This window comes from Protopterus annectens, chromosome 3.part1 (genome assembly GCF_019279795.1).
Source record: "Protopterus annectens isolate FY-2018-M chromosome 3.part1, PAN1.0, whole genome shotgun sequence".
NCBI classification, from domain to species: Eukaryota; Metazoa; Chordata; order Ceratodontiformes; family Protopteridae; genus Protopterus; species Protopterus annectens.
Window position 1 is genome coordinate 1,177,538,747 of NC_056732.1, and position 72,089 is coordinate 1,177,610,835.

The window sequence follows — 72,089 nt, forward strand, 5'->3', positions numbered from 1 at the left end:
CAAAGGGCAGGGTTGTCCATTAAGCCCAGTAAGTGTCAAGTGGGCATGGTAGAGGGAGTGGTAAGATTAGGCCAGAACATACCAAAGTGGAAGCTACTCAGGGGTGGCCTGCCCCTGTTACCAAAATGCAGGTGAAGACATTCTTGGGAACATAGGGGTACTATAGAAATTCATTCCCAATTATAGTGCAATAGCTGCTCCCCTCATAGACCTGAAAAGGAAAAAAAACAGGCCAGATAAGGTAGTGTGGACCCCAGGCTGTTTGGATAAGCAGGCATTCCAAAAACTTAAAGGGTTTTGAGAGGAACCACTCTGTTAGCCAGTCCAGATTACAGCTATAGCAATGCAGATAGACTCTCAGGACAGGGTACAGGCTAACATGTTCCTGAAGAGGCACATTTCTCTCAAGCAACATTTTCCCAGGGTCACTGGACAAACTAGCTTGAGTCTTCAAATGGAGTGAGATGTGACAATGTGAGGTATTGCCATCTATGCCAGAGAGAAAATAGGGCAGTGCATATGTAATATATGTCAGCATAGCTAGCTGGAGTTTTGTAAATAATTTTGTGTCACTTGACTATCACAATGACTTGTACAGATGCTTGTGTTAAAAATATTTCAACAGTATTATTATTACTGATTAAATGTTTATGTTTAAACAAAGAATTCTGGAAGGGAAGCATAGAGATTGTTGAGTTTGTTCTGTGTTTTTGGGTGCTGCAATGGATCTTGGCAGAGCTCTGAGTGTGTCAGATGATTAAATGTGATGTTATTCTGTAACCAGCACTGAGGAGATGGAACTCTCACTGCAGCTTGTTTTGTTTTCTTTGGAACATGATATAAAAATGTTTGACAGTCATTTAAGTCAGTTAGTTCAGTGCAGTTCAGTAGCTGGAAGCTCATTACCTTGCCTTGTGGAAGTAAGCATCTCAGCATCTCAGCTGTGTTAATTAAGATAACTAGGGAACAGTTATTCTTTAGACAGTCAGGGAATACAGTGAGATTAATTAAGTAATGTTTTTCTGCATCTGTTTGAATCTGTCCAACTGTATTATTTTTATTTCTCCTGTGATTGAAACTCTGATGTTTATTGTACTTTGATATTTATTATTTTCCTGTTTTCTATGTTATTATTTATTATTAAATATTTGTATACGTTTCATTGTAGATGGTCTTTTGTAGGATACGTTTAATGTCTTGAGAGTACATACGTTATTTTAGGGATACTTTGGCCACTCTGAAAAGCCTGGCTGCTTTGGTTACACTCTACCATTTATGTTAGTATTGATTTTCCTCAGTATGATTGGATACCCTTGTAAGAGCCTGACAGTGGTTGACAGGTGGCATTGAGGTTAACTTATAGTCTGGGCAGACAGGGTACAACTAGTAAATCTGTACCAGCCTTGCCCAGGAGAGTGTATGTGTGAAAATGAAATACCCAGGTGTGTGTCAGCTACCTGGAACTGGGACACAGTCTTCCAAAGTGAGTCTTGTTTGCAATCTGGAGAGACAGAGAGTCCAGTCCCAGTGGAGAGTGTTCCCTGTGTGCTTTTGGGGGAAACTGTGTTTGATGCAGAGTACCACATTTGAAAATACTGTGTAAATGTATTCCTGCTTTTAGTGACCACCTCTCACTAGTGTCAGTGGTGAGTATTGCGGCTCCTTGATTACTGGCCCAGGGTAAAGAGAAGCTGTCATAATCATAATGCAGATAAATGACATGGTCTTATAAGAACCAGATTGTGAAGAATGCCCACAATATGGGAAGTATGCGCAAATATGTGTTGTTGTTGTTTGTCTTTCAGCTTTTCCAAGTTAGAGGTCGCCACAGGGGAACTCCGGTCTGCTAATGATTGGCAGTTGTTTTTTTATGGTGTCTAGTTGCCAGCCCAACCTTCAACGAAGGCTTGCCCATTCAATGCATGTCATTTGAACACCCATCCAACCGTGGAGAGGACATGCAGACTCCACACAGAAGGCACACCCAACCCAAGCCGAGAATTGAATGGGAGATATGTGTATATAACTTAAAGAAAACCTAATTAGCAATACACCATGATGGCAACATGACATGAGTGGAACACATAGACAATACTTACAGTTTAGAGGATACTCTTTGATTGGGTGAAATATCACAAATGACCTCATGTGCAATCTCCCAGAAGGAGTAATACATGGCCCATGCCACATCCTGAAGAAACATTCCTTTCATGTCCTCCATCTGGATCTGGTCTCTCAGGTCATTTGGCTGGAATGGTGGAGGTCATTATTGTCTCTTTGCTGAAATGATGGTTACTGATGGTCTCATTACTTCATTATTTCATTATCTGGATGTTCTGTCTTGACCTCAGAATTGGAGTTCACCAGTGGATGGTGGGCTGGCATGGGTCCCAGACTTTGTGACATAACAGCAAACATAAATCAATAACATTGTAATAACAAGCTAAAGTGGTACAGTTAATATCAATATCTATAACAATGCAACATTTCCAAACTGTGTACAATATGGGACTACCTAGTCATGGGATGTGTCCATGTATAGTGGTGCTTTTATAATGTGCAATATATCCAACCCTAACTTACTGCACATTTTGCTATTCTGTTAGATTGATAAGGACAACACATGTGCAAGACAGCTTTGTCAGCAAGAATGTCATCATAAAAGTTAAAGTATAGGTCAGACAACATCTTGGTTCAACTAGGGAAAAAACACACAAGATGTAATATGTGGGAAAGTGTAGAGTCTGTAAAAAGCACACCTGTGTTAGACACCCTGCCAGTAATACGATGTGTAGTGGACATGTAACAGGACAGAGCAATGATACATAATTCAACATGTCAGTACATTACCTACAGTGGCCTGAACACAACCTCTCACACACACAGATACACACACACACACACACACACACACACACACACACACACACACACACACACACACACACACACACACACACACACACACAGCAAAACATGACTTACTTTGTTTGTAATTCCCGTGCCAATGAATGGTATAGTCACATGTGTCACTTGTATGTACCCATATGAAGAAATGTTATCTATTAAGACATGAAAACATTACTGAATAATATGAACTGCTGTGTTGATTTATATGCAGACATAGCATGTGCAAACACATCAAGATAAACACACATTTCTGATGTTTACTGAACAAGAGCAATGACTTGCAGTAATAAAACTATCAGTACTGGCACACAAGGATGAATACTACAGTTATAACAGAGGCTTTCAAGTTATACATAGCACAGGGCTGAAACAAGTTCATGTGCAGCACTGATGTCTATACAAGCCATTGATGGCTCTAATCTATTATGACTGACATTATTGTACAATAGCATAATTGTACAGAGCATCCATGGGAAAACAGAATGAATTGTGGCATAATATTTTCATGTTTCTTGACAGTATCACATCATATAAGTGGACAACACACAGGAGTGTTGTAAAAATATGGTAAACAATACCATAATTTATACATGAAACCAATGTATGCAGATTATATGCCACACAGCATGGACATATTATGACTGATGTACATTTTTATTTATATATTTATTTACTAATCTCTTGTTGACCAGGTTATTCCCACTTGGCTAAAAGCCTCTTTTCAGGGGAAAACCTGAGGTAGTATTTAAACTACTAGGGAAAATTTGTCCAGGGTGCCAGGGAACTCCCATTACTACTTTCAGAAGGTGCCACTGCATCTTTCACATCCAGCTGAGCTTCCAACAACTTGAGAAGATGGAACTTCTGTTTAATTTTTCATCTGAAGGATGGCACATTCAGGAGTGTACCCCTTATGCCAAACCCCAGTGTCAATAAATAATGTATCTGTTGTGGGAATAGAATCCACAGCCTTCTGCCCCAAAGGGGTGGCGTGCTATATTTTATATCACAGAAATTACTAACATATGTACATACATATTGCTGGTAGCTCATAAGTATATGCCATTAAGTATCACTCAACACAAGCAGGTTAGGCAGGCTTGTCTAGGTGTTATCATGAAAGAGCACATGCTCATGATGGACAAGATCCATTAACACAATGCATATCAAAAGTGCATCTTGATATAGCAATGTGCAAAAACATATGTAATGCTGTTGAGTAGCTTTATACACATATAATTACACTTATGTCTATGTGCAAGAAGAACAGAACCAAATCATAACACAATGATGCAACTCTTCCAACAACACTGGCAAGGTGAGATAGAACACAGGCCTCCAATAAATAAACAAGCAAGGCAGGCCTCCAATAACTAAACAAGCAAGGCATGCAGACCATGAAATCAACTAAACACTATCACCATACACAGAAGCTGTTCACAGAACATGTAGCTAAAACAGCAATAACTCTGGAAACTATAGTTTATGCCATCAGCAGTGAACACCAAACTAAACAACTCATATAACTACAAGTTATACATAGCACTGTTACAGTTCCAGGAGATGAATAACAAAGGTGACTGTCATTCAGATTGTGTTGTGAAACTTATTTTTACCTTACACTAGATACTGACAAATATTTCAGCACAATAAAAACTGCAGGTATGAACTTAATCAACAGTTCAGCAAACATGATACATACAAAAGTAAATTGTAAATTGTAAGAAATATATATGACTGCTGCATTATGGGAAGCTTGTATACACTTTTGCATTCAGTGATGCCATGTGCATAAACAGTGCTATATGGAGGGACTGAAAAACAATTAGTAATAAAAACTAAGACATCAACCCTAAACACATGTCGCTGCTCCTCCAGTCCATGTATTCATTCAATGCACATCATGGTTACTCTCTCTGTCTTCATCAACTCTAAGAATATACAATGGGTATAAATACTAGAAAATTGCATTGACTCTACAGCATGTAATGGGAAATGACATTGACTTAATGTATATATTTTAGAGTATACAATTTCTGGAGTAAAGAACATTGAAACAAAGCTGCTTACCACTACCTCATATAGATATTTGTATATGTCAGTACAGACTTATCTTGCACATTAGAATAACTGACATTAACCAACAGGAAGCTAGTCGTATACCCACAACAGTCACTTATGTCTACACCGGACTCCCCTACCAAACCTGGCTAGCTACACGTGAATGAGTTCTTGTGAGTCAAACATCATGGAGCTGTGAATACACACTTACAGCATAAAATAATGTCACAGCTAATTATTTTCCCTCAGGGAATGCTCAACACAGAATGCATGGCAGGTACAATGTGCTGAAGTCCTGCTGTATGTATGAAGAATGATGTAATCACCATTGAGCTCAGTGGAATGTACAACAAAGCAAAGTTAATGGTATATGGAGAGCATTAAGTATGTGATTGCATGACCTAAGTATCATGTATCTCACATTAATACATGAAAAGTACTAAGACTGTAGCATAAATAATAGCAAAGATATTTTATGTAAATACATATGCAGACACTTATGCAAACAAGTTGACGTATGAATGTTCATGCAGATATATGTGTCTATGGATATTTCTTTATATATATATATCCATACATATATCTCCATATCTAAATATATGTATACTTATATAATATACCTAGACAGATAGATATAGAGATATTTGTGGGAATATGTACATATACAGCATTTCCCAAAGGAGGTAGTAGAATATAACCTGTGGCATGTGTGATACATTATTGTGTGACAGAGTCTGGTGCCTTAACATTTAATCACTACACAATCAGTAGTTTTCAAGGCCTTGCAGACACAGACAAAATGCTTAATCAACCTTGGCCTACACTAATTATGTGCCATAACAAACAGGTGCCCTTTAAGATGTTGTTTTGCACAATACCTACTTAAATATGTAATAAAACAAAAAGTGGGCATTATGTAAACAAAAGGACAGATGTGGGAATAGTACCTACAAGCACACAACCATCAACATTACAATAACTTGCTATATGTAGAGTGAGACCTCCTTCACCTATACTCATTTTTAGGATTCCATATCATAGGATTATAGGATCATAATCAATTATTAGGCAATCGACCCAGAGTTAATTTTAAACCTAGCCATTTCATCCCAATGTAATACCATAGATACTCTGATTAATACCCAGGACTGTATTTAGTAATGACTGCCCATGTCCAGGAGGGTTGTGGGTGCTATCCCCAGTAAGAATTTATGATGCCCCATCCACTCATCTAGGTTCCTTTTCAACAGTATCATAGAGGTGCTCTGCTTCAAATGAACTGGCAGCCTATTCCAAAGATGTGGCAGTCAGTGGGAGACAAATCTGTTTCTCCAGCACGCCCTATTCAAGCCATAGACCATATTTAGGTCCCTGGAACCAGTAGCTCTAGTCCTGTTTGATTAACGGATGTGCAGCAAATTCATTAGGTTTGGGTCAGAGATTGCTCTGTAGGCCAGGCATAAGTTTCCCCTAAGAAGTCTGTACAATACTGAGTATAGATAGTGACAGGGACTTTTGTTGGTCTGTGTAAGCCATGTGCTGAAGTTTCTTATCTTCTTAGTTAGAAACCTCTGAGGTCTCTACAATTGCTGCAGATGCTGGATATGGTGCATGCCAAAAGGGGTGTTAAACTCAATTATGAGCCTGATTAGTGGTAAATATAGAGCGGTTCGAACCTCCTTTGGTAATAGAGCATGCTACATAGAAAGCCTTCCTTACTACAGTAGACACATGTGGTCAAAGTTAAAGTCACAGTCTACTTGTCATCTCAGATCTCTTACCACTTTGTAGATACATATGATATTGGTGTTAATTTGATAGTGTGAAGGGACATTGTTCTTACCAAAGGGAATGATGATGTATTTCTTTGCATTCAGTTTGAGACCGTGACTAAGACACCAGTTGTTGACTTCCATAAGACTTGTGTGAAGTATGCTGACATAATTTGGGGATTCAATAATTGCACCCATTTTGCAGCCATCTGCAAACTTGGTCAGCCACAGCCCCTTAGTTTTGGCCTGAACTTCTGAAAAGTATATAGCAAACAGTATGGGACCCAGCAATGACCCTTGTGGCACCCTGCTGATGTCAGGTCTGCTGGTTGATGTGGGGTCACCAGCTTTGATAGTGTGTGATTGGTTTGTAAGTCAGTTGGCAACTCATCTTACAACAAAGGGGGTTACATTCAGTTTGCTAAGTTTACTGGTAATGCCCCAAGTGTGGGATTGTGTCAAAGGCCATTGCTAAGTCAAGGTATGCTGTGTGCACAGATTTGCCCTCGTCAATGGTCCTGGTCACGTTTTTGAAGAAATCCATCAGGTTTAATAGGGAGGATCTGCCCTTGATAAAGCCAAATTGAGTTGGAGCCAGGGTTTGAAGATCGCCTATGTCTTTATTTATAAGGTCCCTGATGATACATTTCATGGCTTTACAGATGAGGCTGGTCAGACTTATGGCTATATAATTCCATGGGTCCATTGCTAAGCCACCTTTGTGGAGGGGAATAACTGTTGCTGTTCTCCATTCCACAGGAACAAAGCCTGTAGTTAGACTGTGATTGAATAGGGTACTTAATGGTGATGGTAGTTCATGTTTTAGTTTGTTTAGAAGATGGCCTGAGATGCTGTCTGATCTCAGAGAGGCTTTGTTATTTTGCCTTAGACAAGGCTTTAATGACTTGCTCTCTGCACATGCTTGGGTCCTACCTTTTAGGTTATGTACATGGCTTTAAAAGGCCTCATGGTTATCCCTGGCTGTGATTGCTAAATACTTTGCAAAGTTACCCTTAGAGGATTTGACATGTTGTCTTATTTGCCTGTTGAGGTTGAGGAGAGTGTTTTCCCATTATTGAGGCTTTGCCTTAGTTTTCTTAGACAGCAACTTTTTGCATTTGTTGTAAAGTTTGTTGATGCTGGATGTCCATCAGGGTGGCTTGTTTTTACGTGGGGCTCTGGCTTTGATTCTCTCTGGAACAGCTGGGTCTATACACATATACAAGTGATTGTACAGGGCTTTAGTGTAAACTTTGGTGTAGTTACCACTTCCAGCTGGGGATGGGGCTTGTAATGCATTTATACCTTCCCCAAGGAGGGCATAGTTTGTTTTGGTGAAGTCTTTTCATCTGACTTTGCTCTTTGTGAGTTCTGGTGCTAGTGCCAGTTCAAAAGCAACTGATTTGTGGTCAGATTTGACTAATGATGGTCCAACAGTTGTAGTGGTGCATCTGTTTGTCATGTTAGTGAGGACCAGATCTAGTACATGTGTTCCTCTTGCTGGAGTTTGAAACATTTGTTCGAGGGCATTTGAGTTAACAAAGCCAAGGAATTTTTGCACTGGTGAGTTAGGGCTCGAGTATGTTTCCCAGCTGACAGTGGGATAACTAAAAATCCCCATGATTAGAGATTTTGACAATATTTGGATTGAATCCAGTTTGGTCAAGTAGGCTTCATGCAAATCTTGCTCCATAGTAGGAGATCTATAACTAGTTATGACTTGAATGGGGATCTTACCCACAGTAATCTGAACTTGCAGTAGCTCCATGGAGCTGTCCAATGTGACTAGTCGGGAGGTGAATTTATCCCTAATATAGATAGAAATACCACATCCTTTGGTTTTCACACATTCATTTTCCAGGCTGAAGATGTGGAAGGCATTGTAGTCTTCCATGGCTGAGATACTCTCTGAGGCATTGTACCATGTTTCTGTGACTGCACAGGCATCTACATCCTCCAGTGATAGAAGTGCTTCCAGGGTGTACAGTTTTAGTTTAAGCTCCTAGTGTTTAGCAGCATAACCCTTATTTTATTATGGTTGGCAATTTTATTGGTGCCAGGTGCAAACCATTTCTGGAAAAGAAGTGGGGTTTGTCGACCATGTCATCCCAACTTGACAGAAACTGGCTACCCTTTGAATAACATCAAAAACTAAGCTAATTATTGAAATTGATCACTTTTTCTTTAGACAGTGGCATCATTCCAGGTTAGGGTAATATGTTGCTCATGGCTAGGGGCATACCTGCTTGAGACACATACTCATAGAGCTCAGTCATGTCTCTCCTCATGTAGCCCAGTGAGGTACACTGCAGGTCATGTTGGTGAGGGTAATATGCTGCTCACGGCTAGGGACATACCTGCCTGAGGCACATACTCATAGAGCTCAATCATGTCTCTCCTCATGTAGTTCAGTGAGATACATCTCAGGTCATTCACTCCAACATGAGTAATGAAAGAGTCATAATAGTACTTGTTGTCGAGTGTATGTGTGATCTGATGAATCCTTGGCAGGCAGCTGACCCTGACTTTATCCTTATCTAACCAGGTGAGTGGGACATCTGTGTGTCTCACTATAGAGTCTTCAATGACAAGGAAATTTGTTTTTTGAGTGTTACACTTTAAGGGCTTGGTAGGTGAGGCTCTAGTGTTGTTATGTGCCTTGGGTGCTGTGGGAGCTGTGTTTGTTGCAGTAGTCTTTTGTTTTGGAGGTCTCTAGTGTTTCAGTAAGTTTTTTGAGAGAACCTCTGCGTATGTCGATTTATGTGTTGGTTGCATACTATGTTTATGAGTAGTGGTGGGTGAGCTGACATCTTCTTCAGTGTTACTGTTTCAAGTGTGAGAGAGAGCAGGGTTTCAAGCTTCTTGGTGTAGATCCATCTCTAGCACTCTGTACTAGAGTGAGTTATTAGTAGAGGGTAGTCAGTGTACATGTTGCTACACTGCTTCAGGAGACCCAAGACAACAAGGCTGCCAGGAGAAACAAGGGTAGTCCAATTGTCCACAATGTTAGGTTTAAACAACTGCTATCACAAAGGAATTGCTTTCAGGGTTGATCTAGGAGATGAACTGTAGACGAGTATTTCTGGTGAGGATTTCGGCTCATGGTTTAATAGGTCACCGCTCACTAGCAATACTTCTTAGACCAAAGATGTAATGAAGATGAGGACTACACTAATGTACTACAGCTGTATCTAAGGGAAATTTGTTGACATTATCTGTATGCCTATGGTGCACAGTTGCACAGCAGTGTGCAGTGCTGTGTGATTTTCAAACTAGTAGAAACTCACTCAAATGCTGGGGCTTAAATAAAGAAGCTAAAACTTAAAAATAAACGTAAAAAAAACTAAAAGAACCAATGAGGCTGCTTACTCCATGCCCTAGACCAATCACCTTTCACCAGACAGGTTCCAATCAGCACACTTCTCTCAAAAGGGTGCAGAAGGGCCCATTCCAATCTATGATGACTTGGAAAATGTGCTCAGAATACAACAGCCACTACAAACAGACCCAAATGCAGCAAGCATGTATCTGGACTATGCTACAGCTTCTAGCTACAATAATTAGGCAAGAAACACTAAAAATGTTTTATACAGCAGAAACACAACAGGAAGACATTAAAGAATCCCCTAGATTTAATAAAATCCATGTAGGCATAGTGTAAAGCCTACACAGAAAGTATCATATCTGTATATGAGGTACACCCTTGGCAGTGCACCATGCCTATTGATGAAGGTGCATTACTGAGGGACAGCCGTGTAACATGGTTATTGAATCAGTGTGGGGAGTGTGTTACTGTATCCAGAGATGAGTAACACATCCCCTGCACTGTGAAAGTGCAGTATATCAATGTATGCATCTGTATTAAATTATTTTTTTATATTTGTGCAGCACGGCGCACAGCAACTGACACTTGCCAGACATCTAAAAATAGAAACCAGATACATTTAATTATGAATGCAAAGGTCAAGTTTAAGCATGGCGCGCTGAGGTGCTCAGCGGTTCTTACATTTAGTAGACAGGTATATGTAAAAGTATAGAAGAATTCTACATGTCCATGTATCCAAATGGTTAAAGTGACAGCCTTATATGCAGTAGGTGCAGGGTTTGAATAAACAGATTATTAAGCATTTATTTTGCAAATACAAATGATGCCAATTTTTTAAAATCCTGCATTGCTGTGCTCAGCTAAGCTCTGCTAAGCACAGCAAAGACTTGCCAAGCACTGCTTAAACAAGGAATGTTTTAGCACCCCTTAGCTGGTTTGCACATATCTAAGCATTGCTAAGCATTGGCAGTTTAAGCACTGCTGAGCTTAGCTGCTGGTTTGCATGGTACCAAGCAATGCACTGCATTTTTAAAAATGGCCCAGTGATGTGCAAAGGGCGAAAACAGGCTTATTTAAGTGCAACAGGTAGGAATATAGCATAACCTGTTCGAGTTTGAACCATGCAAGAACTATGGCAGGTGTTGGAGAGAGTCCGCGCTTCTGGTTACAGTGATTGGGCATTCTGGAGTCCAGAGTCATGGTTGGACTCTTAGTGAAGTACCATGATGTCAGGCTTTTGCAGGGCCAGTACCAGGGACCGGAGTATAAGTCAGAGGCCTGAAACTAGCTGGCACATGATCTCACCAGTGCAAAAGGTATCCCTGCACAGGTGAGCAGGTCCATCACCATTTTAACGATATGAAGTGGTGGAAGAGAGGACTTCTGGACACCTTGGTCCAGGATGCTTGGGAAAGGAATGCCCCACATGTTTGTAATTACTGTTAGCATTGTTTTACCAATACTTAATCTGAATGTGTGATAGACAGGTACACATAATGTTTCTATCCCTACGGCTGCAGAGGAGAGAGCTCCCAACCTAGAAGCCCATGCAGGGTGCCTGAAAAGGTTGGACAGTGAATGTGGTGAGTACAGATTAATTTGCAATCTATAGTCAAATACACAAAATAGAGTATTTCAATCACTGCCAATAAGTATATACTGTACAGATTTGTATAATGCAATGAATGTGGATGTAGGGCTTACTGCAATAACTGTCTACTGCAAAGTATAGTGCAATAAAGCTTAAAGCATTAAACCTGATAATGTTAATAAAATAAAGATTCTACTTCAATAATTTTGGAATTACAGCTGTATTGAAACACCTGCATTATCCCAAATGTTGTTTAATTAAAGACTTGAAAATATGATAATAACTGCATGAAGGTACCCCTAATAAAGCTGTGTTGTGCAATATGTGTGTAAGTAGGGCTGTTCATGAAATAGAGTGTGACATCTGCTCTAAAATAACAACACAAAGAATACCACTTACTGACTCAAGGTTAGCTTCGGAAGAGTGTTATGCTAAACTGTATATGTAGAACTGTACTACAAGATATATTCATTATGACATTTTCTGCACTAACATCTGAAGCAATACAGGAACATCCATAGTAGATTGTGTATATCAGGATTGTCTTGTGTTAACCATTGCATTTCAGCTATATGCATTCCTGCTCTGAGCTACAGTGCTACAGGCAAGTATGAAAATGTAATAGTGTAGACTGCAAATATACTATCTGCAACTGTATATGGTCAGGTAGCCAGACCAATACTCCAATATGGTTTGTACACATTACAGATATTTCCACCCACTAAGAGTTTATTGTGTATACCTGCATTCTGGTTTCACTTCAGAATTCTGAAATATCACAATCCCGAACTTCATAATCCTGAATCCCAAAATACTGAAAACTCAAAATCCTGAATCCCAAAATACTGAAGATATACAGGGCACAAAGAATGGCAATATTCCAGTACAAGGACACACATAAACACATACAAGACAAAGGATAGCACTTTTAACCAAGTATGGGCAGGGGGCCAAGCCCTCTCTGCACCCCACACCCCCTGCTAATTAAATATATGAACTCCAAGATTGCACTCCATAGAAAAGAAATGGCAAATATACCATCACATATTCCATGACTGCCTGTTGGAACCTTAGTAATGTTCCCTTTTATCTTGCTATACTACAACATACCTCATGATAGTGTAGTGAAGTGCAATCATGGAGTTGATATATTTAAGTAGCTGTGGGTGTGTATGGGGGTGCAGCCCCCCACGTGGGGGTGCAGGGGGGCTTGCCCCTCTTGATTATATTTGGTGGAACATAATATGGTTTGTGTTGTCTATAGTCAGTATATGTATCCTGTGTGTTTTCAGTGTTTTGGGATTCAGGTTTTTGAGTTTTCAGGATTTTGGGCTTCAGGATTATGAATTTCAGGATAGTGATATTTCAGGATTTTGAGGTGAAACCCTGCATTCTATGTATTAATGTACATTTTACCTAGTATCTCTGTCATGCATAAATCTCATGCATGTGTGTTCAGCTGCAGTCTTGTATAAAAGTGTACTAAAATTACAAAGTCATATTTTGTTTCCAGGTAGGCACTAGGCAAATATCAGGCAGCCAATAGTCAGCAGTAGCTCAGTTTGTTAAATGCTGTGTGTGATGCACATTTTGTCACACACAGACCAGGGTTCCAATCCAGTGGCAAGTACTAATAAATATTTCTGAATCAGTTATGTATTGTTCATAGGTTCATAGGTTCATAGTTAGTTACTAGGCTATCAGCCCAATAGCCTATGTAAGCCTAGCCAACAAGTTTCCTTGGCTTACTCCACCCAAGAAAGTTATTTTCCTGTGCCCCTGTTGAGCAGAGCCACATAAGTGATTCCCAAGGTTTATTTCCTATTTCCCATCCACTCATCAAGATTTTTCTTGAAGAGTGCTAATGAGGAACTTTGCTTGACATAGATGGATAGCTTGTTCCAGAGTATGGGAAGTCTCTCAGACAGGAATCTATCCCTCCAGCATGTCCTGTTCATTGTGTTGACAAGGTTTAGGTCCCTAGAGCATTTAGCTTAGAGGGGATTGGGATTTCTTTAGGTGTAGCATGTCCAACAGCTCTAGGTTTGACATAGCTTTATATGTTAGGCAGAGATCACTTCGGAGTAGGCAATATGCTACAGAGTAAAGCTGGAGTTTTTTGAGATGGTCAGTGTAAGGCATCTGTTTGAGTCCAGTAATCCTCTTTGTGAGGTACTTCTGTGCCGTTTCCAGCTGCTGAAGATGTCTTGTGAGGCACATTCCAAAAGGGGAGTGTCAAGTAGAGTGGAACAATGACCTTTTTTTTTCCTGGATGAGAACCCTTTTGTGATGAGGTGTGTCATGGAGAAGGATTTCCTGACTACTGTTAAAGTATTTTCTACCCACAGGAAGTACAGGTAAATGGGTGCAGTAGCCCTTGTTATGGGTTAATAATTTGTGTGTTCAGAACTAGACTGTTAACAGCATTGCTCAGGAATGTGATAAGATGTCAGAAAATAAAGGCAACAAGTATAATACTAATAAAAGATATTACGATAAATAAAATCTGTAATCTAGGTATGGCTGTGTGCCTGGTGTGTCTGTGTACATTTGCTGACAGTTTAACCCCATGCCTGCCATGGATAGTTATTTACTCTCTGTACTGTACATGATACATGCTTCTCAAGTGTCACGCTGTCATGGACTGTGATCACTGTTGCCTAATCCCTCTGTCACAGATTTAGCATCAACATGATTATGTCAATAGCACAGTCACACTACATCAGTCCACAGTATGCCTTGGAAGTCATATAGGTCCACCTAACATGTAATAGTCCTCTGTAACTGTGTATCTGTAGGTGTTACAGCTTGGCCCATACTGTCCAATGCGGATAGCTTGAGAGGTATGCATGTGCTACAGCAGCTATAGGGCACTGTTATACATAAAGGAAGGGCAGACCTGTATAGTAATTAACAGTACTGTTGCAAACTAGCCTATACTGCTCCTAATGGACTGTATTTCTCTCTCCCCCTCCCCTTATCTTCATCATAATTTATTATTGTTTTACAGTGGTTATGGTTTACTATTAACAAATGTTGTTCTCTAAACGTTATGTTGGGCCTTGTGTTTAATTATTGTTATGTAATACAATAATTGCATACTAACATAACATGTTCAATTACTTATGTTTCTGGCCTTATGCCTTAACTGTTACTGGCATGCTGTTACTATATTGACTGTTATCTCACTTATGCTGTTACTATACTGACTGTTATCTCACTTATTGTGGTGTTCCATATACTATGCAATATTATGTTACTGGGTAATTTGCAATGTGCTGACATGCTGTTATAACTAACTAAATGTCATGTTCATTACTAACGTATACACAGTGAAATACCTCAAGTCCACAGGTTGACTGGGTAGGCCGGTTCGTGGAGATCTGTCTATCCTACCTCAGCCGGCCATGGCACCGTGTCCCAGCACATCTGGGATCCACGTTGGTGATGCCCCCTCTGCTGGCCCTGCACCACCTTTGGTTGAAACTGCCTCAGAAAACAGGGAGCATTCCCCCCAGAAGCAGTGGCTGAAGGGTGTTGTTACCCAGGATCAGCTACCATTGATGGTGTGCAGGATAGTGCCTCATAGTTATGAGAACAACCTACATCAGACTGAGGGCAGACTGGCCAACCTGGAGGGGCAAGGTGGGCTGATGCCTAGCCTCCAATACAGCCACCTTCAGGGAAGTGAAGGAGCAGAGTTTATTGCCAATGGGTGGGGAACTCAATCACACTGCTGCCATCTGGGGGCACATGGATCTCTGATTCCACAACACCATCCTCATCCAGGTGTTTACCCACCTCATGTGTCACACACAGCCCCTATGTACTGTCTTATGTGTCTGCAAATGCACCCGCTCTTACCCAGCTTACCTCCCCACATGTACCTATAACCCTTCCCTAACATTCCACTCTCTCGTTAAAAAAAAAAAAAGCACCTGTCCTACAAAAAAATAAATAAAAATATTGCCCCATACATAGCTCTCCATTTTGCACCTGTGTCCACTGGACACAATTAATTATTGCATTAATTAATTGACAGTTATGTTGCCCTCACCCCTCTCACTGGGGTGTGAGGCTCCAAATTCAAATTTTGTACAACCTGAACAGCTGTTGGTGTAGAAGAAATGGAGAGCTATGGTCCTCTCCTACACCCATCCTGCACATCCCTACCTGCCTTTCAGTATGCTTTTCCCCCTGCTCCCCCCCATTTCACCACTTTCCTATCACCCCTTTTTTCTTTAAATTTTTTATAATTAGGTCAGGTTTAAGTGGATCTAAGCAGTGCGGCACACCACACAAACCCACTTAAAACTGCTTATAAGTGCCTTAATCATCTTATGTGTTTCTGACTGTGCTAGGTACATCTGCAAAATAATAAGTCTTCCCATGTCTTGAACCTGGGCTCATGTTGATGACAGCACAGTGCATTCGCCTACTAGGCCACACAGCTCTAAATTAAAGCAGGTGTTTCCACCAACATATCCTGATTTCCACTGACATGCTGCAAGTACATATAATGAGGAAATTGACAATGTACATGGAACTGTGATGCAGACACTGCACCATTACACAGCCAAATAAATAATAATGGATGTATGTGAGACCTGGGATAGCAGGTATTACTGTCAACTTTATAAACTGTTGCAGAATGTCCACAGTTGTGCCCCCTAGGTCTGGCATGGGTTTCACAAAAACATATGTGTCTGCTAAACTACTGGCAAGTCATTAAAGATTGAGGTTAGAAGATCATGACAGACATTTCAGTGTTACACCTCATACACATCAGAAAACATGTGCTAATGCAATTCTGGTGTCAGAGACTGTAGGCATGCCCATATATCTTGTAAATACATCTGCTACAACAGTGAATTAGTAGATCAGTCAGTTAAATGCTTTGTATGCAGTACATTTTGCCATCCACAGTCCTGGGTTCGAATCCAGTGCATTGCACTTCAGTTACATTCTTGTGAATGCAGCAAATAATAACTGACTCATGCAATTTTCACCAAAACAGATTGCTGCTACTGAATAAACTGCTATCCATGTTAGTAAGTCAAAGGACTGTAGTTAGGGACACACTGCCCATATTTGTATAGCCTACATATATCTTGCCTACTACTCTCTGATTGACATTGTTACATAACAGATGTACCTTAAACACATGCCTCGACTGGACTGTTATCGGTACCCTCACCCTGGCTTTGCTGTAACAACAGACCTGACACTGTTCCCTCAGTGACACATACAGCATGCTGTCCTCCAAAATGTTCACACTCCCCACTATGAATCCTAGGCAAAAAGCAGCAGCTGCAGACTGCAACATATGCAGCTATATGTTAAGCTACCTGCCACAGACCTACCATACATCACAACCCCCTAGAACATGGGATCCACACAGCACCCATACATAAGGGGTGGGGGGCAAAGGTCAAGTGACAGGGTCATGTGTCGCAGTCTGCTCCTTACAAACATTCAGAGCTGATAGACAAGCAGCTACTGCAGTAGCATGCATACTCTGACAGGTATAATGTTTGACACTCACATGTTTCTTCCCCCTTACTGACCTCAACCCATAGTGTTTAACACTGAACTGCCATATAATCACAAAGTCATTTGATAATGGCCAAACATAGGATGCAAAACTGTGGACATACTTCATAAATCTCAACAGTGGACAGTATTTGTACCAACCCTTTGTGATGCTGTACTCTTCACACCTCTCTAATGTCCATCTCACAGACTAAGAAATGGGCCAAGACCTACATGAAGGCTTTAAATATTGCACTGTTGTGACATGTCATTGGCTAATGAAAGTTCTACCCAGCTGTTCTGGATGTAATTAACAAGTCTGAGCACAGGCTATCATCTGTTGTTGAGCATTACTGACAAAAGGCAAGCAGCTGCCTAGGGAAAACAGGTCTGTAACTTGCTTTACCAAGGCAGACTGTGATTTCGGAAGCATTTTTGTTGAGGATTTGTACACAAATGGATTACATCACTCCACCAGGTATGTAATACTAGTCCCTATATAATGGGATGCAGATGGGAGGATGCAGTTATGGGGAATAGGGATTATAACAGTTGGCCTGTAGTACATCTCTGGGAATGATATGTTGGTGATAGTCTGCTGTCCAACAACTACAGGCATGCCTCTCAACTGTGCCTGCTGTGACTTAAATCACAGCTCTGGCCTCTCACTCCCTCTTACAATGGTCATCTCCTGTACGAATGGTATTGGATTATGTGTTAGACATATTGACAGTAAGTAAGGGTGGACCCGGCTGTCATATCACATAATATTCTGTAAGTGTCACACAGGAATAGTTCAGACATTGTACAGGTGTCCTTAACTGTCACTGATGTACTCTGGCTAGGTCATTGCTTTGTCGACATTCGTATCTCATTGCTTGACAGCTATGGTTAGCATACATGCAACCCTCTACAGCAGGAATTAGGGCATAGCCATTATTAGTGGGGGGACACAGGCCCCACTTCAGTGACAGAGTGTACATATTGGTCATACAAAGTAAGGGTATGACTACACCAACAGATATTACTGTAGTATAACTGTTTTCTGAGGGTTATGGCATGTGGCAGCCAGCTTATCTACAGTCTGAGAACAACCAGCAATTATTGTCCAACAATTTGCCAGGCATACACATATTTCTGGAAAAAGGACCACATATATCAGGCACACGTACACATTCAATAAACATATGTGTACTGGAGAAGTAGGATGCCTACAGGGAAGATACTTTACAGCATGTTTGCATTGCTGTCTGTCATTGTGGTACACATATGTTGCTGGACTGTCCCCATATACTTGTAATAACACACACCTATTTGTCTGATGGTGGCTGTATGACATGGTACTGGGACATTGCCCATAGGGGACACACCACAGTAGATGTCATTGATGGGAGTGGAGACATACAGCACACTCCATCACGGCACACAGGGACATAACCAGCATTGCTACTATGCTGCTGATAGCCACATACATGCTGTGTTGATAGATGGCAGGGTCTGACATGACAGGCAGCAGTGGATAGTACAGGCCAATTTGGATGTGCAGGGTCTGTACATGGTGGATAGCAATGTATGTGTTCCTGTGATATGTTCCCCTCTTCTTGTCTTTCAGACAAGATGTATAGATGGAGGCACCCACCATTTTCACCTGCTGAAAATAATCTTATCTTGGTTGGCCTCAGACTGCATCACAACATTGTGTTATCCAGGAGTCACCAGAATCATGAACAATGCACAGCACTGTGGGCTGACCTCATCACAGTAGTCAACCATGTAGGGTTGCAGGACAGAAGCTATGAGAAGGTCCAACACAGGGCAACAGATATGGTAAATGCTGCCTGGTAGAGGGCCACTGCTGTGGTCAGGGACCATGCTGCTACTGGTGGAGGGCCTGCAGCAAAACAACCACTCTCAGGAACAGTGAAATTCCTGGCAAACCCTGGGAACAACTGCCATCTCCCAAGCATTCATCACACCATACATCGTGGAGGTGGGAGCCACAGCATCCACTGCAGAGGATCATCCAGGTAAGCCTCCTGTGTTCATCACTGTAATACTGTATCAGTCATCATGGCAGTCTCTGCATACCAGTACATGGATGTCAGGTCAGTCTGCATTGGGGTGTTATTTTTAATGCACACTTGTGCACACATACTGAGAATGTCAGCAATGTTGGCAGTATCACATTACCTACTGTACAACTTGATATAAACACATATTATCCTGTAACAATGCAACATTCGGTATTGCTGACAATATCTCTCCCTTACATTTCCAATGATACATCAGGTATGGCCAGAGTCCAACTTCCTGCACCTAGTGATTCCTGTACCTGGTGAGTGTGATACTGTTTTTTTATGGATTGCATATACCCTAAGAATGTTAAGGGCTACCATGTTGTTGTAGACACAAGTAATATGCTTATCCAGAGAACAATGCTTGTATGTTCAGTTTTGGAGGTGTTAACTGAAATGCATTGAATCAGTAATCACAGTAGTATGTTTGCAGTAATATATTTGCACTTATTTTTCTGAACTGTTTGGCACAGCGTAGGCCTCTGGCACCCCCACACCCCATGCTGTGCATGTGATGATATCTGTACCACATCCCTGCCATCTATACAGAGACATGCAAATATGTGTCTGATGCACAGGGTGATTACATTACATTACATTACATGACATATTGTAGTGTGGTAGTGTTATGCCTTGACTGGTGCTGTTTGCTGGCATGTGTCATGAGTACACATCAAAATGTGTATAACTTTGTTGCATGATGTTAGATTGGGGTTAGTGTTGCAGACTGACAGATGTCTCCAACACCTTTGTATGTTTCTCTTCCAGGGGTCTGTGTGGCTACACTGTGCAGGTTTGGTGGCAATACAGCGGCTCAAGATGGCATGGCAGCAAAGCAGAAATATGGCATCAGCAAGGTACGGCTGTATATGTGCACAGTTACCTAGGTGTATATGTGTAGAACAGTGTGTTAGGGACAATGGGGGCAGACAGTGTAATCCTGTATGCATACCCCATGACAAGTCATGCTACCCTTGATGTGTGTCACCTGTGGGTTCTCTACCTACAAATGTAGGTGGTGGCAGAGAGCATTTATGCCTAGGTAGATGTGGGCTATTTATGGCAAGCAGCTACACACACACACACACACACACACACACACACACACACACACACACACACACACACACATATACACACACAGTGTCACTCTTACTGACAATAGAACCCCTACCTGTCTAGTAGTATAAACTATAGCACTAACTACTTATCACATGCACCATAGAGCTTATCTGTTGTGAGATTGACAACCAGTGTTGTTAAGGTGGATGACATCAGCAGGCCTTGTAAAGGAGGTCAATGGGGGGGTTGTGAAAGGTAGGCACTGCACCTTATAATGTATAACCATTGCACACAGATAGGTGAGACAGGTACACTGCTGCAAGGGGGTATACTTGCACACACATACAACCACATACCCCCCTCCACACACACACACACACACACACACACACACACGCACACATGCACACACGCACACATGCACACACACACACACACACACACACACACACACACACACACACACACACACACACACTCACTCACAAAGTCACCCTTATTGAGATTAGAACTCTTACTTATCTAGTTATATATACTATAGCACTAAGTATGTATCGCATGCAGACATGGGCTGACATTAGCTAAGTGTAGGAACATGCCCAGTGTGACTGTCAGTACTTACAAGGTTACTTCAGGCCAGACCTACCTGTACTCCTTTCTGTGATTTTGTGTGCTACAGCCAATTGGCTGTTGCACCTGATTCAACTGTCCAGCACCTACCTGATATTATGTCCAAGGGATTCTAGTACATGGGTTGTGTGATGAATGTAATATATGACTCATACCTAGCAACTGTACAGATTGTAACAGACTGCACAGGGTTTTGCAGAATAAGTATGGGACGTTTTACATAGCATTGTGATTTTCTGGCACATCAGTGGCAGATCATTATAGATTGATGGTAGGAACTGATGATAGACATTTGAGTTACTGACTCTATACATACTAAAGAACCCATGCTACTGCATGAACTGCTATACTCTGCACTTTCTACATTTGTCTGGCCACTAGTTAATCCTTTTCCTTATATTTGGGCCTTTGTCCCACTCCCGTTCATGGCTTTGTCCTTATTTCCTGCTCTAAGTGGTTGTATGTATGCTATGACTGGGGTAGATGATGTAACACTACACAGAGGGTTACTGTCTTCACACCTCTGACTGTACATGTTTTACAGGATGCCCAGCATTCCACCCCATATGTATGTTCTGTTCCTCAGACAGTTGTGTGTTTCTGGTAATAGACTATTAAATGAAGCCCACTGAATCGTAAGTACTGACACAGTTACGTGATGGCCTATACATCCTGCTGCTACTCTGACTTGTTACAACCTGCTGTTATACTGGCCACCTTCTAGGTTATGCAGAGCATATGCAATGTCCATAGCTGTGGCCCCCTGTCCCTCCATTGTCTCCAGCTTTGTCCAGCTTTCTTGCAGTAACAGTTAGTTTGTGACATATTGATAGTGTGTGGGACTCCTACCATAGGAGTAACTCACATGCAAAACTGTAGGTGCAGCCAGCTTCGAACCATGAACATCATCAACCATGCTAATGTATTTAGCTTACTGAACCACACCACCCACCACAAAGTGAAGTTTAACTCCTGAAACTATGAACAGCAGACAGACATACACTTTGATCCTTGCATATTGTCGAACTAGAGCATGTAGCCGAGTTGTTTGGGACAGCCCTAGGATTGGGTGGTCTGCTGCTATATCCTTGCAACCATACTGTTACTGCAATTGTATGGGAACACAGCTGTGTTGGGGACTGTAGCATTGACAGTTGGGCATCTGCCCTATGACACCACTGTTTGGCATTTCCCTCACATACTGCAGTAGATTTTGCTGCCTTGTGGCCTAATGCATATTATGGGGCAGCCAGTATTAGACAGAGTAGCTGTTGTCCCACCTAGCTGTTAGTTCTCTGCAGGTAGCCCTGTAGCCCACTCTATTCCCTTGCATACATAAAGTCCATACATATACTACCATAGTCTAGTACCTCATACATTTGTCATAAAGGAGAGTGACTTACCTTGTGAATGCAGCAGTTGAGATAACAATGCTTATGGGCTGACTCTGTCTGATGCATGCAGTACACAACCAATACATGGTAAGGTTCAGATTGTGTGGTGTGGCTGGCATCCTTTTTACAATGTATGTGAGTTGGAGTAAGGTGTCAGTCCCGAGGACCCTAGTTTGTCAGTGCATGTGCTATGCATTGCCTTTTTGCCAATTCCAGAGCATACTGGGCATGCCTACATCTGCCTACAGGGACAGCCTCAGAGGGTTCCTCTCCAAGTCCCCCTGTAGGTATGGCTGTGGGACACTGGTGGGGAGCTGTGTGTCCATTTCCTATGATGATCCCACTGCAGCTGTTTCTTCAGATCATATTGTGTAGCATAGCACATACTGTGAGCATCTGTGCACATGTGGCTCAAGACTACTGCAGGGCTCCACCAACTATATAGAGGCACTGGAACCATGACTTGAGCAGCTGAAACACATGCTCTATGATGTTTCTAGTTTGTGAGTGTGCCTCATTAAGGCATTCTTCAGTAGATGTGTGTGCATTTCTGATGGCTTTCGTCATCCACGGTTCAAAGACATAGCTAGCATCCCCCACTAGTTGGCCATATGGGATGTCCTCCCGGCAAACATCTGGTACAGTTGTGATGTGTGCCAGATATGGGAGTCATAATAACTGCCAGGGCTGCCAGCACACACACACACATTTATGATGATGCCCCTGAGCATTGCACATGACCTGGTAGTTGATGGAGTGATACACCTTGCTGTTGATGTAGACTCTACCATCCTCACCCAGCAGTGACTTAATGTGTACATGAGTACAGTCTATGGCACTCAGTACCTCAGGGCAGTGTGTTACATGGTAGAAGTGACACATACTGCTGGCCCTCTCCTCAGGGGTGCAGGGTATGGCAGCCAGGAACTGGTTGAGTACCCTGGATGCAGATGCCTGTGAGACCCCCATCATGTCCCCAGTTGCTCTTTGTAAAGTACCTGCAGCTAGTATTCTAAGGGCTACACATACCTTTGTTTAAACTGGGATGGGTTCCCCTCTGTTGGCTCTGGGTTTGAATTGAGGGCAGAGCACAGTGAGTTCTTGGAGTATGTCCCTGTCCATCCTGTAGCGTTCTACAATCTCCAGCTCATATAACTCCTGGAAGGTTACCATGGGCCTGAATACCCTTCTCCTTCTCAATCTAGGCCTATTGTCAGTGGCAGCATCAGCACTGACCTCAACCTCTAACACATACAGGTGTAGTAGAGCAGTAGCAGTCCCTGGCATTCTGTCTGTTAAAATTCCCACGTCTGTACTCCAGTGGTGCAGAGTGTGGGAAAACAGATTGTAGGGTGTATGCATACTTTATAGTGCTCTGCTGCAGATGCAGCCTGTTTGATTGGCTAACTATGATGCATTCCACCTGCCAGGTACATCATTGAGGAGTTTGAATAGGCCATTGTTGGTGAAACAGGGGTTATCAGCATTTTCTACATGACTGGCTTTCTCAGGCAATTTCGTTTTTTTTTTTAAACTGCTTTCCCTGCTAAGCACTGTGGCGAGGTGTGCAAACCCACGGCACTGCTATAAATACTGCTTAACAGTCTAGACACACCCCCATGCATGGGCAAGCTTAGCAGAGCTAAAACCAGCTAAAGCACATGCCCCACAGCTAAACAAAGCTTAGCAGCACTGGACACACACCCATGCTTAGCTGAGAGGTGCCCCTGTGCAATCAGGAACCACTGAGCTCCAATCAGCTTAAACATGTAGTGACACAGCTCTTTTTGATGTTAGCTAGCTTTCTTGTGGGCACCAACATGGTTCTGGTGCTACACAGATTTTATCTGTGGACACAGTAGCCAATTTTTCCTCTTCAATAACCTCAGCTCATTTACATACAGATCTGTGCACACAACCTGGATACTTCACTATTTCTGGGCCTGCCTCCTTAGCAACCACTGAAATCTACCACTGCACATACTCCATGCAAGGCCCTATAATGCATTATCATCTCATATTTCTTATTTTTACTTGTTTTACTTTTTAATATTTTTTTTTGCATAACAGCATGTTTGTGTGCTGCTGAGCACTGCACAAACGTAATATGAGTATTTAAAAAAAGTTATTTATTACATTATTTTGCATGACTTTTTGGAAACACGGGGCATAGTTTTGCACATAACGGTGCCTATTTTCCAATTTCTGACCTTCTACATGGGGTTTTACAGCCCCTGTTCCATTTTTACTTTTTTGTACACAGATATTTTCTGTATACTAATGAGGGGACTGCAGGACTGCCTGTCTGCTTGTTGGATTGCCCAGCACCCTCACTTGCATGCAGTTCATCTACTTATGAGGTGATTTGCATTCCACGGACACTTTCATGTCTGCACACTCATGCATGCCCCTCTGCTCTGTTTATTGGATCACACGGCAATGTACTTCTGTGTAATCTCGAGCCACTATGCCTACATGGAAAATCACTCCATGTAGGCTTTATTGAATACCCCCTAATGTTTTAAACAGCAAAAAAATCAGTTATTTAAAACACTGCTTGGTGGGAAAAAAGAACATACCAAACTGATGCTTTGCAAACAGTGAAAAGTAGCAGCAGTTACTTTGCAAACAGTGAAAATAGCAAAAAAGCTTTGCAAACAGTGAAACAGCAAGAAAATATAATTTAACAGGCACAATAAGGCAGATAAATGTACTACAAATAGTGTAGTTTAGTTTACAGTATTGACATATATTATTAGATAAGCAGAACACAATAAAAAGTGCAGTAAATAGTGTAATCAAGCAAAAAAAAACAGGCAACTTATGTTTTTGGGAAGCTCAGAAGCCACTAGTTGTCTAATATCTTAGCTCAAGGTTGTGGCTGGCAGCTCACCTCAAGTCTGATCAGTTCAAACAAGCAGAAACCCATTCAAATGCTCGGCTTAATTACCTGAAGCTAAAAACTAAAAACAAACTTTAAATAACTTAAAAGAACTAATGATGGTACTTATTCCAAACCCTAGACCAATCATCCTTCACCAGACTGGTTCCAATCAGCTCACTTCTCTCAAGGGTGTAGAAGGGCCCCTTCCCATCTAAGGTAGCTTGGAAAATGTGCTCAGAATACAACAGCCACTGCAAACCAACCCAGATGCAGCAAACTGCATCTGTAGTATGCTACAGCTTCTAGCTACCCTTATTTAAACAGGAAACTCTAAAAATATTGCAAACAGCAGAAAAACAACAAGGAGATAGTAAAGAATGTTTTAAACAGTAAGCAAATCAGTTATTTAAAAAAAAACTGCTTGGTGGGAAAACAGAGCAAACCAAAGAGATGCTTAGGAAACAGTGAAAACAGCAACATGATATGACTTAACAGGCACAGTAAGGCAGACAAGTGTGGTACAAATAGTTCAGTTTAGTTTACAGTATTAAAATGCAGGATTAAATAAGCAGAAGACAATACAAAAGTGCAGTAAATAGTGTAATCAAGCAAAAACCAGACAATGTGTGTTTTTTGGGAAGCTCAGAAGCCTCTAATCATCTGGTATCTTGGATCAGAGTTATGTCTGGTCACCCACCTCAGCTCAGCTCAGTTCAAGTGCAACCCAGTCATATTTAATACCTTTCCACTTGTATCGCCCACATACCCCTAATGCAGATAGCGGGCATTGTATGTTTAAAATCATTACTGAACATTTAACACTGAGGTTATTCAGTTAAATATTTCCATAAGTGATGTAACTGAAGCACGTCAAAATTCTTGCCAGTAAACTGAATAACATGGAATACTCTTGCAGTGCGGTGAATAGTGTAAAATGCATAGTCATCCACGGCATTAATACTCACTGACAAGAAAACATGAACACATTTAGTAATGCAGTACCAAACCATACTACATATCATAGTTGATGAAGTAATGCATAGAAAGTAATGCATGTGCAAGTCAATAGAAAATGCCTTTGAACCCACAGTCACTCAATTTCATATAATACTCCTATAATGATTGACCGGCTAAACTAATCAACAATACATGTTTTTCCAGTTTGTGTTAGTAGCTCATAGTACATACCAATGTATATGAGCTTTCACACACACACACACACACACACACACACACACACACACACACACACACACACACACACACACACACACACACAGAGTCATGAATGAGGAATGCTATTGTGACACATTCCTGCACACCTGCATTTTATTACTTGCTTATTTATGGATAACCTCAGATTGCTTAGTCATACAGCCATTAAAGCTGTAATTGTCATATTCTGCATTACACCAAAAGTAATGGTGATGATGACAGAGAATACATATCATGTGACTTTAACAACAGTCTGAGCATTACTAATATATGTGCGTCCTTCCACTACTCCAGTAGATACCATTACATCTTTCAGAATATTCAATGAATAGTTAGGAATGACAAATCAGTGCTGCACAATATCTGTTCAGTAATTGATAGCTGTATTTCATAGGTGTTAAGGTGAGGAATATGGCACTTACTCTTGGCATATGGGGTGTCGGTGAACCTTGGTGATCCTCTCAAGCAGTTGCACCTACTCCCTATGATGAAGGTCTTCATAGTGTTGTTGAACATGCATGCCAGTTCTGAAGATCCCAGTCCATCAGTAAAGCTCCCTGGCAATTGCGCAGTGCTTAGCACAAATGCCCACTGCTATCAGTAAATGCATACATGTAGACCATATGCCCAATGTTCACCAATATATGATTAGCGATATCTACATATATAGACACATATACCTACATGAGCATTCAGATGTCAACATGCTACAACCTCCTCTTTGTTTATATCTCATTGAAATAAGTAGAAACATTGAATAAACTCTCCTAAAACTTGCTCACTGGTGTACCACTCAGTTCACAGGAAGCATGGGAATGTTAGTGACATTTTGCCTGAGTAAGGATATATGTCTGCCTCCTCTGTTGCCCAGGTGGGAGTTCTTGTCATCCTTGAGTCCTCATAATCATTCTATGAAAGCTCTGATAGGTACATGTAAAACATCTGTGGTTTTTGGGATAGGTCACCCACAACTAGGGCTGGTGGGTGACAATGTTTTGTTGTTAGCATGTTATGTAGCATGGCACACACAGTGATCTTCTATGAATCCTTTTCTGGTGTGTATTGCAATGCACCCTGGATATGTCCAGAGATCTGAAACTTGTTTTCAGCATGTTAAACACATGCTCAGTTGTGTTATGTGTCATGGTGTGCAGTCTGTTGCATGCATCCTCAGCAGTTGTTGATGGGGTTCTGCATGGTATCATGCTGTAGATATCTGAAGTTACCACTTTCTAGATGAAAACATAGTTTTAGCACTTTCTTTCCAAAACACCGGAACTTCATCAGGAATGAGTTTCTGATGAAGTTCCTGTGGTTTGAAATGAAAGTGTTAAAACTGGTGAATAAACATTCAGCTGGGACTTTTGGTGTAGCATTTTGATTATTTTCAAGTTTACATAGTACGCAGTTCTGTGGTTTATTATATCTAGATGAAAACACACACATTTAGCCCATTGCTTACTATTGAAGGTATTTCCTCATATTACATTATTTCTTTGGTCCTGTATTTACCTGTTAGGAGCCTCTCTTGAACGCCACTGTGTCAGAAAGTGGTTCACAACTTCCTTTCCCTTGAAATAATTGCATCATGCACTGTGACGCCCATGCACTGGGCCAGTAATTAAGGAGCTTCAATCCTTACCACTAACACCAGTGAGGGACATGCAGATTGGGAGGATGACAAGTACACACACAGTAATGTACAATTTCCCCTTAAGAGCACACACAGATCACAGTCAGTCTGGGGCTGTTTTTCCCTCCCTCTCCAGATCCACAATACAACTCCTCACTGGCACAGCTATAGGATTAAGATCTCAGCTGAGAGGTCAAGCCAAAACCTTCAGCACTCTCTGTCCAACCAGTGCTTCATATCCCTGCCCAAGTAGCTGACACACACAAACTTTGAGATTTGATTTATATACAAACACATAAACACTCCTGGGGAAGGCTGGCACAGGTTCATTAGCTATGTCCCCTTCTGCCCAGACTAAAACATGGTACCAGCTGCCACCATTCTTTTCAGCTACTATAAAGGCCCTTACCAAAGGGTGCCCAATATTACTGAGTAATGTTACTGTTATCCACATGGTAAGTGTGACCAGACCTTTTAAGGCTATTCTAGAGTGGCCTGCACAGTATCACCAAATACATATGCAAGTACTTTAAGAGCTTAAATATCTCTAAACAAAACCAGCCACAATTAAAAAGTTGAAATATATTTAATAATAAATATTAAAAGAACAAAACAATACTCATTAACTCAACACAGTGACAACAGAGTTCCAAATCACAGGAAATATTTTAAAAACAATATTGGAGAACAGTCTCACATAAATACAGAAAACATCTAGACTACTCTTACTATATTTTTATCAATGTCTATGAGATACTATGCCCTAAATGTCTTACTTACATAGCCAGGCAAATATAGATGAGAAGTGCTGAAGAGATGTTTACAGGTCCAGAAGAAAATACTAAATGCACAGACGTTCTCTCTGAGATAGTTCTTAAATTAATAATACACATTACTGCTGGGTTATCTCAGATTACATCATTCTTGTCACCTCTGCCTTAGTTCCCAGGCTAACAGGAAGTTAAAATTTAACATGTATCTGTGAAAAATACTTATCTCTCAGATGTGCAGCTGCTAAGAAACCACAGAGAAATACAAAAACGCTTTACATGTAAAACCTAGTAATTATCTCTGTCCTAAGACAATAAAAAGAAGCCCCTAGCATAGACATCCTGTCTCTAAGCTAAGATAAACTGACTTTATAGGAGACCATAAACCTCTTTACTTATTTTCTCAGAGTCTGCAAGTTAACTCTGTATGTCCCAACTTCTACTATGAAAACATACATTTGCACAGGCATATAGTCCATATACATTTCTGCTGTTCTCCAGCAGAGTGCACTGGAGTTAGATTTTTGAAGCTCAGCACATAACATATAGTTTAATCATAACATATAGTTCTTTTACATTTGTAAAACAAGCATGTGGATCATATTAATATTTACAAATGACATAGTATTCTTCTTCTTCTTTCAGCTTTTCCCAGTTAGGGGTCGCCACAGCAGATAACCTGTCCGCTCATGATTGGCAGTGGAGTTTTACAGTGACGAGTTGCCAGCCTGGCACCCAACCATCCACAGAAGGCACACACATGCACACACGCATGCCTAGGGCCAAATTTAGAGTGTCCAATCCACCTACAGCATGTCTTTGGGATGCGGGAGGAAACCGGAGCACCTGGAGGAAACCCACGTGACCACAGGGAGGACATACAGACTCTGCACAGGAGGCAACCAAGACAATTCTATCTAGGTGGGCTAGAAGCCTTCACAACCCTGCAAGAACTCAAGCTAGTTTTTCAAGGACCCTTGAGAAATGCTGCTTGAGAGGGTTGAGTCTATATGGGAATACCTTACCCCATTCCCTGTCTTGAGATCCCATCTGCAGTACCATTGCTAACCTCACTGTGGTGCTGCACTGTCATATCATATGCTTATAACCCTAGGCCCCACGTTAGCAACTTGGCATTTTGCTGGCTGGCTTGATGTAACCATGTTAGGGGATTGTGATCTGTAACTACAGTGAATTGTCTTCCATACAGATAAGGCTGAAGTTTCTGCAGTGTCCACACTATGGCTAGACATTCATTTTCTACAGCTGCATAGCATTCCTCCCTGGGTTGGAGCCCATGACTGACATAAACCACTGGGTGCTGTTCTCCCTCTGAAATAATTTGGCTAAGTACAACCCCTACCCCATGGCTTGAAGTATCCACCTACACTACAAATTCTTTGCTGTAATTTGGACTGGCTAACACAGAGGGTCCTCCCAAAGCTTCTTTAAGCTTCTGGAATGTCTGCTCACATGCTGGGGTACACACTACATTATCTGGCCTGTTTTTCCTTGTCAGGTCTGTAAGGGGAGCAGCTATGGTACTATAACTGGGAATTAACTTTCGGTAGTACTCTGCTGTCCCTATAAATACCCTCACCGGCTTTCTGGTAACATGTGCAGGCCATGCCTGAATTGCTTCAGGTTTGGCATGTTCTGGCCTGATTTTTCCACTCCCCACTCTATGTCCCAGGTAGGAGACCTCTGCCATACCCACCTGACATTTGCTGGGCTTCATGGTCAACCTTGCCCTCTGTAGTCTGCCCAGCGCCTCACAGACATGCTGAAGGTGCTCTTGCCAGGAATGGCTGTAGATGGCAATGTCATCTAGGTAAGCAAGGGCAAAATCTCCTTCTCCTACTAGGATATGATCTACCAGCCTATGGAAAGTTGCTGGGACATATTTCATCCCAAAGAGCTTCTTTGTCAACTCATGCAAGCCAAAAGGAGTCACAAAAGATGACCTCTCTCTAGCACTGGAAGTCAAGTGCACCTGCCAGTAACCCTTGTTAAGATCAATGATGGTAAGATGCTTAGCCCCACCCAGCTGCTCTAGGGCTTCATCTGTCCTAGGCATGGGGTAAGCAGCTGACTCTGTGTGACTATTTAATTTCCTGTAGTCTGTATAGAACTTGGTACTGCCATCCTTCTTTGGTGCCAGCACCAGTGGGGAGGCCCAGGGACTGTTGGATTCCTGAATTACCCCTAGTTCTAACATTTCCTGGATCTCCTCCCTCAGAGTCTATTTGACTCTCTCAGGCCCCCTATAAGTGGCCTACCTAATAGGTCTTTGGGGTCCGGTATCCACCCGGTGCTGCACCAGGTGGGTGCACCCTGGTTTCCCAGTGAGCATGTCCCCAAACTCCTGTAGCACTGCTTGGAATTCTTGAACCTGGGTAGGAGATAGCTGCTGGGACATTGCTACCACTTCCACTGAGGGGTCAGTTGGAGCCTCACTGAGGAGATCAGTCACCAGATCTCTCTCAGACTCCTTCTGCAATCCACTGCAAATACTCAGTACAAGGGCCTACCTATCATTGTATGGTTTCATGTCAACATGGTACAGTTTGTGCCCCTGTCACCTGCCTAGCAGATCTGCTATGTAGTTAACATCACTGACATTCCATACCACCTTGTAGGGTCCCTCCCAAGCTGCCTGCAGGTTGTTGTGTCTGACAGGAACAAGAACCATTACCTGCTGCCCTACAGCATACTCTCTAGCTTGAGCATTCCTGTCATACCACACATTTTTCTGCAGTTGGGCTTCTGCCAGGTTCTCTTGGGCCAAGCCCATGAGTTCCCTGAGCCTTGTCCTGAGGTTTAGGACATGTGCCACAACAAACTCCTTGCAGGATTCACATTCACCCTCCCACTCATCTTGTTTTAAGTCTAGAGACCCCTCATCCTAATGCCCATGCAGCAACTCAAAGGGTGAAAAATCTGTGGATGCCTGGTGAACCTCTCTGTAGCAAACAACAGATGGGGCAAATATTTGTCCCCGTCCCTCTCAAACTGATCTGCAAATGCCCATAACATGGTCTTGAGTGTAGAGTTTAAGTGCTCAACAAGACCATTAGTCTGGGGATGGTGGGGGCTGGTCTTTATGTGCTTCACCCCACAGTACATCCACAGGCAAGCCAGCATGTCTGGCATGAAATTGGCACCTCTGTCAGTCAGCATTTCTTTTGGGAAGCCTACCCTTCTGAAAATCTCTAACAAAGCATTTGCCACCTTTCCTGCCTCAATGGAGGACAGAGCCACTGCCTTAGGTTATCTCATAGCATAATTTACAACTGCTAGGATATACTTGTACCCTGTGGAACTTGGGGTACTCAGAAGCCCTACAATATCCATGGCTAACCTCTGAAATGGTTCCTCATTTACAGGCAAAGGCATCAAAGGAGATTTCACCTTGTCTCCTGCCTTGCCTACCTTTTGGCACTGCTCACAGGTCCTGCAGTATCCTGTTATATCTCTGGAAATCCCAGGTCAATAAAAGTTCTGCATAATATGTCTCTTTGTGCATTTTATGCCCATATGATCTGCAAAGGGAATATCATGGGCTATGGCCAGAAGTGGCAGATAGTAGGTACTAGGCACTACCAACTGCTGTTTTCTTTCTCCCTCTAGCCCTCCCCCAGGAGTCCAATCTCTATACAGTAATCCTTTGTCCAAGTATACAGATTCTCCTTTCCCTTGAGAATCAGGTGCCTCACTAGCTACCTCTCTCAGGCCTTATAATGTAGGGTCTGATAGATGAGACCGTCTCACGTCTCTCTTTGTAACCCTTCCCAGCTCCCCTTCCACAGGAAGTCCGATATCTTCTGACAGAGGTGCCTCGCTCTCAGACTGAGTATTACTATTCACCTCTGCCCTTGCAGTCACTCTGTCCAAGGGAACACCAGTATCCACAAGCAGCTGTGGCTTATCTTCAGAATCACTGCTACATGGTAGCTCCCTCCCTTAAGTAACTACCTCACCTGTCCTGGCTGCAAGTGTGCAGTCTTTTTGTCCTCTACCAGGCTACCACACCCACATGCTTGTCTTCAAGCCTGACTGCATGCAACTGCATGAGCACATGGTACTGCATTATCAAAATCCTTCCCTATCAAGACATCTGCAGGATGGTAGTTTGGTACCCTGTTTGTCTCAAGACAACCTTCTGTTGGCATTTTTTCATTCTGATTTTCTGTCTCTCTCACCTTTTATTCCCCACCTTGCATCCTTAGACATCTATATGCTTCATGGCCTCACTGGTTGCATTCAAAACATTTAACCCTAGGTCCTGGATGTGTACCTGGACTAGTGGCTTCCCCTGTTACTGCAGATTCTGTTAGGGCAGGCTGGGCTGCCTACCATGGGTTCCCTTAGACCCATGAGCAGCACTGGGAGTCCCTTTTCTGTGCAGTGATGCCCTGCTTGCTAGGTATACATCTCCCTTCTTCCCCAACTCATCTACAGTAAGGTATTATCTATTAGCTAACCAGATCCTCATGTCCTCATAGGTTTATAGGTTAGCACTAAGCTAACTGCCCTTGCGAGCCATTGTAAGCCTAGCTAATTATCCTTATGAGACTCAAATCCCGCACCTTGTGTTTGTAAGGCAAACACCTTAACCATTAGGCCACCCTCCCAATGTGCTAAGGATTTGTTCTCTCACTAAAAGGCCTGCCAGCCCTTCAAAAGTGGTGACCTGATATCCACTCACCCACCTATGAAAATAAGTGCTTAGTTCAGCAACATATTCACTCACATTTTCATCTGCCTTCAGTCTATGTGCATGAAACTTTTTCCTATATGCTTCAGGTGTTAGCTTAAAAAAGTCTAGCAAACAGTTCTTTACAACATCACAATCTAGACAGTCATTATCAGACAGTTTGGACAGAACAGTTACAGCTTTACCATGGATTAATGGGGTCAGGAACTGTACCCAGAGCCCTTGGTCAACAATATACTATTTACATACCCTCACAAACATATGACTGAAACGATCAAAATTATACCCCTCTATAAATTGTGAAAGAAAATTACTGACCTTTGTTGCTTCTGGGGTTTGGTTACTCCCTTCCCCATTACCTCCATGACTCTGGCGAAAGGTCAGCATCTACTTTCCGTGCTGCATCTGCTTCTCATTCTCCTCAGCTTCCAGATGTCTCAGTCTCTCTGCTGCTTCCATTTCCAAATGCTTGGCCTCCAACTCAAGTCCCTTTAGCTCCAGACTGATTTTTAAGTCCTCTGTGGAAAGATTGAGCTGTCCATTTCCTGAGAGTTGTAGATCTCCATGGCCAGTCTGATTGTCCTTCTGGTTGGTATTCTCTGATGCAGCTGTGACTAAAGCTGCAATCATGTCTGCTTATGTCAGGTTTCCATGCACCAGTCCTTTAGCCTGGCACATCTCATCCAACTGGCTCCTTGTCATCTTGCCATACTCTTCTGCTGACATGTTGCCTGCTCTTCCTGACTAACTAAGCTAACAAAAGAAATAAAACAATTGTGATATAAACTCTGAATGTTCACGGTATGGCTGATTTAGAGTACCAAAACACCTTCAGTGATCACTGTACACAAACAACAGGAATTCAATATCTACACCACTACAAGCCAATTAATATGTGATGTGGCTATCTCACCTCTATTAACCAATTAATATGTGATGTGGCTATCCCATCACTGCCAAACAATTAATATATGATGCTCCTGCACTGGCACAGTAATCAAGGAGCCTCAATTCTCACCACTAACACCAGTGAGGGAGGTGCACATTGGGAGGATGACAAGTACACACACAGTAAAGTACAATTTTCTTTAAGCACACACAGAGATCATAATTCAGTCTGGGGCTTGTTTCTCCCTCTCTCTCCAGATTCCCAATAAGAATCCCCACTGGCACAGCTATAGGGTTAAGATCTCAGTTGAGTGGTCAAGCCAAAACCTCCAGCACTCTCTATGTCTAACTAGTGCTTCATGTCCCTACCCAGGTAGCTCATACACACACACACACACACACACACACACACACACACACACACACACAGACACACACACACACACACACACACACACACACACACACACACACACACACACACACACACACACATAAAACTTCAGAATTGATTTATATACAAACACACAAACACTCCTGGGGAAGGCTGGCACAGGTTCACTAGCTATGTCCCCTTCTGCCCAGACTATAACATAGTACCAGCTGCAACCATCCACTCATATGAGCTACTATAAAGGCCCTGACCAAAGGGTGCTCAATCTTATTAGGTAATGTTACTGTTATCCAAATGGTAAGTGTGACCAGAACATTTAAGGCTATTTTAGAGTGCCCTGTACAGTATCACAAAATATATATGCAAGTACTTTTAGAGCTTAAATATCTCTATACAAAACCAGCCACAATTAAACGTTTTAAATATATTTAATAATAAATAATAAAAGCACAAGACAATACTCATTAAGTCAACACAGTGACAACAGAGTTCAGAATCACAGGAAATATGTTAAAACAACATTCTAGAACAGTATCACATAAATACAGAAAAACATCTAGACTACTCTTGTTATATTCCTATCTATCTCTAAGAGATATTATGCATTAAATGTCTTACTTACAGAGCCAGGCAAATATAGAAGAGAAGTGCTGAAGAGATGTTTACGGTTCAGAACAAAATACAAAATGCACAGACTTTCTCTCTGAGATAGTTCTTATATTAATAATATACATTACTGCTGGGTTACCTCAGATTACATAATTCTTGTCATCTCTGCCTTAGATCCCAGGCTAACAGGAAGTTAAAATGTAACATGTGTCTGTGAAAATACTTATCTATCAGATGTACAGCTGCTAGGAAGCCACAGAGCAATACAAAAACACTTTACATGTAAAACCTAGTAATTATCTCTGTCCTAAGACAATAGAAAGAAGACCCTAGCCTAGACATCCTGTCTCTTAGCTGAGATAAACTAACTTTATAACACATCGTAAAACTCTTTCCTTATTTTCTCAGAGTTTGCAAGTTAACGCTGCATGTCCCAACTTCTGCTATGAAAACATACATTTGCACAGGAATATAGTCCATATACATTTCTACTGTTCTCCAGCAGAGTGCACTGTGGTTACATTTTTGAAGCTCAGCACATAACATATAGTTTAATAATAACATATATTTCTCGTACATTCATAGAACAAGCCTGTGGATCATATTAATATTTACAAATGGCATAAGATTATTTACAAAATTCTATCTAGCTGGGCTGGCAGCCTTCAGATGCACACTACCAGGGTGTGCTGTCATGATATCGATAAGGAAGTTGTCTGCTGACTACCCTGCCTAACAATTGAGTGGTGACCACCACTTTCCATTAATATACTGTTCAGCATCAGATGATGTTGGGTTTTTTATTGGTATGTGGGTGCAGCCAATTGTAACAAGAAAATGGGGGAAATCTGCTATGACATAGAGCTGTTCCATGGCAGTCCTGCGCTCCTTGGCTGCTGATGGGAAGTAGCTTTAGTCATCCACTTGTTTGCATATTACTGCCTGACACTTTCCCAGAATGCAACTAGTGGCTGTCTGAGCCACCCTACAGCATCATCCATATGCCACTGGAATGTCCCAAAGGCCAGTGTACCCACACTCAAGCACAATTTTATTTCTACCAGGGCAGGGTTATCCAACAAACTGCATGAAAACATGTGGGATGCACACATCTTGCACACAGCCTGCACCAGCTCTGTACATATGTCTTTGTATTATTTCCTGGTCAAAGTGCTGACTTATTTATAGCCTGTCTCAGCACCTTGCTGGCTGCCTATTGAGATGCATTTGTAGATTATCCTCTAGTATGGCTTGTAGAACTCTGGCCTACTGTAATGCATTAGCAAGTATGGCCTCCACTGAGTGCTTTCAGAAAATTGTTGGTGGGAGATCAAAATGGCCACCATCCTATAGACACTGCAGCTTGCTAGCTCTATCAAAACCATTATTAAAAAATACTATTATCAATAGAGAGCTTGTTCTAGCAACAAAATAAAAAATGACTACTCGCAAGACTAACTCCCCCAACCCATTAAACTGCTTAAGAACAGAAGAGGATAACTAAAAAAAGGAAGATTACCTTAGATACTGCTAGGACTCCTTCACATGTGTTCTGACTGCATGCTGTCTCAACTATTCAGAGGCTAGTAGGTTTCCTATTATGTTATCAAAAGATAATGTAATCGAACCATCAAAACTTCAAAATGGCTACATTTCGAAGATCGCATTGTGGGATCGCAGTACAGTGAGAATTGAAATATTTGCCCTTTCCTCACTATAGTGCGATCTCGGAGTTGGAATATATAGTTGGTAGGGGGTGTGGGGGGTGCAGTCCCCCACAATACAAGCTTAGAAATGCTGCCATTCTGAAGTTCTGATGGTTCGATTTCAATATTTTTCGATAACGTAATATGAACCCGGCTAGTATTCATCTCACTATTCCTAAACAAAAAAAAAAACAAATGACTCAGATAATATAGATATTCATACCAGCAAAACCAAGTTTTCAGTACTTGCATCTCCAGAAAAATACATTTCATCTAAAAGACCTAAAACTGGAAAGCAACAGGAAACCAGCAAAGCATCCAGTAAAAGTAAACCTGAATCTACAAATCTTGATGACTTAAAGCTAGCACTACAACCGCTCCAGTCGGCTATACAAAATTTCCTCAGACCAGTTAAAAACTTTTGGTGACTCAATCAATCAAATTGTAAGCAGAGTGGAAAAAGCAGATGCCAAAATCTTTGATAATGAAGTCAAGGTTGATGAATTACAGCAGGAATCTAAACCTTTCAACAAGTACATACAAGAAATACAGCAAAAAAATCCTGGACCTAGAAGCAAGATCCAGGCGTAATAATATAATTCTGAGAGGTATTCCAGAAAATGTTGATCAAACTACGTTACTGGAAAAAATCCTAGCTATTTTTGGGGCCCTACTCGAAAACAGCATTGAAGCAAACCAAATAACCATTGAAAGACCCCACTGAACTGTTTTACCCCCTTTGGATTCCAGTAAACCAAAACTAGTTTATGTTAAACTACTCAACTACCATCATGCGAGCAAAATCCTTTCAGCAGCAAAAAGAAAGAAACACATGCCCCAGGATTCAGCAAGCTCTACACGGTGTGCAGGAATAGTGCAAGAGCTGCTGCACAAAATATGGCCACCGAGCGATCCAGGATAGAGCTCCCGGCATGTGCATGAGCACTCCTACAATGTTCCTCCACAGACACAGCTCTGGTATGCTAATTAACCCATCGGCTGGTGAAAACCATGCAAATGAGTTGAATTAGTGAACCAGGAAGCAGGTAAGCATCCGTGCAGGAATAATGTAGACTGCAGAAATGTTTTCAGCTAGTAGCTGAATACATTTCTCCAAACTACAAAATGGAGGCATGGCAGCTCATACAAAAGCATGTATTATAAAGGTTAGACATGCCAATGGTCAAATATATGGCCATTGGCATGAAAAATAGAAGAAATATTATAAAATTATAACTTCTTTTGGCTGATTCTGTCCGTTTACGTGTAGGTCAGTGGCGCACCAATGGGATTGGGCTGAAAATACCAAAAAAAAAGGTGAAATAAGCCTTTAGCACATAATTCATAATTTTGCCATTATAGTCAATGGTATACATATGTAAGCAATACTAGGGAATATTGGTTGCTAAGGGGGAAGGCTCAGTGTGAGTGTAGTTACTAGGAATTAGCAGTCAGTTCTATGCAAATGAGGGGAGTTATACTGAATCACAGTTTGGAGGAGAAAATATCTAAGTGTCAGACTGCGCCTAACCATGTAGGTGCTCTAACACCATTGTGTAGACAGGAGGAGCAAGGAACATGAAAAGGGAGTGTGTCATGCTTTCTGGAAGCACATTAGAGCCCTGTTGCCTGGTGTCTGCTTAGCTAAGCACAGCTAGGAGAGTGGGTGTGTCTGAGGCTGTGTACTCATACTCCATGAACTGAAGAGAGTGTGCAAGTGCAGGGGAGGAACATATCTTGCTGTTTATACTACCAACAGGCTGGAAGAGGAAGGGTAGAAGGAAAAGGCAAAAGAAATAGCAGAACAAGGGAAATGCTGTACAAATCAGCAATATGGGAGTCTGCAGCCCACAAATGGCCAATGAAAGCACTCGAATAATACAGCTGACAGGGGCAGAGCTGATGATGGGTGGACATGTAGAATAGAATTAAAGGGCAACAGCACAAAATAAAAATAAACTGATGTAGAAATCAGTACTATGGGAGTCTTGCAACTCAGAATGGGCCCTGCAAATATAATACAGATGGCAGGTAGCTGCAGAGCTGTAAATATGAGGAGATGCAAGTAAAAATTAATTACAAAAAGGGTAACAGCAGAATAAAGGCAACCATCCACAAATCACCAGTAATGTGTCTAACACTCACAGTAGCTAAATCCAAGGTATTAGCAAGCAAGCTGGCATCTGGAATGAATCAGAAACAGTGTATCTGTCAGACAGCAGTAGCATCACATCATTATAAAGTATGGAAACACCCCTCAGTCTGCATTTCCCTACAAACTTTACACCTTCATGGTAAACCTGGGAATTTAAACTGACAAAATGCTAGGGGCTGCTATTGCTCTGATACATCACCATGTGCTGGAGGCTGACGGGGGTGAGGAGGATAATGCTGCCAAACACCACAGACCCAGGAGGAGGAGAGTGTTCAGACCCAAGGTGACCTATCAGAGGCTACATGACCTAGAGATTGTAGAGTGTTACAGCGTGGACAGGGACATACTTCAGCAAATTTTGGAGCTGTGCCGGCATCGTCTCACATTCAGAACAAACAGAGGGGAACCCATCCCAGTGCATACTAAGGTATGTGAAGACTTAAGAATACTAGCTACAGGTACTGTCCAAACACCTACTGGGGATATCATGGAGGCATCACAGGCATCTGCATCCAGAGTACTCCATCAGTTCCTGGATGCCATGCTACCACATGTCCGTGAACACATCCAGTACCCTAACACCTGTGAGGAATTCACCAGCAATATGTGTCTCTTCCACCATGTAGCTGAATTCCCGCAGGTACTGGGTGCCATAGACCACATGCACATCCACATCAAAGCACCACCCGGTGAGTGGGGTAGGGTCTACCTCAACCGCAAGTGCTTGCCTTTCATCAACTGCCAGTTTGTGTGCGATGCACAGGGTATTATCATGCAAGTATGTGCTGGCAACCTTGGAAGCTATCATTACTCCCACATGTGGAATTCCTCACAGATGTATCAGGGGTTTGCCAGGGATGACATCCCAACTGGCCATCAAGTGGGGGATGCTGGCTATGCATTGGAGCTGTGGCTGATGGCACCCATTAGAAATGCACACACCCCCGAACAAGAATGTCATAATAAGGCACATGCACAAACCAGGATAATTATAGATTGTGTGCTTGGGATGCACAAGTCACGGTTCTGCTGCCTTGACATATCTGGAGGAGCCTTGCAGTATTCTCCAGCTACATGTGGACAAATGTTCACAGTATGTGCCATGCTACACAGTATGATCCTGTGGAAACAGCTGCAGCAGGAACAACGCGGGGTGGGGACACACAGCCCACCACCATTGCAAAGGTCACCACAGGCACAGAGCGACTTGGAGGAGGAACTTCCTGAGCCTTCTCCTAGAGGCAGATAGAGGCATGCCCAGTATACCTATGCCTTGGCAAAGAGGCAACGCATAGCACATACACTGACACTGTAGGGACCCAGGGACTGATACCTCTCTCTGACTCGCACATACAGTAGAAGGGATGCCAAACTTGACACTACCTATACTTTATCATGTATAGGGAGTGTACTACATGTGTCCCACATAGTCAGCCCTCCAGCACCATCCTCAATATCACCCCAGGCACAAGGTATGTCACCCTTAGCATCAATTACCGAATGGAGTACTTTATTCTGATAGTTATACCTATGCTATGGATGCAAGCATGCAAGGGAATCAGTCAGCCAAATGGGATAGCAGCAGATAGCTGACAGCTATATGGGACATCATGAAATCCATAACCAATACTGGTGTCCCCATACTAGGCAGTAGTACTCAGGGTGACAATTCCCACTGCAATACATGTGGTGGCACAACTAACTGTGGGTGTCCACAGGTCACACACATGGATGACATTGAGCGATGCCATTCCCACCCCCCAGCCTCACCCAGCAGGACAGGTGTAGATGACCGGAAATAAAAGTCGGGCAAAGCTCCACAAATGCTGGCAATGGTGAACAACCCCCCCTACAGACCTACACAGACATACCACAACAGGTCTGGCAGTTGCAGTATAGTTCTGAAGAGTAAGATGTCTAAAACTGAAATGAATGCGATTACAATCTAACTTGATTACTCCACTGATATGCCTCCAATCAACAAGATAGGGGAGAATACAATACTAAATGGAAACAAGCAGAGTTATAACTGAAATACCAGTGCAGTCAGTGCAAATGTGGAAAGTTGTCAGGTGTGCCCCCCCAACCCCATGTATAAATGTCAGTAACATGTAAGTTTGTAGAGTAATATCAGTGGAGCACATATTGCCTGAGTTGTCCCAATCAACATGTTAATTGGTGTATGTCCACTATATGCAGGGGTCAATGTGCCAATCTTTTGTGAGTGTCTAATAATGTCTAGAAGTGGACAGCATGTAGGCCTGGATGTTGTGTCTCAGTGGCCTGGGTACAGTATTGTGTTTGACAGGGCCATGTTCCAACAACTGCAGTGCCAACCAAAATGCTTCTCAGCTACACCTATGTTACTAGTTGTACACACTCACTGTCCAGATGTCAATATGTGTTACTGTCAGAAAGCTGGACAGGCTATGAACAGGAGTCTATACACAGAAACAGTATATAGGTGGAAGAACTCTACCCAGTGCCTAGAAAGTAACTATGAACTGCACACACCTTTGGAATTAAATATAGAGGTTAGCGTCACATTACTCGTCTGTCTAATATGGAATACTGGTTGTCTGCCCGATCACTGGCAGCCCACATAAACCACAGTTATAAAGTAATGACACATTACTGATGTCCATATACAAGGCAGGAGAAGGTCCCAGTCATATCTGTGAGTCAGGTGTCATAAGTGTCCATATCAGACATGCACTCATTTCACCACCCCCACAACAGCCACTGGTATTTCATCAGTCATATCCTTGCTGGTGAGAATGATGTCAGAATCAGCACATCTTTTATGGAATACACGCAGGATGCAGCATGTTGACATGGTGTCCCATGCAGGTGTGTCCCTAGACATAGGCAGCACCCTGCACACATCCAGACTGATGCATCACTATGAACTAGAAGGATTGCTAGGAACACCTCACCCACTTGCCCATGTCACCCAAGGGAAGTCCATTGGCTTGCAGCCTGGGAACATATGAGTGACAAAATGCAGTGGCCTGCATCACTCTCATGTGGCCTACAGGCCTCTGGCAAATGCCCATGGCTCACCCATAGTGCCATCATATCCTTCACCCATAGTGCCATCATACAGAATGTCATAGGGTCCTGACTAAAAACATAACACATTAAGCAGAAAACAAATGCAAGGCCATGATGACAAATGCCAGTAGCATGCCTCTCCATGTCTTAGTGCAAGAATTGTGGACAAAGATGTAAATATTGCTGTGATAAATGAACAGTGGCGATTTTGAATATGGTTAACCCACCCTTTTGGTTCGCACAGGAATGGGCATGGCCTGCGTGATTGACAAGGCGGTGGGTGGAATTTTAAGTGCCCACAGACACACACTCATTAATGTATATTATTTAACATCTGTTCATGTATAATACTGAATGTCTTTTAAAATGTTTGTAATATGTGAGAGAGTATCTCCCTGGCCCTGCTTTGACTAAATCCTGTAGGACAAACCCAGTAAACAAAATAAATAAATGGATATCACCAAAGTGAGATTGTCACTTCATTATGTCCATTGCAATGTATTCAGATAATCTTATTTTTCTCTCTATTGCATTGAATGTTCAGGCTTGACCAGTATGTTGTCCATAACAGCTTCTACCAGTAGGGTCAGAGAATATTACTGTTATTGTCCTTAGTTGGTTACCTAGTTTACTCCATATTCCTGATACTTTGAGTGAAATGTCAATATGAATCTGCTTTTTCCTTCAACCTGATATTTGTAGCATTTTCTGCTGATGTTGTTTTATCATTGTAAAAAATCTCTGTTTTTAGTGCATTTGAAACTGGACCTGTGTCTCTGGTGCATCTGTACTGTACAACATGCAGTTCGTGGATGTCATTTTTAAATCCAGCCATTCTCTCTCTCACTATTCAATTTATTTTCTATAAAGAGCATATTTTTGTACATATTCAATTATTTTGAAACTCTAGAAGTTCTAGCCTTTCTGATTGCTGTTTGAACATTATGGATAATTGTTAAAATTCAGCAGCAATTTTGGAATGGTTTCTTTAATATGCTTAAGTGCCATTGTTACCAAATTTAGGTGCATATTCATTGAATAGTCTTAGGTAGTTTCTATGCAGGAAGTCAGATTTGGGGTTCTCATGGTGGATCCACTTTTGGAAATATTTTTTCTTTATTGTTGAAACTTCATGGAACGGTAGTACTTTTAGCAACAGCGTATTTAGCGTGACCTGCATGATTGACAAGGTGGCGGGCAGAGTTTTAAGTGTCCATGGACACACACTCTCACTGCTGTTCATTTCCTTGCATGGGGAGTGTATATTCTGAGAGCTTTGCTCTCAGACACACCTCCATGCACTCATACACATACCCATGGATGTCCTAGGGCATGGCAGCTCACCTTTATATATATATATATATATATATATATATATATATATATATATGCATTGCGGGCTGCCGTGCTGAACATACATGGTCACTTCCGTGCAGGAATAAGCTATTCTTGCACAGACGTTTAGTGAATCTGGGGGAGTGGTCTGGAATGGCTTTAAAATATTTTGCTCAGGACTTACCACTACAAATAAAATGGAAAGACAAAAACTCCCTTTTGCAGTTATTTGATCCAAAAACAAATTAAATTTCGAATGAAGTATCCTAACTCACTACATTTCCAGCATCAAGGAGTCAAATATTCTGCTACCAACATCATTGAGGTAAAACAGTATTCCTACTCTCTTTAACACCAAAATTGCTCTGTCATCTTTTGCTGATGATCTGTATTACACTCTATGTAATTCAGATCTTCAGAAACCATTACCCTCTATTGACAATTAGCTGTAATTCTCAAACTACAAATTGAATTTAAAGAAAACAACTATCTTTCCTGTTAATCCTTTATGTCAATTGCCCACCTATTCCTTATCATCTGGAATCAGAATTAATCAATCTTTACAATATCTAAGAATATCCTTCCACAAAGACCATAAACACATCTAAGTAATATCATAAAACTCTGGTCTAACATACAAGACCTCAACTCATGGGCAAAAAGTCAACTTCCATTTCTGGCTAAAGTAGCCATAATCAAAATGAATCTCTTATCCAGGTTTTTATGTATCTTTAATGCCTCCAACATAATTATCAACAATACATTTTTAAAATCCCTCCATCCCACTATTTCCAAATTTATCTAGGCTCCCAAATCAATCAGAATCAGTTATAGAAAACTGATCTATGGCTTAGGGCTACCTGATTTTAAACTATATTACGACATGTAACAGAATAATAACAGTATCTGACTATTCCCCAAACTCACATCAATGGTCACCAACTTGGGTAAAACTCTTCTAAAACTATATCAGAAACTTTTTCCTTTAATCCCAAAGCCCTCCCCTTCCTTAACAACGAAAGCTTAAAAATATCAAAATACACACAACCATAAAACATAAAATAACCATCTTACAAAAGGTTTTCAAATCATTAAACTTATACAATGCATTTACTACACTATAACCTATCCACTCTAACCCCAATCTTAAAATGAATAATAAGATGATTGACTTAAGTAAATACCCCCTCCTGAAGGAGATTATCATCTCTAATATCTTTCCCTTCAAGAATAAATTTATTACCGAAATGAGAACTCAATTGAACCTCCCCAAAAGCTATACACTCATTATAAGGCAAATTCATGACATTTGCCGCTGTTTTACAGAGGACCCCAGAATAAACATCAATGACATTAAAATCTGTAAAACTTTATGGAACCTGCTATCATTAAATAAGAAAATATCTAGTTCTTACAAACTTATTCTCTCAATTAAAACTCAAAAAGATGTAATATTTTCTAAATACTGGAAAGACCTAGATCCATCAGTCTCTAACAACCAAATCTCCCAAGCGTATCTATTTAACCTCAAAACTTATTCCCCTTAAAAGCATAAATATACACAAATCATGTTATTCCATAGCGTTTACCTCACTCCAACCAAACTCAGTAAAATCTATCCCTCAACCTCCTCTCTTTGCCCCATTGTGATAATCATAAGGCTGTTTTTTTTTCACATTTTCTGGAACTGCAAATGCTCCTACAAACTCTGGTGCTCATTAAGAGTTCAACTAGAAAAGATGGGCTATGAACAAACTATTCTATCATGGAAATTTGCTCTCTTAACATATCCTTCCCACTAGTCTATCTAAACTGCAGACACATGTAATAGTATCCCTTTTTTCCTTACTCAAATACTACATTGCACTCAACTAGAAAGATAGAACCTTGCTCACATGGGATGAATTTAAATACCTAGCTACCAAACACATTCTTGCTCATAAATATCTAAGCTTTACCCAAAAATTCCACCTCCACTTTATTGAATTTTGGAATACCCTTTTTGATCATATTTTAGCTTGAAACTAATAACTGTCTCATAATGTTGGACATATGGCATATTTGTACATAGTTTGTTGTGGTATTGATATGTATACTCTCTAGTGTATTACTGTTATTTCATCACAATTATGGAGATGTTGTTTACACTGATTATATGTTAAAATTGAATTTGAAATAAAAAGATTTTTCACAAAAAAAAATAAAAAAGAAAATTGTTGGTGCATTACTCTGTCACATTTTATTGTGTTTTTGTAATCTGGCAGGCATGCATGTGTGTGTCTTTCAATCCATTATGGCATCACATCTGCTGCTACTTCACCAATGACTTCCTTCTGAGCACTGCACTCTCTATAACTTTTATTTGAAATCTGACCCACAAAGTCTGAACCCACAAAGTCTGATGTTCTAAAGTGTTTTTTTATCTAGTCTGCACATTAGAATATGAATTTCAAAGCACCGCTTAAAAGCTGTTTTAGACAAAAAGAATCTAAATTGTAAAATTCTTAATATGTAATAAATTCAAAAGATAATGTAGCTAAATAAAACAACAAAAAGTATCAAAAGCAAATGTATCTGCATTGATATAACTGAGCAGAACAACAAAACTCACAGATACTTTTCTTTGGATTAACTTATTTTTATGTATCTTGCAGGCTGAGTGGACTGGCCCCAACCATATCTTATTCTGTCTACCCCATAAAAAAATCCAGCAGAAAGCATCAGATGTTTATGGCTGGTTATCAAATGCTGCTGTAAAAAAAGTAACAGTACAAAGATAAGAGGATTCTCCCTCAACAACTTGAATGCTATATCAATAAGTTGTTAAAAGCATCTGGAGTGAATATAAAGCAGACTGAACACCCGTGTTATGACATATGTCATTTTCTACTGGAATACCTCCTCTACAATATTGTTGTAAACTAATTAAGAAAATGGGTTAATTTGAATTGTAAGAAAGAGATGAAGGATTACATCTTATTATACAATGACCCCCTCCCCATTATTATTACAAAATGTGCATGCTGATTGGCCAGCATGCCCATTGTAAATCCCACAATATATCAATGGAAAAAGGTCTGGTTGCCCGGACTTTTTTCTGTTGGTATAAAGTGTCCAAAACCTTCTTTTTTTAATAAATAAAAAAGAAAAAAATGGAGCAATGGAGACTTTCATTTCTCCGTTGCTTCCGTTTCAAAGCATTGATGTACTGGGTATGCGTAGGAAAGCAAGTCCCATATGCATGCGCAGTACATCAACACATAGGTTCATAGGTTCATAGGTTGGTACTAGGCTATCGGCCCTAAGGCCTATGCAAGCCTAGCCATAACAATTCCCTGGAAATTTTTTCCCACAATACTTTCTTCTCTGGGCCCCTGTCTAGCAGAGTGACTGACATGATCCCCGGGGTGAATTTCCTATCTCCCATCCAGTCATCAAGGTTCCTTTTGAAGAGGGCCAATGAGGTGCTCTGCTTGACATGTATGGGCAGTCTATTCCAGAGTATGGGGAGTCTCTGGGTCAGGAACCTATCCCTCCAGCATGTTTTGTTCAATGTGATGATAGGGTTTAGATCCCTGGAGCATGTGGCTCTGAGGGATTGGGATTTCTTTAAGTGGAGCATGTCCAATAGCTCAGGGTTTGACATGGCCTTGTATGTTAAGCAGAGATTGCCTCTGAGTAGACGATATGCCACAGAGTATAGCTGGAGTTTTTTTAGATAGTCAGCATATGGCATCTGCTTTAGGCCTGTGATTCTTTTAGTGAGGTATTTCTGTGGCCTTTCCAGCTGTTGCAGATGTCTTGTGTGGTACATCCCAAATGGGGCATTATACTCTATAATGGGTCTAATGAGGGATGAGTACAGTGGGACAATGACCTCCTTTTTTCTGGATGAAAACCCTTAGTGATGAGGTGTGCCACGTAGAAGGATTTCCTGACTGTTTTGGCGATGTGGTTATCGAAAGTGAGACCACTGTCCACTTGTGTCCCTAAGTCTCTCATCACACTTTCGATGTTTAGTGTCCTGCCACCTATGTGGTAGTTCATGGGTACATGTTTTTTTCCAAAGGGGATGACTATACATTTCTTGGCATTAAGCTTGAGCCCATGGCTCTGGCACCAGGCATCTGGAAGCAGTATACCACCACCGGTGAAAGAACAGTAATGCACCATTATACAAAGACATTATTTAAGAAATGTAAGTATTTCTTTTCTTAAATAATGTCATTGTATAATATCAATAACCAACTCTGTGGTTGTGGCATATTGAAATTTACCCACAGTAGGCTTTATTTAATCACTCCAACTGTGGGTAAATCTTCAATATACCACACCACGTCATTGGTTATTGCTTATTCACCCATGGACTGGTTTACAAGAAAATCCATTGTTCCTTTCTGATGTTATCTTCACAAAAGACAATGAGAAAGGTCATAAGAACACAGACCAGAAGATTCTTTTCTCCAGGCTGTATCAAGAATGACACTATGGCAAGAAACATTTTAGCGTATAGCACTATTGAACATTCCACTTCAATTTGAAACCTAAATGCTTTGTAGTGATGATATTTTTATGTATTGTGCCAAACTGAAATATAAGCCAGTGCACAGATGTTTAATTACAGATTATACGGAAGCAAAACAGTCACTATGTTAAACTAACTGGAGTGAGGTGTTCAGTGGAAAAACTGCAAATGGTATGTGGAAAGTTTTGAAAGAGAAATTGTTTGAGTGCAAAAAATCAAAAAAATGTTTAACATCAGGATCTAGGCATACAACATCAGGCAGATATATTTTCATAATAACAAGATATCTGATTAAGGTGAGAGTAAAAAAATATAACAAATGGAAGAGAGATCTAACTACATCTTTGAAAACTGAAATAAACAAGGAGGGCAAACAGATTAAGCATAGTGTGAGACAAGATCAAGAAAAATTTGAAGAAAATTTATATAAAGATATTGAGCAAAATAGGAAACCTTTTTAGAGATACACAAGATGTAGAAGGAGTAAAGACACACAAATTTATAAACTGTGTACAGATTCTAAAATTTATTCTCAGACACAACAGATTATAGATATATTTACAAAATCTTATGCAAAACAGTTTGGCTCCACAAAAGGAGTGGTAAGTTGTTCTAGTGACAGCCAGGTAATCCCAGATACTGGAATCAAATTAGATTATATTGAAAAAGCAATGCGCAAACTGGATCCAAACAAAGTGCAGGGAGGAGATGGAATTAGTTAACAATGACCTGAGAACACCAGCAAGAACTTACAGTACCATTATATGTATTATTCACTAGGTCATATAAATATGGGGAGATTACTCAAGATTGGAGACACGCCCTTATAAAAACTGTTTTTAAGGGAAAGGGGAGTAGGACCAACCCAGAGACATATAGACCCTTAAGTCTACTTTCATGTTGTGGAAAAATAATGGAGAAGGTAATATTGGATAAGTTATCAGAACTGGGAAGGTTGGGACTGGAAACCATATATCAGGATGCATATGATGAAAACAGATCTATTACCAAATGTAACATGATGTTCTATAACAATATAATAACAGCTATGAATGAAACATTGTGATATGATGTAATTTACATAGATTTAACTTCAGAATTTGACAGGGTCATACACATAACACTGATCAATAAATTAGTACAACTAAGTATTGATGTACTCTTGATAAGATGGATAGCTGCATGGCTTACAAATAGGACATGGCAAGTATCATACAGAAAATGGACAGGCAAAATCCTTGGTTGCAGTCAAGGTATCCCACAGGGCTCTGTCCTAGGCCCTTACTTGTTTAGATTGTATCATTCAGACCTAATTTTTTCCTCTGAGGTGTTGTACAGCCTATATGCGGATTATCTGAAATCGGGTATACTGATTACATGTGTTACAGATAAGGCACGCCTGCAAAATAATTTGACTAACTTGACCATTTGGGCACAGGACAATAATATGCTGATGTTGTTGTGTCTTTTGGCTTTTCCCGGTTAGGGGTCGCCACAGCAGAACTCCAATCTGCTAATAATTGGCAGTTGATTGTTACGTGCCGAGTTGCCAGCCCTGATCACAACCTTCAACGAAGGTACGCCCATTCATGCATGTTTCCACGCAGAAGACGCTCTAGCTGAGAGATGAACCGGACAGCAAATATATTAAAAACTAAGCATATGAGACTTGGTAGGCATAAATTGAAAGGTGAATGTTTAATACAGCACACAGTGATTGAAACTTTAGACTCATTTAAGGACCAGGGTATTTGGGTAGATTCAGCTATGAGTTTTTCTAATCATATCATCCAAATGGTTAATGATAGTTATAGAACTATAGGTTGTATAAAAAGATTTATAAAGTCTAGGAAACCAAAAATAATGAAGTCATTGTTTGTTAGCTACATTAGACTCAAACATGAGTATGGAATAACAATATGGAAACCCTATAAGAAAACAAGCATGAGTAAACTGGAAAGAGTACAGTAGAATTATACCAAGTGTATCCATGGATGTGAACATTTAAGTTATGAAAGACTAAAATATTTGAATTTGTACAGTGTCTCTTATAGATATTTAAGAGATCTTATTCGGGTATATAGGGCATTTAGTGACAACTACCTCTGAGAATGTTTGGGGTTAAAAAAAGTACTATAGAATCATCAGACAACCTATGTAGGAGATTCTGTAGGAATGAGAAGTGTATTAATTGGTTCTCTGACAGAGTAGCTGATACATGGAACAGACTACTGAATTATATTAAAGCAAGTACTAGTTTAGATATTTTTAAGAACAGCCTGGATATTTATTATGGGAAAAAATGTTTTGGTATATTGGCAAGCTACAAGGGCATTAATGCCCATGCTTAAAATATTTGTATGTATGTATGGACTATTAAACAATGTACATTGATTTGAAACTTACTCATTTTGTAGTGACACTACATTCTTAGCCAGAAGGTGAGAATATCTATTGCTGTCTCATCATTGATCTGCTAAAGTATTAGAAAAATCTGCAATTCCCAAGGGCAAATTAACAGAATTTAATTAAGTCAGAACTCTGGCTACTAACATGTAATGCTGTTTTTACATATAATTATGTACAATGTACAAATGCAGACATTTTATTATTGTGACTACCAAATGGCATACATATGTAGCAGAATGCAGGTATTTTACTACTCTGATTGCTGTTTCTGTTAATGTTCATTACTGCCAACCACAATGAATTTGAATTGACTGTACAGATACAATTCTATAGCAGAACACAGTTTCTAATAGAGTAGACTGGCTCATGTCAGAAGTGGTTTCATGTTAGTAGACCAATAGCAGGAAAATAAACCACAAACATACCTGAATAGCTGCTTATAATGTAAAACATAAATATTTGTTAAAACCATAGTTCAGTGAAAAAGAATATAATCTGTTGATGTGATCATAAGATTGACATTTTATTTATATTTAAAATAGTTATTTAAGAATACATTTGATTAAAGACCAGATTCCTAAAGGACTGGGCATGGAGTAACATGCTGCTTCCTGGCTAAGTCCAAAATATAAGATTATACCAGCCCCATTCAGAGTATACCATCTGGGACTGGGAGAGCTTAATGCCCAATTCCAAAAGGGGAAGCAGGGTCATCTCACTAAACAAATTCTCCTCAATATATGAGGCTAACTCAGTAGTTTAGCCCATTGATATGAATGGAATTCTTGGACAGGTGGAAGCTCCACCGGTATGTAGAACTAGTTACTGTAGGCATTACCAGTGCGGACACCTGACACACTTCAGTATCTAATACTACATACAGGTGGAGCTGTACTAAAGGTTTCAGGCAGCAGAGAAGTGTGTCTGGGACTGCATGCATGCAGTGTTGCTTGTGGTGAAAACCACCCCAATGTCCTCTGGGGAAAGTTTGTTTTAGTAATTTGTGAAAAATGCACTTGAAATCCCTGCTGGACTAACAGTCTTGCATGATACATGCTGTATCCCTGGCCCTTTTGAGCATGGTAAATGCTGGTTGGCTTTCAGATGGAGCTGTTGCTGTGAATGGCCTCATGGTCATACAGCTGTATGTCAGATCTGGTATTGCAGGTCAGCCTACTGCCTGCAAAACCAGTTCAGACCTATCCATACATTTGCTTCACCAGAGAACTTTAGCTGAAGAAGCTGAATTCTTGGACAGCTTTGGCACAATGCATATCATGGGGAATGAGACTCATTAGCAGAGAATGTCAGGCACTCTCATTACTTTGCCTGGGTATAACAATGCATTGGAAAATATGAATTGGGTGAACCCTACCTCCTTGTAATGAAGTCATTCTTGTGGCAGGATGGATATTACAGTTTAGAATAGCATGACCAGAAAAGTTGAAACCATTTGTTGCTATTACACTGATTCCCCAGAATCCAGCCCTAAATGTCAGAGATCATTGAAATCTAACCAGAGAAAGGACCTCATTACAAAATACTTGTCAAGCAATGTATGCAGTTGTATATGACCTATGACCTGCGAGAGAACAATATACATATATAAATATATATATATATATATATATATATATATATATATATAGGTGTACCGAATATAACTGAAAAACCCAAACATTGATGCTCAAACATCAAACACAAAACAGTGATAACACAAATGACAATATGCTACTACACTTGCACCGAACATAAACATTAGTACATGCAAAATTAAAACTTTAAAAAAAAAATCACAAAAACATAATTTTTGCAGGGACTATCGACACTGAAGCCACCATGTGGGGGACACCACCTGCTTAATATATATTATATATATATTAACTCCAAGGCCTCAAAATATTGGAAGCTAAACAGATGTCTACCAAAACATCATTTGATTAAATTCATGTCTCCCATATTGTTTAATTGATAGATAGATAGATAGATAGATAGATAGATAGATAGATAGATAGATAGATAGATAGACAGATAGATAGATAGATAGATAGATAGATAGATAGATAGATAGATAGATAGATAGATAGACAAATGTATACATCTATCTATATATCTATCTAGATAGCTATATCTTTCTAATCTATAGATATATATATATAGAGAGAGAGAAAGAGAGAAATGTAGGTATAGAGAGATAGCTAGATAAATAGATAGATTCAGAGACAATGTAGGTATAGAGAGATAGATAGATAGATAGATAGATAGATAGATAGATAGATAGATAGATAGATAGATAGATAGATAGATAGATAGATAGATAGATAGATAGATAGATAGATAGATAGATAGATAGATAGATAGATAGATAGACAGATAGACAGATAGATAGATAGAGATAGATAGATAGATAGATAGATAGATAGATAGATAGATAGATAGATAGATAGATAGATAGATAGATAGACAGATAGATAGATAGATAGATAGATAGATAGATAGATAGATAGATAGATAGATAGATAGATAGATAGAAAGATGTATTCAGAGACAATGAAAGAACCTTTAAGGAGTTGGGTATAATATAACACTGAAGTGTTTGCTTTTCCTAGAACACATTTACACAGACAGAAGGCTCATTATCTCCTACGAGAATAACCTCTGAGAGAAAAAGATATTAAGATGTGCCCATGTGGGTACCTTTAAAACTTAAATGAGAAAATGTGGTTTCATCTAGTGGATGTGCAGTAGTAAAACTAGTGAACAGCAAGGAATGGCTAAATAGGGAGTGCTAGTATTTACTTATTTATTTAGTTAGTTAGCTAGTTAGTCAATTAGTTATATATGGATTGTTTTGACTGCTATTTTTATTCATCTTATGCAATGATTGGATGTTGCAGCAGCTAGAAGTTCAGCTGCCAGCCAGTTGTGGTTTGAATATACTGTGTTAGATTTATACTTAATTCATTGCACAAGTGTTTAAGTAATATATAAAAAACTACACACACAGATATATATATATATATATATATATATATATATATATATATATATATATATATATATATATATATATATATATATATATATATATATATATATATATATATATATATATATATATATATATATATATATATATATATATATATATATATATATATATATATATATATATATATACATATATATGTGTGTGTGTGTGTATTCATATAATGAGCTGGAGTCCAAAAGAAAGTTATTGGCAAAACAACACTTAGAAGAAAGATGTCAGTGCATCAGCAGCAGACCCAATTCCATAATAGATGGTAAAACAGGAGCAAGTAATTAGTTATTCATGCACTAGAGCAGGGTTGGGTACTAAAAGCTATAATAGAGGATGATCTGCAAATGCATCCTATAAGTCAGCCAGCAAGGCCCTCAACCAAGCTGCAGTTAAGCCAGCTCTCTGACAGGAAATAATAGATACAGATTAGATAGAGAGCTGGTGCAGACTGTGTGCAGAATACACCCCACATGTTGTCTGACAGTCTGTGGGGTACTCACTATCAGTAGAAACAAATGTGTCTGAGTCTAGGTGTATTGACCTCTGGAACATTCCAGCAGCATATGGATGATGCTGTAGGAGTGCTCCAGTGTTGCATTCCAGCACAGTTCCTGTTAGTAATGTTCAAGAAAGTGGATGGATCCACTTTCCAAAGACAGCCATTGAGTACAGAACTGACATGCAAAAGCTCTATACCTTTGCCAGCTTCTCCCGTGTACTCAGTGCAGTTACTGCACTCATGTCCCATTCAAAATCCCAGTGGTACTCAATGCCAAATGGCACATCAATAGAAAGGGGTAACCATCACTTGATTGTCAGGTGGTGTGCTCTGCAGATAGTATCATTACCAATATTATGTTAACACACCCTGGTGATATGCATGATAATGTCATTTTGAGGGAAAGTGCTCTGAGAGCTGCTTTCCAATATGCTGAAATATCAGAGGGTCTTCTACTAGGTGAGTACATTGTCACCATTATACTGTAAACTGAAGCCAAACATTGCAGCAGGAGTCATGCTGAACAAATATATTTTTCATCCCTTTAAAAACAGGTGACTGCAGTTATCATACAGATCCACATCAATGCCTGCTGAGGATACATGCAACAGAGCACTCACCACAACATAGGACACCATTGAACATGTGTTTGGCATGCTGAAAGCAAGATTCAGAAGTCTGGATACATCCAGGAGTACACTACAATACATAACAGAAAATACATCACAGATGGTCACTATATGTGCCATGCTGCACAACATGGTCATATTAAAACCTGGTGGCCTACAAGCTGCAGGTGTGGGTGATCTGCACCATGAACCTCAGATGTGAAGCTATCAGAGCTGTCACTGGATGATCAGGATGGCAGGGAGATAAGAAGAAATAGGCATGGAAAGTGCAGGATATGCTCTAGTTCAGGCACCATAGCAGCCTCTGACACCACCTTTGAGTCATGTCAAGCCACATGTACACAAGTACACAGATGAAGTAATGATGTTCACACAGAATTGCCCCATGACAGGAGCACAGAGCATGACTAATAGAAACAGCCCATTAGTTATCCACATTGAACATCATACATAACATAAGCATATGATTCACCTGTACTACCTTATACAGATACACATGACACAGCAAGGAACACATTTGGATGTCTACAGAGGAAACATCACCATAGGAATATTCTCTGCAAGGTGCATCACCAAAAAGGACAACACTGGTATAGGTGAGGTATACTCGAGGTACTCACATCAGATGTTGTGGGTGTCCAGGTAGGGTATCATCACATATAAAAGTAACATATGAAGTTAGCTGTACAACAGCCAGTACCATAAGAAATCTAATCCCATGCAGTCTATGAGAATTAATCAGCACAAACATAAGCTAATTTCAAATGTTGTACACTAAATGCTAATGTATCACACATAGCATAGTAATGTGTAACAGTGTCAGACAAAACACCATGCAGCATACATAAGCATGAGTAGTGACAACATGTCATGCACTGCCCAGAATTAAATATACCTACATCACAAACAAGTTTCACATTACATGCATGATGTGGAATATCACACATAAGGCAACACTGCAATGCACAGGTTATTGCTGCATCATGAGTCATGTAGATGTAACAATATGTTCAATCATCCAGAGGTCAGTGACAGGCAGTACACATCAACTATGGAACATGCAGTATTGTTTGGGATACAGCAGCATAGGTATATATTTGTGTGGAGCAGGTAGCTATGGGAAGACATACATGAGAACTACATGTCAGCAAGAGGATAAGAAGGGGAAATATGTTAACATAAGTGCATGCAGTGTTGAGGGGAGGCATGAGCAGTGCTTAATCAAAATGTCATATGTAACAATGGTAATCATACAGATGTATACCTGTGCATGAAGGTATGGCAGACAGGAATGAAATGTGTAATGTAGCAATCAGTGCTGGAAGAGTAAGGTACCATGCTGATGATTATGAAAAATGTTTGCTATATGTCAACTATCAAGAGATGCAAACATGGAAGCAGAGAGGTTATCAAATACAGCATTGCAGTTGTCAATATCAAAACTAACAAATAATGACAAATACATAAAACTTAACGTAAAATGAAGGCAGTCATTTAAGTTAAATAAATGTTCTGAAAAAGCCCATGGCATCAGACATTTGAGGAAACACTTACAGATGCATTAGTCAGTGGTCAGTACAATGGCCATCCTTGCCTCGGGTTGAGAATGACACAATAAAACACACATTGATTCAACCATTAGTGTTTCCCTAATGCTGTCTAGGACACCCACCATGACAGCTCACAGCATGGCCCTACCTGCCCTTGCCTCATCTATAAACACTTGGGCCACAGTGATGTAGAGAGGAGCTGGAAGTGGTGACACTAGCAGTGTGGGAAGGAGCAGTAGTGTGATGTGTTTGTTTGGACATGCCTGCTGGGTTCAGAGTAGATTCATGAATATCAGATGTGCATGATCCTGGTGGGTGCTAAGATGAGAGACCAAGAACATCATTATGTCATTCAGAGGAGGCAATGGTGGCCAATCTCAATGGCATTCTTCTCCATCTCATAGCAGTGGAGTTTGTTGGCTTCATGGAGGATCATATTGGAGAAACACTACCTGCAGGCCTCCATGGAATGGTTGTGTCAGCCCACAGTGTTGATTATGTTGGCATATGCCTTCACACATACTATCTCCATACAGTATCCCCCTTCTGTCCTAGCAAATTTTGGCTGTTCTGGTTCAAAGCCTCTGTAATAATTTAATTTTCTCTTTTGAAAAATGTTTCCACCTATTATGGTCACGCATCTGAAAGTAAGGGTGATATGCACATATCAGATTTTATACAGGGGTTAACAAATTGACATGTCAATGTTAAAAGCATATGTCAACTGAATGCCGCACCTTTCATGTAGAGTGCAAAACTATGCAAAACAATCCATATAATCTATGTTACGGTAATGTAAAGATAAACATAAAGAACATTGCAGACATGTCTGATATATATATCTTAACATCATCAGTATACATGCCTACTGCTATTAATCAACTCTATATCTTAGGACATGTCACATACACAGTAGTGGGAGTCAAACCCATGTTAGAGATGGTTTGCTAAGTAAGGGCCAAACACATAACCACTGCACCACAACTTCAGCAGTCAAAAAGTGGTGTTGGTACAGTTACATGCACATGCAGCTGCAGCTACCAATTCCACATAAAGCATGTGGAATATATCACAGATGTAACTGTAGTCAGTGACAAAGATCAGCACAAATGTGGCCTTCACGATATGTTAAATGACATTTTTACCTGAATGTGTTAAAACACCAAGGCAGAGCAATATCAGCTTATGAAAATGAACAGTTATGTGGTCATGCATAGATGTGATGTCAAAAACCAAGTTAAACACTAAGCCATCCTGAAGTACCTCCATCCCATTGAATCATCTAACAGCTACAACTGTATGTATAAGCTTCAGTAAATATCTGTAAATCAGATCTTGAATGTACAATTTGCGGACAATCCCATAAATCATTATCCGTAAATGTATTACAGAAAATTACAGTCAATCTGCATTACCAATGGATATGAGCACATTCTATCCATATCTGAAGTGTACTGGGACAGGTTTTCTTGTAGCCAAACTGTTGCATATGGGGAAACCTCACTTATAAGGATGGACCTGTAGCCATGTGCATGCATATTGGGGGGGGGGTCTACCCCCTTCCATTATTTAACTCGCATATTGATGTGCAGAGAATTTCCCCAAACAAAAAATGCATGAAATGTGTAGGAAGATTCACACCGAACAGTATGAACATAGTAGAGAGATAATGAGTACCGTTATTCCACAAAAGCCATACAAGTAGCTAAGCTCATGAAAGCTTACCTTTTAAATGGTAGCATGAGGCAGTTATACCTAACAGTGAGGTTAGCTCAGCACAAATACCTATTAAGTACCATATGTGCCATACATAATCAATGAGGTTTGTTAAAATACAATGTTTTGGAATCCCATCACTGAATGTCCGCATTAGCTAATAGCTCAAAAGAAGTGTACAGAACTCAGTGCAAATGTCCACTAGTTGCCATTGAATAAGAACATTTGTAAGACATACTTGATGCCTAGCAATGCTCTTCAACCATCTTACATGTGTCAGAAGCAAGACAAAAACTGCTGAATGAAAGTGTGGAGTAAAAACCAGTTCAACAGCTAGAAAAAGAAAGTCCAGGCTACCACGCCTGACGATGCAAAAAATGTATTAGCAAAAGTGGTAAGCGCTTTTGCTGTAAAAGAAAACTGCTTCTGCAGACCATTAAAACACATATGAAATACACATTTAAAATAAAAACAAACCAATCAGGATTAAGAAATGGATCACATGCTAGAAATAATAGCATTCACAAATACAAAAAAATCTCAGCACCAACAGGGACACTAATGCAGACCAAACCTGTTAAAAAAAAAATTATGCATAATAGTCACATCCAGTCATTGAAAAATACAATTTGCTTATTGTGGCTAACCTCAAACATTGTAAGATATTTACCCTCAGGAAGTGCAAAATGATCAACCAAGGATTTTCAGTGTATGGGTCAAGCCCCTCAGACCTAGAAAATGACTGGATCAAATAATTGCAGTGCTCTCCAGTCGTAAGTCACAATAACTCACCATTCAGAACTATCATAGGGCATGTTAAGGCATACGTCCTCGAATGAGGAAATTGAGCAGAGACAGCCTATAACAACAGTGATATAAGATGAGCCCCTAAACCCTATATACTAATTGATACATTTCCTCTTGATTGCAAAGCCTCTAAGCTCAGATTTATTAACGTTACTTCACCTATTGAAACAATCCATCAGAGTTTATATACTATCATATCTCTAAGGTTTCTAAAGTCTAAAAATATAACTCAACAAATCAAATTTGAATAGTTCAAATGGAGCAAAATACAAGCTCAAAATGATTTATTCACTTTACTTCAACTATTGAAACAACACATTAGAGTATATATACTATCAGATGTCTAAGGTTTCTAAAGTCTAAAAAAATAACTCAAAAAATCAAATTTGTATAGTTCAAATGGAGCAAAATACAAGATCAAAATAAATTAGTTAATTACAATTAACAGAAAAATTTACCTCTCATGGCTGACTTCAAACGCTGTTAGATCCTTGCCCCTCAGAAAGAAAAAAGTGCTCCACCAATCATTACGCTGTATAAATCAAGCCTCTCAAACTTAATATTTGATTGGGTCAACAAGTGTATTACTCCCCAATCAAAAATTACCAGCATCCACCTATCATGACTGACCAGGGGCATATTTAGCTATATATATCCTGAAATGAAAAATGGGAAAGCAAGTCCAATTAGTGCAATGATATAGGAGAAGTCCCAAAACCCAATCAACACATTGTTTCATTAACACACAATCAAAAAAGTGCAATCTGAACCATACACACAAGCAAATATAATTAAACCACAAAAACAAAATAACACACTACTATCCCAAACAACATGTTTACATAATGAGCATGCATAAACACCTCAAGTACATAAAAAAAGCACAATGCCTAATAACCTCAAACAACCAAAAACTATATGTAAAAATCCTATTAGGGATCAGTGCTCAATATCAAAAATGTAATTGAACTTCTAAAAATCACATGGTAACATAAATCCTCTATCAAACCTATCCTATAGCAGCAAGGCAAAGGCCTCTAGCTACAGGAATTTATGGCAAGCACCTTGACCCTATTTAGCTAAAAATAGCCTACTACATTCCTGGAAAAAAAACAAGCCACTTAAACAACAAATGAAGAATAGACCCCGGGACTCAGGAAGCATTATTTTCCATGCAGGAAAATGGCCGCTGAGCAATCCAGGAAAGTGTTGTTTTTATGTACGCGAGTGGCCCTACACTGTTCTTGCACAGAAAGCCATGTGGGATGCAAATCACCTCATTTGCTGCTAAAAACCATGCAAATGAGGTGATTTTGTGATCCACAAAGCTGGCTGGACTATGTGCAGGAACAATGTCAGAGCAGAAATGTATTCAGTTAGTAACTGAATACATTTCTGCATATGAGCAAACGGAGACAGGACAGCTCATGGAATGCATGTATTACAGTCAAACACACATAGCAATGGTCAAATACAAAGCCATTGCATTAATAAATGTTTTTTTTTTAAATTAAACAATTTTTTTTGGCCAATCATGGCCATTTAAGCTTAGGGCAGCGGTGCGCAAACAGGATTGTGCTGAAAATCACAAAAAAAAAAAAAAAATGAGAAAACCCAATTTTAAGATAATTCTGCATTTTGCCATTATAGTCAATGGCATGCAGAATCCAAACAATATGAGGGAGCACTGGTTGTCAAGGGGAAAGTGTCTGTCTAAGTGCAGTAACTAAGGAATTACACAATGGGGTATGCAAATGAGGGGAGTTATACTGAATCACAGATTTCCTCAAAGTGTCAGCTTGCACCTAACCGTGTAGGTGCAGCAATACAACAGTGCAAGTATAAGAGCTGAATGACTTCATAAGGGGTGTGTTATGCTTTCTGTAAGCTCATTGGAGCTCTGTTGCCTGTGTTCACCCTTAGCTAAGCACAGCTAAAGAAAGGGGTGTGTCTGAGGCTGTATTGTCTTATTCCATGAAATGCAGAGCATGTTCATGCTCAGGGAGGGCCATCTCTGCTTAAAAGTGCTTACATTAGCTAAATGGGTATGCGTGGCATGCAGCGGGCCAAAAAAAAAAAAAAAACATTGGAAATGGCAGCACTGTTTACATTTGAGCACCATGTATGCGTGGTGCACCTTGGGGCTTAAATAGGGAGGAAGTGGGAAGGGGAAACAGCAGTAAGAAAGCAATCAAGGAGAACTAGCATAGCTAGCAGGTGGAATGTATCAGAATCAGCCAATTACACATGCAGCAGCCCAGCACACTAATATAAACTATGCAAACACCCTACAGACTGTTTTTTCCCACAAACTCTACACCACCGGTGTACACAGATGGGGGATTTTTAACTGGCAAAAATAACTAAAGACATGCTGCAGGTGGATTGGACACTCTAAATTGCCCCTAGGCATGAGTGCACATGTGTGTGTGCCTTCTGTGGAAGGTCGGGCACAGGGCTGGCAACTCGACACTGTAAAACTCCACTGCCAATCATGAGCAGACAGGTGTTCCACTGTGGTGACCCATAACCGGGAAAAGCCGAAAGAAGAAGAAGAAGTTAAAGGCTGCTGCTGCTGCTTTACTCCATCACTATGTGCTAGAGACTGAGGGTGGTGAGGAGGAGAATGCAGACAATTGACCCACAGTGAGGAGGAGAAGAGTGTACAGACTCAGGGTAACTTACCAGGGCCTACATGAGCTGGAGATAGTAGAGCGCTATAGGGTGGACAGGGACATTCTACAGCAAATCATTAAGCTGTGCTGGCCACACCTTACACACAGAACTAATAGAGGGAAACCCATCCCAGTGGATACCAAGATATGTCTAGGCTTAAGAATACTAGCCACAGGTACCTTCCAAAGACCAACTGGGATATCATTGGGGTCTAACAGATATCAGCATCGAGGGTACTCCACCAGTTCCTGGATGTCATAGCACAACATGCCAATGAGCACATATATTTTCCCACCGCCCTTGAGGTGCTAACCACATGCATGTGTCTCTTCCACTGTATAGCAGAATACCCTGAAGTAGTTGGTGCAATAGACTGCATGCGCATCCACATCAAAGCACCACCCAGTGAGTCGGGCAAGGTCTACATAAACTGCAAGGGCTTCCCCTCCATCAACTGCCAGGTCATGTATGATGCCCAGGGAATTATCATGAATGTGTGTGCTGGCAGCCCTGGAAGCTATCATGACTCCCACATCTGGCATTGCTCACAGCTGTATAAGGCGTTTGCCAGGGGGGGCATCCCATATGGCCATCTAGTGGGGGATGCTGGCTATGCACTGGAGCAGTGGCTGTTGACACCCATCAGAAATGCACAAACACCTGAATAAGAACACCATAATGAGGCACACGCACAAACTAGGATCATTGTAGACAGTGTGTTTGGGCTGCTGAAGTCACCGTTCCACTGCCTTGACATATCCGCTGCAGCCTTGCAGTACTATCCAGCTACATATACAGAAATGTTCATAGTATGTTCCATGCTGCACAATATGATCCTGTGGCAACAGCTGCAGCAGGAATAGCATGGGCCAGGGCCACACAGCCCCCCACCATTGCCAAGACCAGCACAGGCATAAAGGGACTTGAAGGAGGAACATCCTGAGCCTCCCCCTGTAGGCAGAAGGAGGCATGCACTGTATGCCCAGGCCTTGGCAATGAGGCAATGCATAGCACACACACTGACACTGTAGGGACTCAGGGACTGATACCTCTCTCCAACTCACACAGACAGTAAAAGGGTTGCCAAACATGACACTACCTGAGCTTTACTATGTACAGGGAGTGTACTATATGCATACAACATAGTCATCCCTCCAGTACTGTCCTCAATACTGGCCCAGCAACAAGGTAAGTCACTCTTCCTATAAATTACTGAATGGAGTAATATGTTCACATACTTGCATGTATGATATGGATGCAAGCATGCAAGGGGAATTGGGTAGTTGAATGGGATAGCAGCAGACATCTATATGGGTAAGCAGGAAATTCATAACAAATACTGGTGTCAACATACTAGGCAGCACTACACAAGGTGACATCCCCCACTACAGTACATGTGATGGCCCAAAGAACTGTGAGTGTCAATAGGTCACACACATGGATGTCAATGAGGGTCACATATCCATGACCAGCCTCACCCAGCAGGACAGGTGTAGACGGCCCTGAAGAAAGGCTGGGCTAAATCCTCCAAATGATGGCAATGGTGAACAGCCCCCCAATAGACCTACACAGACATACTACAACAGATCTGGCAGTTGCATTCCAATTCTAAAGGGTAAGAAGTCTGAAACTGAAATATATGCTATTAGGATCTAACATATGTACTCTACTGATATGCCTCCTGTCTGCATAATAGGTCACAATACAATATGAAATGGAATCCATCCATCAGAGTAACTGAAATAACAGTACAGTCATTTCAAATGTTAACGTTTGCAGGTGTGCACCCCCCCACACAATCCCATGTAGAAATGCAGTAACAGATGGCCTGCAGCACTCTCAAATGGCCTACAGTCCTCAGGCAAAGGCCCATGCCTCACCCATAGTGTCAATTTATGGAATGTCAGGGGGTCCCAACTAACAACATACCAGGAAACAGAAAACAAATGCAAGACCATGTTGACAAATGCCATTAGTATGCCTCCCCATGTCTTACGGCAAGGACTGTGGATCAGGCCATAAATACTACTGGGATAAAGGCCCAACTATAGGGATACCTTTGAGATATTGCTTACATAATGTTAGGTGGAGGAGAGAATAATGTGGGGGGGTGTAGAAGCATGGATGTCATGGAGTGTGTAAAGTCTGAAACTCTAATGTCTGCCCATACTACTCCCAACTGCAAATCCACAAATGAATAGCCACAAAACCACTTGTAAACCACAATGTGAAGGTAAACTGACCAGATATATGAGTCCTGCCTCTAGATAGCCTGGGTGTATCTGTACAGCTGAGAGGTATGGCCCCAGCAGGATATGGCCATTCCTTGAAGTTGAGAAAAGCACAAGGAGGGGAACCCCAGCCAGCATACTAACAATGTGCTGCACCATTTATACACAACTAGCAGTCTAGTGCCTGTATCTACCCCTCCGCAATGGCAGGTGTGTCCCAGAAAGTGTAGTCTATATGCCTCAGAATATTGGTCTTAGCTTCATTCATCTCATATTTCCCGGTAAATAACTGTGAGCAAAGAATGATAACTGTCAGTACTAAATGACATGACACATCACAGTGTAAAACAGTACATATGTCAGAATATCTATGCTACAGCCAAACATGTCACACAAGCAGCATAGACAGCAATAGTTATAGTATTCCCTGTATGTTAAGCCCATTGTGTCTCCATATTGGCAACCTATCTGCAGATATCCTGCAGAAACAGTTTGATAGGTGTAGCTGTAGCACACAAAACCCTGAACTGTAGTCTAACCCTCCCTGGAATGGATGCACACACTCAATATAGGTCATACTGGGCATGCTCCTACACTTAGAGAAATGAAACCCATGTCTCACAATACAGTGGACTACAGTTATTGGTTATTTGCAGCTGTCTGTGCACACACACCAAATTGTACACCATTGATACTTCACACACACACATTGGGTAGGAGTACACACACATATCTAAGGCAAACATAATATAATATGTCAAGCATACACACACAAAGACGTGGGGAGGAGAAAGACAGACAGCGACAGAGAGAATCCCATTATGAGTCCTGTCCCACCCACAACACATCCCATTGGCCTATATCACATGATGTGCTGATGTCATTCTCTGTAGAAATACCTATTGTTAGTCTTCAGCCCTACAGTGTCAGTGGTGCTTGTGATAACTGTGTAACACTACAGTACAAATAAGTAACCATGTAGCAGTTGTAATCTTAGTCCTGTCAAAAGTAAAGTTTTGTGTGAGTGTGTGTGTGTCTGTGTTTCTAGATGAATGCGGTTAAGGCCATTCGCACCCACTAACTCTCCTGTACCTCTCTTTCAGCACTGCAACTGATGTGACTCACCTTCAGTGATACCTTTGAAGAGCTCCCTATTATGTAAGCTTTGTGGTGCTTGTGATAACTGCGTAATACTATACTGTAGCAAACTAATTAGGTAGGAGTTCCAATCTTGATCCTGGCAACTGTGTAAATGTGAATATTTTTGTGAGACAGTGTGTGTAACCTTGTAGAGACCTGATGTTGTGGTCATTCACACTTACAACACTTCCCTTACCCCTTCTTTAGCACTGCTGCTGATGTGGCTCACCTTCAAAGATACCTTTGCACAGCTTTCCACTGTGTAAGCTCCATGGCACATGTGATAAATTTAAAGCAATGTAGTAGCAATAACTACATATGTATGGATTTGAATCAAACCCCTGGCAAGTATTTTTGTGTGTACATATGTATATCTGTACGTCAAATATTTTGGCTCCATTTACACACAGTACACATCTCAGTGCCTGATTTTAGCAGTCCTGCAGATATCATCCACCTTAGAAGTACCTGTTGCCAACCCCAAGCCATGTAAGGTCAGTGGTGCATGTGGTACATGTGTAGCATAGTGGTCTGAAAAGATAGTTAGAGGTTTGAACCTCCCCCTGGCAAATTTAAATATGTGTGTGTAGGGTAAAATATTTTATGAATCTCTCACCGACTACATCACCCAATGACAGTATTTACAAGGGCTGGTGATGTTCCTCACCTTAGAACTACCTTGGGACCACATTCATCCTATAAGCTCCGTGACACATGCAGTAAATGTGGTACACTGTAGTAGTAGTAGTGCATAACTAGGTAGGGGTTTGAAATTCATTACTGGTAAGTTTGTGTGAGTCTGTCATCAGTATCCTGTGCGATTGTGTAATAACAGGATCCATTGGGGGGTGGGTTTTGCTAAATGATTATGTTGAGGACCTAGTAGATATCACAGTGTCCACATTACAAGGCCAACAGTTGCGAAACACCAGAGAGGTTGGTGTAGACAATCCATAGCCCTAAATGTGACAGTATGGATTAGTGGACAATATAGGCAACCTTCTATTACTCAGAGACCACTCTCCACCCACATATCATACACAAACACACTTGGCTAAGCAATAACCACTGTATTGGTAGTTCCCCTGTATATTACCTCACAGATAGTACCCACAGTGTGATTGCAGTAGACTACATGCCTGTTGACCACAACAGTGCCACTGACATCAGAAAGTACTTTGGTGTGTTACATCTCCTGAGTGTGTGTTATCCAGCAAGTAAAAGAACATGGCACCCTGTTCCATCCCCTCAGTAGCTCAATCAATGTGTACAATGGCCCTTTTGTCATGTCCCCCACTGGACGCCTGCAACAACTGTAGAGTCTGCAAACATACCCCACAAAGGGAATACCATGCCTTATACACATGCCCTGTATGGACAGACGCCACTAACTCCACTGAATACCCATATCATACTGTCAATGTAGGTGCAATCACTACCTCAGATACATAGCCAGGTCTCAACAAATGAGGTCAGGAATGCTACATCAGAAGATACCAATCTGTCCACACAACAAGCCCCTGAGACCTCAAGCACACTTCCACACATCAAAGAACATGCATGTGGGACATGTGCACAACCCAGACACTGTCCGTGCTATGGAATATAGATCACATACATGGGAGGCAGTGCACATCACTGGCCACCCACAATAGAAACCTGGATGGGAACTACAATACCCACCCTTGGGGACCACTCCCGTGACTATACTCCTGAGCCACACTGGGGACTATTGTCATGTGGCCTGAGGTCAAGGTATTCCCTTGGGCTAGCCTTGTAGAGCCTTCAGGCCCATTAACCTACTATCATACTTCCCAACCATACTGAATAACTCAGTTTTTACCGAGTTTTGAGGGCCAAATAATGGGGAGGCATGATTCCCGAGTGGCACTCCTTCATTTCCAACTTTTTCCCTGCTTTTTTAAAAATTTGTTATTTATTTTTTCATGGTTTGAGCTGACATCATCATATGTGTGATGACTTCTGCTCCATCGGGGCTCCCAGCCTGTCAGAATTGAGCTCAAGGGCTTACAATCACGTATTTCCGGATGGCTTTTTGAATGGATGTGTGCACGGGAAGCGTCTGGATGCAAGCATGCACCAGAGCATTTGTTCCAATGGAGCCATTCTCTTTTTGGTAAGTGGATTTGTTCATCTGCCTGCATGGAAAGGATTCTGGCTGGAGCAGAGCAAATGGAAAGGATTGAAGTAAGTGGTGTGTGTGTGTGTGTGTGTGTGTGTGTGTGTGTGTGTGTGTGTGTGTGTGTGTGTGTGTAAAAACAGCATTTGCAGCTGTTGCATTGTACATGCCAATGACTGAAATAGTCATTTTATTTTCTTGCATTCGCTGTATAATGCATTGCTTTAATTGTTATATCTTTTGAGGAAAACAAAGTTGTGTTTGAGGCTAATAAGGGAGTTCAACAGTCATGGGACACCACCTTTCCCTGCAACAGTGTCCTGCTCCTGTTGTACACTTCAGTAATGGCAGGGGACCATCACATTGTCTCCCAGTGTTTGGAGGACAGTGTATGGGTTCTGTTGGCTCTGGCTAGTACCATGCATTCATGTGCCTGTTTGTACAGTGCCTATGTGCATGATTCCACAGTCATACAGGTACATCCCATTGCCATGGGTGCAGTGAAGACATCAACCCCTGTTTACATGGTTGCAAAGTCAGCTTTGGAGAGTTTTTGCCAGGTGGTTATCTTTGTGGGGGTGTGGCTGACATGTTGAGTTCCATGTTGATTACAGCCTGTGAGAATCTCACCATGCATGGATTGACATCTGGGGATGAACAATGGTCCCATATTTAGGTGGTAAACACAGGTCAAGGTTGTTACATCCTCTACCATGGGTCATTATGAGTTGGTCTAGGGCAATGGAAATGATAAATCCTAGAAGTGTTGGGCCACTGTACTGCCAATTGGCTACATTCCCCAGGTGATGGAGTGGTAGCTGAAGACTTGTACTATATCAGTATTGCATTAGACCATCAGAGATGGCAGGGTGTTGAGGAATGTGCATTGACAGTCTAGTGACATAGATGTGGACCCATAGCAGGCTATGGTCTGGATAGCGCCATTACCCGAAGACAGTTGTACCAGAAGTATCTCCAATTCATTATGATGTGATGCTAGTCTGGAGCTTTTCCTATACATAATGAATATGGAGACAATACCACCTGTGGAGGTGTGGTGTGGTCCATGTTTGGGGGCTGACAGCTGTGGAATGCATCATAGCCTGATACTGCAGGTCTGCTGTCTGCTGCTGTGAACCACCTCTCCATTACAGCAGACATGTGTCCTCCACTCCAACTGCTATGAGTGACTGCATCCTGATACTTAGATGTCCACTGTTGAGCAGCATGAACTGCATATTGCATACATATGTAGTTGTTATGGTGGTAGTAACATTAGGAACACTGCCTAATAAGGCACCATAGGGGTGGCAAGACATGCAGCCAGTACCTGGCTAACCAGTGGTGACAGATGTAAGAATCCATGGCAAGTCATTGGGTTCCAACAATTATGCCATCCAAGGCAGAATGGTCCTGGATCCCCTGAAAATGACACATACCATGTAAGCCAATGTTGCAGTCAACCACCTGTTGATAGTACTACAGCATCATTCTGGCCAGAGCTACTGTCACACCTGCCTGAACCACATAATCAGAGGGTTCAACCATGTCTCCTGTCATGTAATCCAGGGAGGTATGTCCCAATTCATTCACACTCACATGGATACAGAGTGATACTTGTTTGGCTGTGTCATGTGTTAGATTCTGGCATGTGATTGATATTTGGCTGTTACCTACTCCATATTCAACCTAGTGAGTGGGATGTGTGTGCCTCAGTGTTGAGTTACCCATGATCATTGTATTGTGCAAGGTGGTTAACCTTAGGGGCTTACGTTGGGGGCACAATGTATAGGTTAAATATGTATCCCTTGGTATGTGCCATGTCACAGTGTCTGAGTGGGTGTCTGCCTTGCTGGTCTGTGCTGTTTGGGTAGATGTCCATTGAGTGCCTCTGGGAACGTGGGTGTGTGGCTTTTCAGTATATGTCATGGCTGTCAAAGTGGGTGTCATGGTGAGCTACGTGTTCCACATAGTGTGGTGCAGGTGTTAATCTTATCCTCTTGACCTGCTAGTCCATTGTTTGCTGGAGAGTGCATATGTCCACAGTGGGTCATATATGGGTAACCCTCACAGGTCTGAGTGTGTGGAGATTACAGTGGAGGGTTGTCTGTGTGCATGCAGCAGTTGCAACAGTGTCCCAGAATGGACATGTGCACCAGATTAATGGTTGAAAGCACAGATAACTGCCCTTCAAACATGCCAAGAGGGGTGGACATAATTAGTAAGTACTGGGGCAACATCTGTGATGAACGAGTACTGCTGATGACTCACAGGTGTGCCACACTTCATGATACAATAACCTGGTGAAGTGTCAAGCCATAATGGTAGTTGAAGTGCTAGACAGAAAGAACTAGCATGATGTATGGGTGGAACAGAAGGCAGACTGTCTGTCACCTGTAATACTTTACCACAGCTGTGCAGTTATCAGCAGCTTTGGCCATATGAAAGTTCAGTAAGCTCTGTAGTGTGTGCGGTAACTGTGTAACACTATAGTAAACACACCTAGACAGGCAGGAGTTCTAATCCCAATACTAGTAAATGTGTATGTATGTATGAATCATGTACTATCTAGCTCATACCATTTCTGACCTGTGTGCTACCCTTTACACTTCCCTTCACTCCAAGTTAGTAGACCTGTTGATGTCATCCATCTCAGAAGCACCTTTGGTGAGTTGGAAAGGTGTAAGCTACGGTGGCACGTCTCATAACTGCTTAGCACTATAGTAGGACTACCTAAATAGGCAGGAGTTCTAATCCCAATACTAGCACATCTGTGTGTGAATCATGTACTGTCTGGCTCATACCATTTTTGAACAGTGTACTACCCTTTACACTTCCCTTCACTCCAGTTTAGTAGACCTGTTGATGTCATCCACCTCAAAAGTACCTTTGGTTGAGAGGGAAATGAATAAGATCTGTAGTGCATCTCATAACTGTGTAGCACTAAAGTAGAAATACCTGGATAGGCAGGAGTTCAAATCCCAATAATGGAAAGCGTGTGTGTGTGTGTGTGTGTGTGTGTGTGTGTGTGTGTGTGTGTGTGTGTGTGTGTGTGTGTGTGTGTGTGTGTGTGTGTGTGTGTGTGTGTGTGTGTGTGTGTGTGTGTGTGTGTGTGTGTGAATCATGTACTGTCTGGTTCATACCATTTTTGACCTGTGTACTACCCTTTACACTTCCCTTCATTCCAATTTAGTAGACCTGTTGCTGTCATCCACCTTAGAAGTACCTTTGGAAGAAATGGATATGTGTAAGCTCTTTGGCGCATCTGATAACTGCATAGCACTATAGTAGAAATACCTAGATATGCAGTAGCTCTTATCCCAATATTAACAACTGTCTGTGTGTGTGCGAGAATCATATCATGTGTGGCTTATACCATTTTGATGTGTATAACATACACAGATGGTGACCACCTCCCGCTGCCATTAATTTATATGGTGTGGTGACAGCATCTGCCTCACATGCAGTAGGTTAAACCATTGTACAGTCTTCTGTACAGATGTGTCTGGAACATCCCTATGTTTGAAACCTATACTTGGTTGGAAGTGGTCTGTGTGCCTTAACAATACCCATGTATATGATATTATAGCCAAATAGGCCACAATGAATGTACTGACACATATGGCAGCATGAGGTATCATACCTGACTGAAACGTCATGCTGATAGGATGTCTTACATCCTCACAGGTGGCCTGCCTTCTAGGTGCAATACATGAGTACAGATGCTTGGTTTTGCAAGTGAACTGTACCTGTTATGGGTCACACTAAAGGATGAAAGAGGTGTGGACTGTCATATTGTGATCCTAATTAGTATGTAACAGGAATAACTTGCATCTTAAGAGGGGTGTGTACACAATTTATATCCACTGAATACCAGTAATGTGTCACTCATGACCTTACCTTAGGACATTTGTCCAGCACAATTTGGTGGCCTCTATCCAGACATCTTGACACTGACAAGTTGTGAGGTATGCTACAGGCATGTTGAATTCACATCAGATAGGCCCCATTGATGACCATTGTAAAGCAATACAGTTAATTCTAGCACAAGTGAACATACACAACAAGCAATATAGCTATTACATAAAGCAATATAGCTATTACTGATGGTTGTATGCATGACAAATTGCATGCGGTTCACATGCCTGGGGTATTGCCAGGCAACAACAGAACAATGTAATATCCACCTGTTTCAGGCTGCTGTCCCATATGCAGAACAGAGGCTCATATGGGACTATAGCAGCTTGCATTATACACCTGTCCCTGAGCTATCTTATTCCCTCCAGTGTTGGACACTTGATTGCATAATCCTCTGTCCTCCATTCATTTCTTAGTAGAGGGTTGACAGTGGTCATCTTCCATGTGGATGGAGTGTGGATGCTGGCAGGTCTGTGCTTGATTGTGGTGTGTGATGGAGCTCTGAGCACATGCCTGAGTTCATGTAGGAGCCATACACTGATGCTATTATGCCCCATGGAGATATGCTGTTGTTGCCATCAGTAGGCAATATGTTCATGCTCACCATTGCTGTGGGGAGGAGTGTGGTTGATGTGCATATCTCCATGTACATCTGGAGTGGACAGGATAGTGATGTTCCCACCTAACCTGTGCAATGCAGGTTGCCTATATTCATAGCATGTGTGTATGAGGTGTTCTTTACCCCCAGTACAGGGAGAATTGTGTTGTTTCATCTGATACTTACAACATATGTAGAGACACGGTTGCAATTGTCCTTGGTGGTGTGGATATATCCGATTCATACTCATAGTCAGCCTTACAGGACTTCACTTGTGAACTTACCTGCTAGCTCAGATATAGGTGGACTTGCTTCAAAGTTGTTGTCTGCACGTATTTGTCCCTGTACAGCCAATGTAGCAACCTATTATGTGATTTGTGCATTGCTGCTGTCCACCAAATGGGATTACTCTACCTTGGTGGAGACTGGATATACAGGTCAGGTACTGCTGTGTCCATATAGCTGCAGTGGATTTAAAGGCTACACACCCCTGATA